Source organism: Aulonocara sp. 'chitande type north' Nkhata Bay, linkage group LG23 (assembly GCF_057382095.1).
Source record: "Aulonocara sp. 'chitande type north' Nkhata Bay isolate Kocher_YH1m ecotype deep benthic linkage group LG23, A_spYH_male_GT1.1, whole genome shotgun sequence".
NCBI lineage: Eukaryota > Metazoa > Chordata > Actinopteri > Cichliformes > Cichlidae > Aulonocara > Aulonocara sp. 'chitande type north' Nkhata Bay.
In genome coordinates this window covers 10,946,949-11,007,896 of record NC_141365.1, presented here as the reverse complement: position 1 = coordinate 11,007,896, position 60,948 = coordinate 10,946,949, and the positions used below count along the sequence as shown (strand labels likewise).

At 40.6% G+C, this 60,948-nt stretch overlaps 4 protein-coding genes across 4 annotated transcripts; 2 read left to right on the top strand and 2 right to left on the bottom strand.

Annotated features, from left to right (window-relative positions):
* Positions 1–459: 459 nt before the first annotated feature.
* Positions 460–28,505, bottom strand: LOC147301260 (cadherin-7-like). The gene is made up of 14 exons (XM_086283907.1): positions 28,378–28,505; positions 23,873–24,742; positions 15,196–15,490; positions 13,918–14,037; positions 13,389–13,556; positions 10,907–11,088; positions 9,987–10,243; positions 9,749–9,885; positions 9,452–9,573; positions 5,045–5,162; positions 4,590–4,898; positions 4,234–4,426; positions 3,174–3,570; positions 460–2,409 (listed from the first exon to the last, which is right to left on the bottom strand). Exons 2-14 carry the CDS (start codon positions 24,539–24,541, stop codon positions 1,540–1,542), a joined length of 3,837 nt encoding a protein of 1,278 aa, XP_086140033.1. The 5' UTR covers positions 24,542–24,742; positions 28,378–28,505; the 3' UTR covers positions 460–1,539.
* On the top strand, positions 17,777–20,457 carry LOC147301261 (E3 SUMO-protein ligase ZBED1-like). Its single transcript, XM_086283078.1, has 3 exons — positions 17,777–18,285; positions 18,682–19,310; positions 19,400–20,457. The coding sequence occupies exons 1-3, from the start codon at positions 17,814–17,816 to the stop codon at positions 19,790–19,792; spliced, it is 1,494 nt and encodes a 497-aa protein (XP_086139204.1). The 5' UTR covers positions 17,777–17,813; the 3' UTR covers positions 19,793–20,457.
* Positions 28,038–51,377, top strand: LOC147301258 (protein sel-1 homolog 3). The gene is made up of 26 exons (XM_086283908.1): positions 28,038–28,477; positions 33,030–33,905; positions 36,068–37,562; positions 37,756–38,281; positions 38,401–38,527; positions 39,016–39,137; positions 39,329–39,444; positions 39,712–39,761; positions 39,881–40,004; positions 42,134–42,272; positions 42,436–42,582; positions 42,679–42,884; positions 42,982–43,161; positions 46,057–46,179; positions 46,339–46,479; positions 46,597–46,659; positions 46,739–46,915; positions 47,004–47,131; positions 47,495–47,578; positions 47,690–47,771; positions 47,956–48,031; positions 48,119–48,240; positions 48,423–48,544; positions 50,355–50,469; positions 50,663–50,726; positions 50,927–51,377. Exons 3-26 carry the CDS (start codon positions 37,323–37,325, stop codon positions 51,142–51,144), a joined length of 3,492 nt encoding a protein of 1,163 aa, XP_086140034.1. The 5' UTR covers positions 28,038–28,477; positions 33,030–33,905; positions 36,068–37,322; the 3' UTR covers positions 51,145–51,377.
* On the bottom strand, positions 34,817–36,973 carry psmb11b (proteasome 20S subunit beta 11b). The gene has a single exon (XM_086283909.1). It carries the CDS (start codon positions 36,759–36,761, stop codon positions 35,589–35,591), a length of 1,173 nt encoding a protein of 390 aa, XP_086140035.1. The 5' UTR covers positions 36,762–36,973; the 3' UTR covers positions 34,817–35,588.
* Positions 51,378–60,948: the final 9,571 nt, after the last annotated feature.

Genomic DNA, 60,948 nt, shown 5'->3' with positions numbered 1-60,948 from the left:
ATTTGAATTTCAAACATATTTTAATTTACTGTTATTTTATTTTTGTCTGACTACTTTTGAAGTCTATATTTAGTTGATTATTAGATTCAGTGCGTTCTTGTGATCTGGGAGGAAACGTGTCATTGCTACAGCAATATCTGGCAGTACCATGCCAGACGATGCGCAGCATCCTGATAATATGCTGTGTGGTGATGGCGATTTATCATCTGGCCCGTTCCTTTTATTCTGCATTTCATTGTCTTGCCTCTTTTTTTTTCCTTGTCAGAAAGCCAAAGGTTTTCTGTCAAATTTAATTCGAGAAGCAATCCAATCTTATTAAAACTGAGGCTGATTAAGACCTAAATTCCCACTACAGAGGAAGCCAGGACAGGGGAAAAACTGAAGAAAGTAAAAATTGCTTTACGATGTTATAGAAAATAATGTTATTTTAATAACTCATTCTGATACCCCCTGAATAGCTATAGAAATGAGTCATTGTCAGAATGACAAACTGCCTGAATAACATTACCAAATCTCAAAGTAAATGATTATTTTTCTGTTGCCTGTGTTCTGGGCTCATCACAAGAACAATGGCTGTGTGTACTGTGTCGCATAATGGCTTTTGCCTAATTTTGTCTCTTTAAAAGGTGGGAGATAAATAAGCCTCTGGAGATAATTCTAGACGGCCAAACACAATGGTGAATTATAAATAATCTTGCGTGGGAGAAATTACGGGGAATTGTATAGTGTAAGCTCGTGTCTGCAACAGTTTAACTGAAAATCAGTCCTTTGCATTTCCCGTGAGGCGATTCCAGTAAATATCCAGCAATAATCACTGAAGTCGAGGTTGATGTTTATCTACATATGAACATTTTTTACTGTACTTTCACAACAACACACAAGTCTGACAGTGACAGTCTAATTATTTCTAATTGTGAGCAAATTGCATAGTGAGCAGGTTTTACTATAATGGTGACTACTTGCAGGAGTCTCTCTGCAGAGCTACATGATACAACTCGACTCATTGGAGAGGCTCTGTAAACATGCGGCAGTGTGTGTCACGGCATGTTTAAAATTCTCGTGTTTTAAAATTCTCCAATTCCAACCAAATGCTTATAAATTTCAGGGATTATCTAGAGCGTGTGCCCCTATTAAACGATCAATATTAAATGTCACAATTCTAGTCAATATTTGATGAGGCCTATTTTCTAACAATGCAGCTTTCAGGGCTTAGAATCAATATTTTACATAAAAGTAAATTTTTCATAATGTTAGCTTTGAAAGCCCAAGTGCATTATTAATATCAGTTACAAGAGAAGTGTGAAAAGTGACAGGTTCCATATGCATTTGCTAAAATTCAGTGGAGGTGAAAACTATATGCTGTGCACTGATTGCGCCACAAATCTTCACTGTACTGTCAGCCTCCTGGATCCCTCCTGGCAGGGGGCAAACAACAAGACGATCTCTGTCAGAGGCTGTGTATTTTGCCACCCCTGCTGTGTTTAAAATCCATCACTGCCAACATAGTTCTCTTCTCTGAAACTTTTCTTTTATTGGAGTCTAGAAATCCCATCTCTGTAGTTTAGCTCCTTTGTCCTCACTTTGTTTATGAGTCTCACTGAGAGTGGTCTCTGCTGTCTTGCCTTGCTCTGGCGTTGGTGTTTCTCCTTCTCCTTCCTTTTCCCTCTTCCTCTCTCGGATAATCTCCACCAGCCTCTGAAACTTCTGGTTTAGCTCCTCTATCCCTCCCACCACACTCCCCTCATCCTTTTCTCCGTCGCTCTCCAGCGAACTCAGCGACTCGGCCCTTGAATCACGGCCCTCAAACTCGTAAGTCTGCAGTGAGTCATATGGTGGCTGTGACAGGTCAAAGGTGACCTGGTCCAGACGAATATTCAAGAGCTCCTCCATCCTGAGAGGCTGCGGGTTGGTCGTTTCTGTTCTCGCCGGCTCCGCCCCACTTGCCCAGCCTCTGCTGTTGCCAAACATCCCCTCAGGTAAGGGCAAAGACTGTGGGGTCAAATCCTTTCCCTGGAGTCCACACATGTTCAGTAGCTGCACTCCCGCTGGGTGCAGCCCACTGCTGTTAGTCCCATTCATACACGTCCCTCGGCTGTTTGGGTTCAGCGAGCCCACAATGCTGTATGTGTCTCCTTTCAGGTACACAGGAGTGTTTACAGAGCTCATTTGACTGCTGTTTGAATAATTTTGCTCGGAAATGGAGGGAATAGAAGAATCAGTATCAATGTCATCTACGGTGCAGCTCGTGGCTCCAGTGCTGATTTGAGTCTGGGATGACCCCGGTCGCCCCTCTTGTTGGTTTGATGAGAAGCTGGTGTGACTTTGGCATGAAGACTCATTTGGGTCACAGTAGGTCGAATTTGCAACAATGCTGGTGATCGGTGTCGACTCTGGTTCTGTTGATTTTGTCTGGAAAAACAAGGAGATGATTTAAAAAGACACGAAGAGAGAAACGTATGGAATCAAAGGAGTGACTTTTTCAACTTTCTTCCAGTAAACACCACTAAATATTTAATTCTGGACTTGAAACACCCCTGAATTGATTGTTCTGACATCAGTTCATCTATGTGCAGTATGTGGTTTTGAGACGTTTGATCTGAGCAGTATCTTGAAAGACTGGTTGCGTGACTCTAAAAACTTTAAAAATGTTAGTTTCCAAAGGTTTTACTTATTTTTATTTTGAACAGGCTGTGCAGTCTCAGACTCGCACGCCAAAAATAAGATCTTTCTGATATAATCATAAAGGGACACTTAAACATCACATAATCATTCACTGATTCACAGTTTAAAATAATTCTTAAATGTATCCACTAGTCTTTTACTGGGCCCTCAGATTACCCACTCTTTTAAACTCTTTAGCCAGTTTTCTTCTGATTGGCTACCCTTTGCAAACAGAATATCAACATATTAGGGCATTCTCTTTCTCTGCTATCATACAAAGTCAAGAACAGATAAAATTGTCTAAAACTGAGCATTAGATCAGTTTAAAGCATCAGCCTTATAATGTTTATATTTAATATGAGCGTCACACAGCAGAATGGGTCCCCTACAAGTGTATAATTTCACAGTTAGCTATTAACTTTCATTTAAGTTGGTAATCCCTTATTTGAATCCATATAACTGTTACAACCATTGTTAAATTTCATGTTTTTTTTTCAGCACTCTTGTCTGACCTTAGCTGGGTCCTGATTCTCCTTTGTGCCAGCTGCGATTGCTTCACTGCCTTCATTTCGCTCTGTAATTTTGCTTTTCACCATGCCTTCTGCTTCGAAACTACTGGTGCTCATCTCAGGAGAGTGCAGCACAGGCTCAAAGGTGTTCTGGTTCTGGATGATGAGGGAATTGCTGAAATGACCTCTGGTGAGCCCGTGGGTCAGCTGAGTTAGCTGCAGACCTGCCTCCAGTGGCCCGGCTGGATAATCTCTGAGAACAGGCAGCGTGTGGAGGCCGTAGCAGAAGCGCCCGTAGAGCAGAGCGGAGCCCGGACGTTGTTGAGAGTCCAGGCCTGGGCATGGGTGACGACTCCAGCTGTACGTCCTGGCCCTTGGCAGATTTTGCTGGGTGTACCATCTGCACCAAGAGATAAATGTCAGAGAAGCACACAGTCAAAGACACACACACACACACACACACTCGTTTTCATATCTTAGTAAGGACATCTAATTGAAGAAATGCTTTCCTTAGCCGCTTAGCATCGTTGTATTTTTACTCAGTTGTATATAGTATTTGTATTCTATTTTTATCTTATTGTATATTTATTTTATTTTATTCTACTGTATATAGTATTTCATTTTATTCTATTCTGTACAGCTGTGTACTGTATTTATTCTTATTGTATTCTAATTTTTGCCTCATAACTTTTGCACTGTCCACTTCCTGCTGTGACAAAACAAATTTCCCACGTGTGGGACTAATAAAGGTTATCTTATCTTATCTTATCTTACCCTGACCCTAACCATCAAAAATGAACGCCTAACCCTAAAACTAAACATAACCAAACTGTAGCTTAAAACCACATTTTGAGCCTCAAAAATGCCTTCAAACTTGTGGGGATGTGGCTTTTCTCCCTGTAAGTGACTGTTGGTCCCCACAAGTATAGTGGCATGCCAATTTTCTATCCTCACAAAGATGTCTAAACATGTACACCCCCCCCCCCCGCCCCCCCCCCCCACACACACACACACTTCCTACAACCCAGGATAAACTTTTATTTTATTTCTGGGATCAGCTCACATGGTTCGGTTGTTGTGCATGTGCTGTATTCTGTGCATGCTCTGCAGCGCTGTAATGTCAAAAGCTGCAGTATCTGCTTCCCCTCCCCCCTCATCGTCATACGATATGATGTTCTCCCTGACATCATCCTCCTCGAAGGTTGAGTGGGAGTCTCGTTTCTGATGGCGCAATGACAGCGAGAGTGCACACACCACTAACGGGCAAAAAAAAAAAAAAAAAAAGAGACACATGACCATATACTCTTTGGACATTACAGAAGCAACCTGACACAACTGCTCAACGTCTTTAAAAAAAGTGACAAACAACACACAATGTTTAAAGTAGTTCAGAGACTTCAGAGAACTGACCAACCGTACCCAGAAGAGTTGTGACACAGGCCAGCATGGCCAGTAATGTCACCAAACTGAATATAAGTGACGGAGAAGCGGACGGCACGGGAAGACAAACCATGTGTCTCTCCCATCTCCTGTCCCTCTGTCTGCCCCTGTCCTCAGTCTGCATGCCCCCCCGCAAACAGGGACAAATAGTCACGGTGACTGTGCCAGTGTTGGTTAGACCCGAGGCCCCGTCGCGCAGCACGACTGGCACGTAAAGGGTGAGTAAAGATGAGGAGAAGCCAGGCAGGGGCTCTAAGGCTGTCTGCAGCACCAGGCTGGCTGTCACACCTGATAAAGTGGCAGAAAAAAATTAAAAAAAACAAAACACACACACATCATACACGGTCACTGCGCAACAAACATGCACCACTTTTGGCTGGTGTCAGTTTTCTGGGTTTTGCATGGAAAATAAAAATAGGGCCAATGTTTTCAACCTCCGTTTTCTCTGATGGAGAGGTTGAGGGCAGAGCTGGACTCTGGAGGGATGCTGAAGTGAACCAAAGCGTCCTGTCCTCCTTGATCTCTGTCGATGGCTCGTAAAACCTGAACCACCTGAAGAAATCACAGATGAAAATTCATTGTTTTAATAATACAAAGGAGGTTAGAATTCTCTAAGAAGAAACAAAATAAATCAAAGGATGATTAAAGGTTGAAAAAGCATTTCTGTCTTTCACAAAAACATCTAAATTTGTTCAAATGAAACAATCAAATAAAAATTTCTTATTCAAACGTGTACTTCTAGTTTTATAAGTTTTCTTGTTTTCATTATTGCAGCAAAAACCATTCAATTTAGATTCTGAAATTACCTCCACAGATGTTTTTATTGTTTATAGTGTTTGTCTGACACAGGGGGTTTACAGGAATTAACGATGCGTATGATCCAACATTACTGTTTTTAATTTTAGTGCTGTTCGTTAATGTTCACTGTATAGTGCTGTATTGAATTATCATATTAAATCTCTCTATTATTTTTACATCCCTGATTTTATTTGCAGGCAGTGCTACAGGAGTTAGCAGCGTCAAACTGTAACCCGAAGGCTCTGGATCAAACGTGCTCCTGTGTGTGTTTTCTCTACACACATGTCAGGATAACTGGTGACTGTGGAACTCATGGAACATGAGTCTGACTCTAGTCCAGCCTCTACAACCTCCGGATGCACATTTTCCCCCTGTTTGCACTTTTACATAGAAACTTTCTCACACTTAAATGGTAGCGGGGAATAAAGCTCTCCATCTGAATTGCCATTTCATATCTGCACTCTGTGCATGTTCTGAAAAGTTCTTCATGCTTTATCTTTCAGTTGCAATGAACTGTGTAAAATGTGTAAAAGAAAAGAAAAATCTGAATGCAATGATTTGCAAACCTCACAAACTCCCAGTTTATTCACAAAAAACGTAAAAACGTATAAAATGTTTAAAAAAACAACAAATGGTAAATGGCCTGCATTTGTATAGCGCTTTTCTAGTCCATAGGACCCCAAAGCGCTTTACACTACATTCAGTCATCCACCCATTCACACACACATTCACACACTGGCGATAGCAAGCTACATTGTAGCCACAGCTGCCCTGGGGCGCACTGACAGAGGCGAGGCTGCCGGACACAGGCGCCACCGGGCCCTCTGACCACCACCAGTAGGCAAACACGGGGTTAGTATCTTGCCCAAGGATATTTGGCATGCAGCCAGGATGCAGCCTGGGATCGAACCACCGACCTTCTGATTAGTGGCTGACCTGCTCTGCCACCTGAGCTACAGCCAACAAGAACGCAAAAACAAAAAGAAAGCATTTTAAGAAGAAAAAAGACAATTTTGAATTTTACAGCAGCATAAAATGTTTACCACTGTGTAGCATCCCCTCTTCTAGCAACAGTCTGTAAACGTCTGGGAAATGAGGAGACGAGCTGCTGGACTTTGCTGATAGAGGATTTTAGCTGCTCAACAGTCCTGGGTTTTCTTTTGTTTCATGATGCAAAAAATATTTTCAGTTGGCAAAAGATCTGGACTGCAGGCAGCCCAGTTCAACACCCAGATTCTTCCACTACAAAGCCATGCTGCTCTGCATGCAATATATGATTTAGCATTTTCTTTCTGGCATCTTTTTCTGGTCTTTTTTTGAGGCCTTCCCTGAAAAAGACGTCATCTGAATTTGAGCAGATGTTGCTCTAAAACCATCATCAGCATCAATGGTGTCTTTCCAGATGTGCAAGCTGCACTTGCATACCATCAGAGACTCAGGCCTTTGAAATGAGCATTGGTAACAGGCAGGTTGGTCTCTTTCCTTTTTAGTTACAACGTAATTTTTATTTAGAAAAAAATAGAAATTTGTTAATTTGTTTGGAGAACTTTAGCTAAATCAGTGAAACAGAATAGACACATATGTATATTAAAGAGTGATGGCCGTGATCTGATTGTGGTATAAATTGCTGAAGGTACACATTACAGTTTCCTGGTTCTATGAAGGAGTATTTGGTGCCTCACTGTGTTACCCTCTGATGTACTGGCTACTTGTCCAGGGCACGCTCAACATCTTGCCCAAAGTCAGCAGAGATAGGCTTCAACTGCCCTGCAACCCCAATTGGATTAGAAAATGAATGGATGGATGAGTGATTTTATTTAGCCTATTGTTTTAAATGTGCGCTTCATCCATGAAAAGCACTTTATAAGATTGTTTTGTAACTGCCCAATAAATCAGGTTTATTATTTGTCTTATTATAAAAGCAACCAGCCAGGCAAACACGAGGGAGGCCTTTAATTATGAAGCAGTCACGGGAAACAAAAACTGACCGCTCATTTATTTCTTATAACAGCGAATCAGTTTAAAAAATGTTCAGAATTAAATTAGATCAGAGCTGCAATTGTTACTGACTGACCTTTGTTTATTAAAACACACTGCTGCACTAGCTGTCAAGTCAACCAACCAAGAATTACAGCTTTAAAGTCGCACTAATGCTTTGCTTTTTCAAGTTTCCTAATTCCGTGCAACAGAATTAGCATGAAGGTCCACTTTGAAGGAATACCAGTCATCCATATTAAAATTAGGAATTGGTTATTATAATATTTGGAAATGCACTCAGCTACTCGAACGTTTGAGGGTGAGTTTCATCTGAGCTTGTCTTTTTTAATCACAGTGATTTTACTCGTACATAATATTTAATTAGCTTCCTGTTAAATTTCACATTTACTTTACAAAAGCTCCTCTTCCAAACAACCTCCTGGATAATCAGGCCCCATCATAGCTTAAATACTTAATAGTACCATATTATCCTAATAAACGTCAAGGCTAGATTACTGTAATTCACTTTATTGTGGTCTCCACTCTTCCCTTTTACATAGATTACAGACAGTTCAGAATGCTGCAGCACGCATTCTAACTAAAACCAAGAAGTTTGCCCTCATTACTCCTGTCCTTGCTGATCTGCACTGGTTGCCTGTCAAATATCGTATTCAATTTAAAATTTTGTTGTTTACTTTTAAAATGACCAATAACACTGCACCAAGCTATCTTAAGGAACTTTTAAACCCATATGCTCCTGCTAGGGCTTTAAGGTCATCCTCACAGTTACTGCTGGTTCAGCCCAGATCTCGACTGAAATCTAGAGGTGATCGATCGTTTGCTCTAGTTGCACCGGAGCTGTGGAACAATCTCCCGATTGGCATCCGGGCGTCTGATTCTATTCATTCTTTTAAATCACAGCTAAAAACATATCTTTTTAAACTTGCCTTTTCTACCAGTTAAATGCTGGCTTGCTTGCAGTGACCTATTGACCTATTGTATTAAATTCTCTGCTATCTTTCCATTATTGGTGTCTTTTATCATGGTGGTACAGTCTTACCTTGCTATAACCTATGTGCTGCAGTTTACTCTTATTGGTGGCTTTTATCTGTGAACATAATTCGTTACCTTTATGTATTTGATGTTAATGTGTGAACTGTTTTATTTTTTATTGTTTTATGTAAAGCACTTTGGTATGCCCAAGGCTTTTAAATGTGCTCTATAAATAAAGATTGTTGTTGTTGTTGTTGTTAACACCCCCAGCTGGTCTCAGCACACCACAGCCCCTTTACTGACCCTGGTTCTGCTGGAGATCCCTGTTAAAAGAATGTTCTTCCTTTCCGTGTCACCGACTGCTGCTCATAGACCATCCCCGTGATATTGTAAGGTACTTTACCTTTCTACATAGAGAACCTTGAAGACTGTTGTGAATGTGTGCTATCTAAACACTGATAAGATATGTTGTAAATGACGATCATAATTAGTGGAATAATTCATCATACTAATAATAATGTCATTGCAATCGCAAAGTTCCACTGTCAGCAACCATCAAAGGCATATTTTGTTGCCTAATGCAAGCCTATCATGTTTAAAGGCTAATTGATTATGCTAGCATTTCTTAGAACAAAATCCCCTGAGGAGTCCAGAGACAGGCTGGTTCTCCACACACTGGACTAGCCAAAATCTACTTCTTTCCAGCTGTGCAACCATGATCAGCACATGATGGTTGCTGAAAAATGGGCCTCTGCACGCCTACAGAGATGCGCCGTGAAAAATCCTAAAGGATTTATGATGAATTATTTCATTAATCCTGAATTTAATTTACAATATCTCTAATCACTTTTTGTTCTATTGGATTTAAAAAGACAAATGTGCTTTGCTTTCTAAGGGATCCCAAACATCTGAGAGGTAAAAGGTGATCTGGTCTCTACTTCTGTAAGTGGGACAGAAAGTTGCTCAGGCTTTGAAAAATAATCACTTGCGGGAGTTTGAGACAGAATGAACAAAAACAAGAGCACAGTCTGAAGTTAAATGAAATAACAGGCAAAAACAAAACAAGAACGGACCTGACCGGGGGCACTGGAGTCACATACTGACGTCGTGTACTGCCTGTCCAACTCCGGCGCATTGTCATTCTGGTCTAGTGTCTCTATGGCAACCACAACCCTTGACACAAGATTTGGGTTGTCTAAAAAAAAAAGAAAAAAACAAGAGACTGACACTAATGTTAAAAAATTTGCACAGACTTTCTATCATTTTTACTACACACTTTGTATTCCCTACTGCAGGCAGCGCTTTCAGTGAAAGATTACTTTGGTGAGCTCTGCTGCTCTGAGCGCCCGAGGGCAGAAGGTCTGACATACCCCTCTGTGTGGCGATGACAGTGATATTATGCCACTGCTCCTGCTCACGGTCCAGCTCCATCACAGTGTTGATAAAGCCAGTGTCAGAGGCGATGCGGAACAGAGCCTCGGGGTCTGACTGGGGATCGATGGAGTACCTGAGATAAAGTAATAGGCACCATCAAGAATAGGAAGGGCAAAGAGAGCCCTGAGTGAGCGAGCAGGTGACTAAATGAGAGAGTGTCGGTGTGATAATTACCTAATGTTGGTGCTTTGTCCTGTATCTGGGTCCACGGCGTAGACCCGACCGACAGAGCAGACAGGGGGGCAGTTCTCAGAAACATCCAGATGGTACAGAGCCTGGGAGAATCGCGGTGGCTCATCAGCATTAAGGACCATGACCCGGACTGTTGCCTGGTTCTTAAAGGGACCTTTTCTTATGTATCGGGGATCCACTATAGGGTTTGTAACTTCCACTGAGAAAGTATACGAATTACGTGTTTCATAATCCAGGATCTGTTGAACAAAGAATAAAGCAGTTACTCTTTATTTAAGAGCTCTCATATATGGTTAAAATATGCATCTGCTGTTTATTACTGCCCACATGCAAAACCTCATTATTCATTTATCTCTGAGTGTAATATACGACTTCCATTTTAGACTTTCATTTTTTATCTGTCTTTCATACATTTCTTGGAAATTAATCATCATCCTCTTGTCTTACTACATTCTTTGCAACCTCTTAATCTAAGATTCCAAAGTGCAATAATTATGTTTGAATGTCCAACGCTTTTAAAACGCTTAAAAGTAAAAAGACAACTTCACACTGGCTGCTTTTAACACTTCAAGTGAGCTACAGTTGATTACTCGTTCACTGTTACTCATTAATTGCTCATAGCAGAGCCCGGGGAGTCTGAACCTATCAGCAACAGTGGGAGTTTGAGTGGGGTGCTGAAGTGTTTATCTGCTTATAACAAATTAATTTGCAAATACCTGACCAAAGCACATTTTTTAATCACCGCAAATGTTGCAAATTGGAGATGTTTTTCTCATTATGTGGCTATTTAAGCATAAACACCTACATACGGCTTCAAATAGTAAGCTATTATGAAAATTGGTATAGGCAATAAAGTAAAGCTGCTTTGCACACCTCTGCTGCAGCTGCGTCCAGCCACTCACCTTGTTCAGCACAATGACAGCCTCTTTATTTCTTCCAGTTACGTTGAATATTTCAGCCTCCTCAGTGTCCAGGATGGTAAACTCCAGCTGTGCATTTTCTCCCAGATCAGGATCAGTGGCAGTGAGACGGCCCACCTCCACACCTGGAGCCGCCAGCTCTGATACAGAGAAGGACCACACACCTGCAGGGAGGAAAACAGAGAGTTTAACAGTTTCAGTGCTGCAACTGAATGCTGATGACGATGGCTCAATTTGATATCAAAGCATGCACTTCTACACACATTTCACGACCAGATTTAAAGGTGTGCTGACATTATTTTCAGAAAGTATAAGTACCGGCTGCTGTAATCAATGAACGGATCCAGATTGCCTACTTATGCAATTCCAGAGTAAGAACTGGGCCACGACAGTCATAGTTCTCAGTGGAAAAATGAATTTCAAGACTCAACTAAAGCTCGTATCACATCCAATAAGGTGAATATCTTCAAAGCGACTGGAAATTTAGTGTGGAATTTTCTCTTTGAGGCAATCTACATTTTCACCTTGCTGAGCCGAGCTGTAGAAAAGGTGACACAGGAGAAACTTTACACCAAAGTGCCTGTACTTCTACTCAAACAAAAATATGAAACTATCCTGAGTTCCCTTCTTTAGTACAGGCTAGTCCAGGCTAATTTAAAAATAGAATTAAAAAACAATGAAAAACACACAATCAGTACGAGGAGCTTTGTTCCACAGCTTTTGGGGCTAAACAAGTGAATGCATCATCCCCTTTTAACAGTAACAGTTAATGAGTCTCTGATCTTAAAGGTTCAGGGGGTTCTGGGTGACATAAGGTATTAGGAGTATTATGTAGCATGTAGTAATTTCAAAGTAATCAGTAAAATCTGAAATCAGAATCTGTAGTGAATCAGAACCAGAGTAATTTTGGACCTCAAGTGTTTGTGCTGTGTTTTGTACAAACTGTAGATTGATGTGTTCCCCATTTTAAAAACCATTCAAGTATCGGAAATATGTCAACGCAGCTAGCACGGTCTTTTGCTATCAACGTTGATACGGACGTTCAAATTAGGCTCGGCAATTTAGACATTTTCTCTTTTCTGACCGATTTTTAAAAATGGTTCGAATGACTTCATTAGGCAAAAACTTTAAACATTTGATGACTCAAACTACTCGAATGCAAAGTTTATTTCCTATCTAAAGAATATCTTAGATCTTTGAACTGATGCACAATTAAGAACCATCCCAGAGCCATCAGTAACATTTTACTGACTGACATTTTTAAACTACAACACAATTGATACTGAAAGCAGTTTAACAGCCCCGGTGCTACACTTGTCTAATAAATCCCATCAGTAATGAAGACAGTAAAAAGACTCTAAAGCCTCAAATTCACTGAGAGTTATTTCCCACTTTGCTATGAATGAGCTGTATTTATTAAAATGAGAATTACAGAGTTAATTTGTTTTTCTGTTATGTTTAGTTAGGATTAGAGCGCGTCTCTTTAGCAGGCATGAAAGCAGGCACAGCGATCTGAGGCAGGTCTCTTTTACTTGGTGACTTGCACATATCTCGTAATGCTGCGTGGCACATTTAGGGAAATGCTTTCGTTTTAATCAAAGCAGATCTACCTTGCTGATTGTTAATCATTCAATTCCTCCGCATAATGACGAAGATTTAAATATTCCACTCTTGCATTCAAAAACTAAATGAGCCATTTGCGTAAACTGTGGCATTATTGTCAAACTGAAAATAACGACTTGCAGTAAGGGGGGAAAAGATGTAGTCAGATATCAGTAAATAAATAACAGGCTGCTGACATTTGGAAATATTAAATAGCTTCTATAAAACATTGTATTGCAGAACAATTTATCAACGTGAGGAGAAGGGGCTTTAAACATTAAGATGAATAGCGGTAAGCATAGACAGTCTGCGAGATGAAGAAGACGAAAAAGCCAGCAAAGATGAAGTAGTATACGGGGAAAATGCAGTATGTGTCTCAAAGTGTTAGACACATTCTGCAGTGATTTTACTGTCTATTGAAGCAGAAAGCACTGAACTTTAAGATGAAATATTAATATCATGGAACAGGGAAAAGCTTGGATAAGAAAAGTGGACATGATCTTTCACTCTTCTACGTCAAGCCAGAATCCATTTAAACCTCAGGGACCAAATGGGAGTGTTTATATCAACGTTAAGAGTAGTCTTGGCAAAGGTTATGTGATTACAATTGATGCTAAAAACAATGATTAGGAAGAGTGCACAAAACAGAGGAGTGGACTGACAAGCTATTTAGCTCGTTTAGGGCTTTAGGTCTTATCTTGAATCTGTCAAAGTGACTTGGACCCAGAGGAGGCTAAAATATCAAACTGCTGTCACAAATGCCACGACAAGATGTTTCATCCTTAGATATCTCACACACACACTTACATCCTAGAGCGACAGATATTGAAAGTAGCCAACAGTTAAATGTTGATCTGCTTACTCCTTCTAAAGTGAGGGGGATTGTCGTTGACATCGCTCAGCCTCACTGTGACGGTCGTAGTTCCCGATAATCCACCAAGATGGCCCCCCATGTCTTTGGCCTGGAGGACGACCAGATACTCATCCTGAGTCTCTCTGTCCATGTCAGGTACCGCCGTCCGCAAAATGCCTGGTGGAGAGAGGAGAGCAGGACATGCAGCAACAAAATCAAAACAGCAACAGATTTCACAGTGACACCGCGCCTCTTTGAATTACCATCAGCGCGAGTCAGATGCACATATTTTAGAATTAGGAAGCTGCACGCATGTAACTTCAGGCCACTTCTGTTTTTGAATAGATCACAGAAGATGCAGGAACACGCAAATGTTCTTATCCATACTGGACATAAGGTGGAAAGGGATACGGCGCACAATATATACAGTGAGAGCAGTGCCAGGATTAGCTATGTGTATTGTAAACATCAGCAGAAGAGTCAGGTTATGAAACAGCTTTTAAAAAGGTTGAGCCGCACTTTGGAAGATATCACAGACCTGTCTGAGGGTCCACAGAGAAAAAGTCCTGGCCGTGAGTAATGGCATACACCAGCCGAGCGCTGTTTCCATATGTTGGATCATCAGCATCTCTGGCTGTGACCTGGATTATTGACGTGCCTGTAGAAGAGGGGAAGCATGATACAGATGACAGGTCAATGGACTCTTGCATATTAAGAACGTTAAAACAGGTGGCTGCTTAATGAGCCATGTAGCAGGAATACTTCACCCAAAAACTGAGCAAATATAACAAATATAATCCAACTCTCTGCTGTCTCACAACACACACACACACACACACACACACACACACACACACACACACACACACACACACACACACACACACACACAAAGTTCCAAAATACATATGCTGTTTGAATAAATACAGATCCATTCCCAGTAACAATATTGCTCAATTTCTCTTCTTGAAATGGTGCCAGTAGAAGTGCATTCAGCCACATCCACATTTTGGCAAAAACACGATTGTTTGCAGAGTACTCAGAGAATGAATAGACAGCTGGCGAGGTGATCGAGAAGCAGAAATATTTTTCAAGTATTCATTCTTTCTAGCCTTGATAGCAGGAAGCATAATCTGTATATAAAAGATGGACTGACAAGTCAAATATCCAAATATCTACTTTGAGCATTTTTAAAAAGTTCAAATTTTATAACAGTTTGTGAATGTGGATAATTCATAAAGGTATGAGTAATGGGCAGTGTGTTTCCAACAACAGGATAGCATTAGCTTTTCAACTAAAGGTGCAAAAAAGAATCCTATAACATAGCAACTGTTGATATTTTGGCCAGCTAAGCTGTGCTAAGCAAGCTTATTGTTTTATATGACTTTGTAGCTAACTAGACATTGGATGCTAACTTAATTCCTCTAAAATTGTAAAATTCGATTGTAATGTTAGCCAGCTACAGGCAATTTTCCTTTTAAGCCATTGGCTGGGCTAGCTTTGGTGTTGTGTGATATATTTTTTGGTCAGATCCATATAACTCATTATGTTATTACATTGACTGATATAATTTCCCACAGTTGACTAACAGGTAACAGATAACTTCCGCAAAAGTCTTTCACAGATGCAAAAATTACAATTGCGTTTCTCGACACCTGTTAGTGATGTCTGAGATTTTGCCCTGGCTACAGAGTGAAAAAGACTGTGTCTGTTTTGTTTTTCAGAACAAAGCCTTTGTTGGGTAAAACACTGCTAACATTTGATCACCTCTCAGGAGATTTTGTGTGGTTGCACTGCAGTGTTGTTTGCTGCATACCTATGTTGGCCATCTCCGGCACCATGGCAACATAAGGTTCATTGGGGAAGACAGGTGGGTTGTCGTTGATGTCCTGAACTCTGATGATGAACTCAGAGGACGGCTCCAGGGCTCGGCCGGTCTCACGGTCTGTAGCAGTCGCGACGAGACGATACTCATCTTTCTCCTCTCGGTCCAGAGACTTGGTGACATGTATGTTGCCCGTCTTGCTGTCGATCACAAACACAGAGCCCACTCCCTCTCCCTCCAACATGTATTTAGTGCTTCCGTCTCCTTTGTCCATATCCGTGTGCAGCTGGAAAAACAAATACGTACAGACTAAATGGCTGTAACACCTTCATGCAACATTACCTACAGATGCTGATGCAGGTATCACTCTTTAACACTTGCATTTGTTTAGCAGATACCACAAACCTGACTATGTGAAATGAGTGATTTATGCTAAGGCAGGATGGGCTCACTGAATCTAAAATGAATGGCACCAGGTGTGGAAGATACATATGGGACGGGGATGAGTACTGATGCATACAGCTAATTAACTCAATGGACCAAGCATGCCATCGGGGGTTTGTTGAGGGCAAATCCACATCAGTGTGGACAGTGGCGCTGCAAATGTCATATATGTATGCTCACAGATGCATTCTGCTAACTCAAGCACTATCCATCTGTAAATCTTTCTGTCTCTTCTATCCATCTGTCTCTTTCCTCCCCTTCTCGTAAATCCATCTGCCTGACTTGCCTTTACCTTATAAACCACCTCGTTTTCCAGTCCTTGTTTTTCTCCATTTTCATCACCTTACCTCGCTTACTCAGAATGCCCATCTGCTCGCAATTCTCCTTCTTTCTCGCTCTCTCCCTCTGTCTGGCTGTTTTGCTCCGTGGTGCAGAATAGTGGTTTGGTATTTAATGGCAGCGAGGATATTAGTGTGAGCTTGATAGGTAAAAGGCCAAACACACAAAAATAGAAAGCTAAAGAGATTACTCAGCCTTCATCACACTGAGCTTTCTGACCGAGAACCTTCACATTTCTCTATCCTCAAGGCCCATCTGCACATGTTCATAATCCACAAGGCTTATTCACAATCTTTGCAGTGGACCTTAGATACTCATGAGAGCCTTGACTTTCAATTGCAGCTGCAACATTGTCTGTTTACAAATGTGCAGAGCAATTGCACACGATTGTTGCCAGGCTTATTCATTTTGTGGCACAAAAAATTGTATGTGCAACACAAAAATAGACAAGTTTAATTGCCTACATAATGATTAACATAGAGTCATTTGTGTGGTTAAGACAGCTGCCCACCTTAAAGTGAGAACATGTGATGGAAAATATTGCACATAAATGCATTTAAAGTGCAGATTTGCACACTATTGTCTGCCCCACAGCACAGCATTCAAGCAGAGATCAAGGAAAAATATAAGATTAGTGTATATTGTGTGTGTATATGTGATGTGCATGTGTTGGAAGGATGAAGTTGGGATTATACATACTCACGATAGCATACCCTACAAATTGCTAGATAAGGGATTCAGGTTTTTTTTTATTCATCTCTTACCCACCCCCTTCTCCCTCCTTTCTTCTTTAAAGCTAGCTTTGATTTTGATCCCACACTTCACCACGAGAGACATCTTTGTCAGAGTCTGTGCCCACCTCGCTCCCCTGCCCCCCCTTGCTTCCCACTTTCTATCCAGACCTCCTCTCCTCACTGTCTAATTGCTGGCTCAGTCCTGCTGCGCTTCAGTCAGCATGGAAAAACACTCTCACTGTGGGGAAGAAATTTATCCACCCCGTACAAGCAAAGCAAGAAAAAGAGGGAACTGTCTCTTCCAATCCCTTTGTCACTTTCTCTCTCACTCTGTAATCTCAATTTTCCCCTCCTCTCACTCATGCAGTACATACACCTCTGGGTTTATATCTGCTTCACACTGCTTTCCTTGCAAGAGAAATTCTTTCTTCTTTCGCACGGGTGGTGGCACCTGTGATTTGAACTAGGGCTGAACGATATATCGCATTTGCGATAATATCGCGACATGATCAAGTGCAATTTTCTAACCGCAAAGGCTGCGATTATACGCTGCGATTATACTCCGTTTACGTGACATGCGCGAGTAAAACATGTGATATGATCAAACGAGATTGTCTAACCACAGAGGCTGCACTCTGGTCACGTGACACGGGGAGCAAAGTTTTGAAACAGTCTACCGAGAGTGAACTAGCAAGCAAAGCTGTAGCCTACACAATGGCCTCAGGTTCAACAGAACCAGAGCCTGCGGGGATGCTAGTACCAAAGAGGAATGGAACATCAGCCGTGTGGGAATATTTTGGGTTTAAAACAGATGATGTCGCACAGAGTCAGGTACTGTGTAAAACCTGTCTTGGTAGAGTTTCTACATCTCGCGGAAACACTACGAATTTGTACCAGCACCTTAAGACTCGGCACAAAACAGAGTATGGTAGATGTATGGCTAAAAAATCTAGTAGTGTGCAGAATAAACCTAGTAACGTTACTCGGCAAGGATCACTGACCGAACTGTTTGATGGTGTTACGCCATATGAATGCACTTCAAAACGGCACGTGGAAATCACCAAAGCAGTAACCCACTGCATCGCGAAAGACATGATGCCCGTCAATACGGTGACCAAGCCTGGGTTCAATAATTTGGTAACTACACTGGATAAGAGGTACAGAATGCCCTCCCGCACGTATTTCAGTCAGACTGCAATACCCGAGCTACATATGCAATGTAGGCGGAGGGTCGCAGCGGAGTTAAAGGCTGTTGAGTTTTTTGCGGCGACAACAGACATGTGGTCAAGCCGTACAGCAGAGCCCTATCAAAGTCTGACGGTGCATTACATTACCGAAGACCTCCACCTCGAAGCTCGCAGCCTACAAACGGCCTACTTCCCCGAAGACCACACAGGGGAAAACATTGCTGCTGGCCTGAGAGAGGGGCTTGCGTGTTGGGATCTCCCTGAAGACAACCTTGTCTGCATAACGACGGACAATGCGTCAAATATGGTGAAAGCAGCACAGCTGAACGAATGGACCAGGCTCCAGTGTTTCGGACACAGATTACATCTTGCTATTGGTAAGTTACTGCCGTGAGAGAGAGAGAGAGAGAGAGAGTGTGTGCGTGTGCATGCATGTATGTGCGAGCCTGTGTATCACTCTCTCCTACAAACACACCACACTATTATTTATCTTGTTCTTTACTGCTGTTAATTCTAGATATGTTATGTCAACCCCACCCTGATGTACCCACCTCTTCTTATGTATTTTCTTTTTTGTTTTTGTCTTATGGTCTTATGTTCTTGTATGTCATGATGTATGTAACAGTAGCTTTGGCAACACTGTTCCCATAGTCATGCTAATAAAGCAACTTTGAATTTGAGAGAGAGAGAGAAATGGTGAAACCTTGCATCATAACTGCAATTGTATGTCTAACACTAATTTTACTTTTTACTTTATTTTTTTTTCCCTCCAGAAAATGCAATCAAAGATGGTAGAGTATCAAGAGCAATTGGGCTGTGCAAGAAGTTGGTGGGGCACTTCTCGCACAGTTGGAAGAAAAAGGCAGCTCTCACTGAGGCACAGAAGGAGCTTAAGCTTCCTGAGCACTCTCTCATTACTGAGTGCCCTACAAGATGGGGGTCCAAAGAGAAAATGATTGCCAGAGTGCTGGAACAGATGAAAGCCATATCGCAGGTATTGACAGGTGACCGACATGCACGCTCCCTCATCCCAACCTGGCAGGATGCTGAAGTGTTGGAGTCCATTCATAAGGCACTGCATCCTCTCTCCGAATTTACTGATGCTCTTTCTGGAGAAGAGTATGTGAGCATCTCCTACCTCAAGCCAGTTCTCCATCTTCTGGCAACATCAGTCTTGGCTGAAGATGCTGCGGACACTGATCTGACTAGATCAATTAAAACCAAGGTCCTGGCATACCTCAACGACAAGTATAGTGACCTCAACACCCAGGAGCTTTTGGATGTTGCGTCGTTCATGGACCCTAGGTTCAAAACGCAATACATCAGCGCAGACAACCTTCCTGCCATTAAGGCCCGACTGAAGACAGAAATGGTGGAATCGGCTAGACGTACACATAATCAGGTAAATCCTTGAAAATTATATTTCCACAAACACATAATATTTAAAAATAAGCTAACTGCAAAACTAATGTCTCTCTTCCCATCTGGCAGGAGAAGAGGTCTCGCACTGAAACTGCTCAAAATTCTCCAAGTGCACAGGCCTCTGGGGGAAAGGCAAAGAAGACTATTGGTAGTCTTTTTAAAACCAGTGCGGCCTCTTCAGCTTTGCCTCTGCCACTTGAAGATGTCGTGGAGGCAGAGTTGAATAGTTACCTGTTGACCCCTGTCATTGACGGAGAGGATGATCCCTTAGCCTGGTGGAAGGTGCACAACATTCACTTTCCACGACTGTGCAAGATGGCCCGCAAATATCTGTGTGTGCCAGCCACAAGTGCCCCCTCAGAGCGTCTGTTCAGCACTGGAGGGAATATAGTGACCTGCACTCGCTCATCCTTAAAGCCAGCAAAAGTAGATATGCTAGTCTTCCTAGCAAAAAACCTGTGAGCTAGGATGATTATGGCTAACTGAGCCATACTCATTGTGCACTTTAGTTTGTGCTGTGTTGCTGTTACTTACTGCAGATAATCAAGATGTTCAGCCAGTTTTAATTTAAAGGCGTGTTTGTGTGTGTGTTTACACAATTGTTATTATGTTTGCACCTTATGTGTAATGTTACTGACTGCAGAGATCAGTAAGATGTGTGTATTTTTTATTTATTAGTTTTATTTATTTAATATTATTTTTTAATTGAATGACTGTCTAGTAGTTCACAGATGTCGAAAAACTGAGTGTGGTAAAGCCACTGATTTTTTTTATGTATATTTCTGCAATCTGCACATTGTACTGACTTTCATTTTAATGTTTACACCAGGGTTCCTTGTCAGCACTTTATGCTCAGATGTTTGTAAGCTAAAAATAAACTATTGTGTATGTTCAAATATACTGTTGTGATTGAAGAAGTTAAATAAAAATGTCAGTCATCAATTCATGCATCACCTCATGTCATCATAACAGAGGTCTGTCTTCCAGGAAAGAACAGTTTAAAATTAATGTAATATAGTATTGGCCATACTATAAGATGTATTGCTTGTCTTTGTTTAATAATACAGAAGACAAAGACCTTAAAAAATAATCGCATATCGCATCGCAATCGCAATATTGGGGCAAAAAATCGCAATTAGATTATTTTCCATAATCGTTCAGCCCTAATTTGAACTGTTGATAGCTCACCTCAAACCTTGCACCGACAATGGCTTTGACATGATCATCTCTCTATTTCTGGCAAACAAAATGAGCTACCTCTGAGAGAAAACACTGTGCTTCCGAACTCCTCGCAATGGAAGCATGCTTTATTACATGAATATCAACATCAAGACTTTACTTGCAGAGAAATAAACAGTCCCGCGTGTCTATTGATTGCTTTAACACCCCTCCCTGACTGTACCAATAACAACCACAGTGGAAGATTAAACATTTATGAGGTGTATACCGCACTGGTAAGAATCCAATCTAGACTGTCACTATAAAGTATACTGCGAGCTACAAAGTGGTTGGCAGAATTCCCTGTTAGCGTTACAGTTGATATAATCCAACTCTGAGTATGCCGTAGCTGCCAGCAGCTGCATTAGCGTGGAGCTTCTAACTGTGAAGTGCTACAAGTAAACCCCTGGGATTGAATGGTTCAGGTGTGCAGTGGATTAAATCATCTCAGACACTCTTCATGTTGCGACACAGACAGCAGTTGAGGCTTGCTGGTGTGCTGATGGTAAAAACTCAAGTATGTGACTTGACAAGTGGGGATGGTGACGCATAAAGAGTGCGATCTGATCTGTGCCTCACTCTCAAGCATGCAATGGAACATTTTTAACATTGCAAATATGTTTTTTGTTTGTTTTGCAAGCACATGAATTGTAAATTGAGAGAAATTTTTGTAATGCTAAGAAGATAAATATACTTCATTGGGTGAACTTTGTTAGTAATTGGTTGCACCCCCTTTTACCTTTTGAACTGCGTGAATTCTATTTGGTATAGATTCAACAAGGTGCTGGAAACATTTTTCAGACACTTTTGGACCCTATTGACACGATAGCATTGGATGTCATTTGCAGCTGACTTGTCGACTGCACATCCACGATGGGAATTTTGTCACATCCCATCCTACATCTCGATTGGATTGAGATCTGATGACTGTGGAGGCCGTTTAAGTTTAAGATTATATGAGCTTGTGATGCCGTGTCTTATCCTGCTAGAAGTAACTGGGTACACGGTCAGGATATGACATCAAGGATATGACATAAAGGTCATGAATGGACATGGTCAGCAACAATACTCAGGTGGAAAACGGCTTTTAAACAATGTTCAGTTGGTACTAAGAGGCACAAAGTCTGCCAAGAAAATAGCCCCCACACCATTACACCACCACTATCAGCCCGAAGTGTGATACAAGGCAAGATGGAAATTGGGACGCAACGTTTTTCCAATCTTCTTCTTGACAACTTTGGTGAGTCGGTGTGAATTTCCTATTATTCTATATAGCAGTGGCACCTGGTGTAGTCTTTTGCTGCTGTAGCCCATCTGCTTTAAGGTTCAATGTGTGGCACATTTAAAGATGCTCTTCTGCATACATTGGTTGCAATGAGCGCTTATTTGAATTACACTTGCCCTCCTATTAGCTCAAAGCAGTCCAGCCTGTCTTCTCTGACCTACAGTCTCAACAAGACATTTGACCACGTCTACGTGTCTGAATGTACTGAATTGCTATCATATCAACCTAATAAAGTGGCAGAGGACTGTAGATTGTTCACTTTTGTTTTCTTTTTTTGGGGGGGAGGGGCTGGGTGTATTTTCTTAATATACATGGTACCAATATCGAGACATTGTTTTCCTTGTAATATCTTTGTGAATAACATGAGGCAAAATTTGCCATTTTTATAATTAATGTTTTATATGACAGATTTTCCTGCAACTGAATCGCTAGTACTTCAGTATTCATTGGTGACATGCATCCATTAAGAATTGCCAAATGTCAACATAGGCATACACGTAATTAGTTGATGGTACTGGTTATAAACTTAATTTTATACATTTCTGTCTGTACTTCATTAAGCTTGCAAGATATGTGTTTTTGAAAGCTCACTAATTTAAATTCTGAGAAATAAATGCCCAGACAATTGATGCATGTACCAACAAAGGGAGCTTTAGCCAATAGTAGTCTAACAGGCCCAACTTCTGATAAAGTGAATCTCTGAACTGGACCTCGCCACTGTTTATGGTGTTTTTAATGGATTTATATAATCAATAACATGACCTGCTGTGTGAAGTCACTCAAGAAATTTCCGAGGATACTGTAATACATTTTTGGTCCGTTACTTAGCACTAATTAAAAGATATGTGTGGGTGTGCATTGAGTCCATACATTTTATAGATGCAGCTTTGTGTAAGCTGATAACTTAGCACGCCATCTTCTCATCCAAATAACTTCTGGCTCAAAAACTCCAACATTGGCCAGCCTTACTCCTGTGATCAAAATGTGTCCAAAACCATATACGCAGTTTAACATTATCTTTTATTATTTTTAGTTTCCTGTTTTGACTAATAAGTCAGTTAGCAGTGCAATAATTCATAGGTTTTTTATATATACCAAAATCGCTGGCCAAATTTCCTGACAATCTGCTCAGGTGGAGAATTATCCGTTCGCTAAGCTCAACCAAATGTTAGTGGTTGTTTCATTTAGAAAAACAAAACATGTAATAAGAGAGGATGAAATGATAAATGATGAATAAAAGACAGACTAGAAGGAAAAAGAAGAAAATAGGTGGAGGACTGATAGCCAGCCATTGGACAAAAGCCATAAGTGGGAAAGTGATAACACACAGCAAGCATGACAGGCCATCAATTTTATGTTTAATATATTTGGCCAGTCCAAATTAATAGCTTTCAACATTGTTTTCTTTTAAACCCTTTTCTTTTATTAATAGTGGCTAGTTAAACATGTTTTTATGTCGATCTTGTTATTTCTGTACACACACACACACACACACACACACACACATACACACACATACACACACACACACACACATATATATATATATATATATGGTCTCGGGCATTTCTACTTTGTAGAGCGTAAATAATTACAGGTAGGAAAATTTTAATGAATCCCTGCTTTGTGTGTAGTATGTTTGTGTGCAGGTTTTAAGCACCGATTTGTGTGTATGAACAGTGAATGAGGCTCAAACAGGAGCTTGGGGACACACAGAGCAGAGGATGAGAGAGGTAATAAATGAAGCAGAGTGGAAAGGTTGTCATTGGGAAATTATTTGGACAAAGAAAAACATGTAAATAAATGAATGCACTGCGAACAGAAAAGATTTATGTAAATACATGTATTGAGCACAGGAGAGATTTCTGTTTGCTCCAATTAAACCCTTTGCGTGGCAATAACTTATCTATAAAAATGATTGCGCTTGCAAAAATATTTGTTGGTTCTCAAAAATAAGGCGCAATTTACATTTATGTTGTAATACAGTGAGATTCAGGTGATTCGCATGTGCATGCTGACTGGTTGTGCCGACAGCTTACCCGTCCAATGAGCACAGGCTCAGGCCCTCTGTACTCCTCAATCACAAAGAACTGGTTCCAGAGCCAGCTCCTACGGCGGCGAGAGTGAGGCAGCAGGTAAGGCTCTGACTGACTATGTTCAGACTCTGTGACCCATTTAGAGAGGCCCCGTAGCCTCTCAGGCTGAACGTCACCGACACCTGTCTCCAAATAGAGTTGAGGCTGGAGAGCGTACTCCTCCTCTGAGCTTGGCACTAGACTGTGATCATTAATTACACCTTCAACCTCTCCATTAGTCAAATTGTTCCTTTTCTCACGGTTCACACTGAGTTCAGAGCTATGTTTAGGTATAAGAGGTTTGGCAGAAGAATCTGGAGGTTTAAGTCTCATGTCGATTTGCTTTCCTGCATTGCTCTTAAAGTCAGAATCATTAGGTTTGCCGTCATTTAGTTGAAAAACCACATTTGGCAGAGTTCTTGCATCACTCTCTGAAGCCTGTACATGGCTTTCCAATTCTTTGATTCCAATAAAAATTTTGTCCAGGGACTTTGGATGATGTAAAACTTGTTGCTTTTTGTCTGATATTACTTGAGAATCCGGATCCTCCTCTGAAAGGCCGACAGCCTCTGAGATGCCGTGTCTTTCCCATTTGCAGAATAAAAGAAAAAGAAGCACAACATGTGCTGCCATTGCTGAGGTTCACCGATCACTTTGTCTTGTGAAGTGGCTGACAAAGGGCTGATCAGCTGCCGGTTTTTATGATGGTTTATTTCCAGCATGCCTTCGTCCTGCCCCTGCTTCGGTTCTTCCGCCCCTCTCCCTGGTGTTTGTCTTCATTTCGGCTTCTTTACTCAAATATTCCCATGCAGTGCACATGCTGCAGAGGATCACCTGAGAGAAGACATAATTAGTGCGATCTTGACTATATTCATTATTATGAGAAACAAGTGCTTTAAGATACAGAAGTGAAAAGACACAAAAAAGTCTGCCATCACACTCATTATATGAAGACGACATTTATTTCAGGACATATTTAAAGATAAATGTTTGTTCTGCCGTTTGCTCAACAGCTTTGTTTGCTAATCTGAGCCTTCTGCCAGCTGCTGTGCAAATAACTGTGAGTTTTGAACAGAAACTATGATAATTACATCTCATAAGAAGTTACCTGAAAAGGACAATTCGCTTTGTACCTGATACTGTTGATGATATTCCTCTCATTGGCGTTTTGTGTGATTCTGGTTATTGATCTCATTCTCAGAAAGGTAAGTGCGGTCCTAAAAAATTTCAATTAATTCAGAGCCTGAAGGTATGGCGATGAGGTGGAGCTCAGGTACTTTACTGCTCCTTGTCACACACAATTGCCTGGACAGCAGGTGATTGATGCCATCCCTAAAGATGGGCTACCCATGCTTCAGTGCCCAGTTCTGAAACAAGTTCCCCTTAAGAGATTAATTAGGCTCATAAATAATTTAATCAATGACTTGTCCTCATTTCCCTAAAGTTTAATGATCTGCTTTTTGTCAGTATTTGAGTCAGATCTCTGGCCATTGATCTTTGAAACTTGATGCAGTGCAAAGTGTCAGCAACTTAACAAGATCCAAAACTATACGACAGTGCATCCATGTCCCACATGGATCCATCGCTCTGGCTCACTTTTTCCCTGCAATGAATGTTCTGACAGCTGCTTTCACCTTTATGCATGCATGGAGGCGTGCATTATCATCTTTGCACAGCAAAATACATGAGTCATGGGTACACAGGGAGGTAGTCTTCAAACATATGTAAATAAAGTTTCCATGCCTTTCTCTTCTGAACAGATTTGGAAGCTAAAATTCTTAAAAATAATGTAGAGATTTCCCTGCATTTCATGCAAATTATCAATAATTTGGCTAGAGGACATAAAATACAGTGCACACTGGGAAGACTAAATCCCCTGGCCTCATCTCACTTAATAAATGTACAGAGCACCAAGTACTTTGATAAATTTTGAGGGAACGTGGCACAAAGTTGGCCTATAGAAATGCAGTAGGCTTTGATGGTTTCTATAATACGAACCAGAACATTTCTTAACCCCAACATTTTCTGATACGATATGCTGCATGGGCACATTAAAATTAAGCCAATGTTCTTTCTTCTCTGCAGATAGTGACCCACTTAAAGAAGTACACTTGAGAACAGAGACAATTTGAGCTTTGATCACAGGAAATATTAAGTAATTTCTGCCCTTTTTACGTCATTATTTTCCCCTCAAATGGCAATCCACCCTTAATTATTTTTGCTGCATTTTGCGCACCAAATTTATCAAGTCATCCATATGTAATGCTTCATGTTCATCATCGGCATCTGTTTGCCGGTTTCCCAAATCTATGGAAATACAAAAAGTGGCTCTTCCAAAACACTTTTGTCTTCCTCAGCTATTGTGCATTAGCATAGATTGAGCTTACGGCTTACATTTCTCTCTGCCAGCTTTGGTCCAAAACCCATGTTGCCAGCAGTACATGTCATTCACCGTTGTTTGAAGTCTTTAGAGTAAGGGTGTGTGTGTGTAAGATATGTGTGAAATGTAAGGCAAGGGATAGAGGATGAAAGCGTGAGGACGATTTGCTGTTGCTGGCTCAGAATGGAATGATGAGTGGTGACATAGCTCTAAATTGCAAATCGCTGTTTCAGTCTCACTTCACTCTGCATCGAGATGCTTCACTGCAACAAGGCTATTCCGTTTTTATTAAAAATAGCCTGTGCATGTTAGGCCTCTTACATAGGAAAAAAATGGGAGATGGGGGCATAAAGGAGGCAGAGCAGGGGAAGTGGTAGTGGAAGTACACTGGGGAGGGGGGTGAGGGGAGATGGGTGGCTTAAACATCCAGGATGTGGACAGATTCTGCTCCATTTGAACATCTCTGGCTTACCCTCCTTTTGCCATTCGTCTTAATGCCCACAGACCTCTCATCCATTCTCGCTGGCTCAGTGCACACAGGGAAATCTCTTAAGTCTATCCAAGTCAGACTGGTGAAGAGAGGCCCACTGTACTCAGCACATCAGTCACTTCATTATTGTCAAGGTTTGACACACCAGACAGCTTAAGTGAGCAAATGCCCTGTGATAAGTCAGTGTTTAGCCATGTTTTATTTGTCATGTGAAGAGGCAGTGTAATATTACCAGAGAATTTTAAATATGATAGTCAACTCCCACACTCCGTTTTATAGGGGGCGCTCTTGAGAGAGTCGAGAACTAATGGAGCCCTGTGGAGCAGTATAAAATGTAAATCATTTTCTTGGAACAATTTTTACCATATTTTTGACAGAAGGGGTGCAGCTCCATTTTAACTTTGTTTTTGTAATCACTTTTAACTCAAGTAAAACACTTTTCTGTAAGTGTTACGCACTGCAATATGAATAATTTACAGAGAATTTCATTTAGACCAGCACAACCAGCTGCTTCTTTCATGGTTTACTCTAACCACTCATCTATAATATAGTTATCATCTGTCAATGGCTGCCGTTAAGGCAGCGTGGCCTGTAGTAACTCCTTAACAGAAAAATCAGCAAGTATTGGGAAATTCTAGCTTTTTATCGGAAAAATCACCTTCATTATAAGAAAAACGCAAGGACATAAGCACTGTTCTGTATTTCACCTCAGAAAATTATTGATACCGTGTTAGAAAAGGCTAAAACAATAAATGGACTAGCCACGTAATTCCACTCATTTCTATTCATTGAGCACCATCTCATGAGCGCCCCCTACTGACTTGCTGCCAATTTTCGTACAGTGGGATAGATGGGAAGTGGAATGTTTCTCCCTGATCGGCTCTGATATTACATTCGCCACAACACGTGACACAGCTGCTTGGTCACGGATACACACAAGCCAGTTTACATGCACGCGCACACTCACATCTGGACCGCTCATTAGCATATCTAGTAGAGATATACTAAACAGCCCGGAGCGTGACGTTGTCTTGCTGGAAGAAGCCAGAAAAATGACCTACTTGATGCATGTTAATGGGATTTACACACTTGGGCTAACTATTATAATGAATGCAACGTCCCCCAAATTCCGCTTTCGGCAACTTAACCAAGGTCCAGCAACCTCATTCATTTTTGCAAGCAAGCGTCCCCGCGCCAAAGTGCACGCGGCAGGTGAGTACGAACGGCGCGCGCACACACATAGACAAAAATTACCTACCTAGCCGGGAAATTAAGAGGGAAAGCACGGCGTCATCCGTACCATCTGTCAAAGCTTGGCGCTCAGTTCAGTCACCCAAAATAATTGTCTGCTTTTCCAGACCCTTCTCTCAGCCCACCATTATTTCACCTAAACAGCTCGCAGATATCTACTACAAACAGCTTTAAACTGACAGAGAAACAGTTGGAAACCGCCTCGACCCGGTTAAAAGCCTCCAAAAAACGCCGAGAATTTGGACGATAAAGTGGAGAGCTGAGCTGAGGCGAAGGCTGGAAACTTGTCTGTGTCAACTATTGAATTCTGAAGATTTAGAAAAAAAGTCAATTATGAGAGAAGCTTACCGTGTGTTTGCGGTTTTGCTCCGGTGGTCTTCTGGTTTAACGGGGCTGAAATGATCCAACGTGGGAAAGGATGCCGAGGTTCATCTGAGCTCAACGTGAGGTCTGTCCACTTAGCCCAGTCTCTCTCTCGCTCTCGCTCTCTACGTCTAACCCTCCCTCCCTTCCTCCGTCCCTCGCTCTCTGTATACCTCTCTCTATTTTCCCTCTCTCCATTACTTTGTAACTATCACACAATGACCATAGTCACTCTAAAAGCCTACTATTTTTGAAATAGCGGCCACTGAGTGCCACAAAGACAAACTGTTAGTCTCATAGTGGTGTACTTGGACAAAATATGTGGGTATAGATTTCGCTTGAGCATTGGCGACATCGTGTAAAGGAGCATGGGGTCCTCCCCTAGGAATTTCTTAATTTGCTTCATTCTGTTTTTTTCTGCATCATTTCTGCGTATTTATTAGTACAGTGGAAAACACGCACAAAAACAAAACATGTTTCAGGTAAACATATAGTGAAAGATCATGCAGTCGGACTCTTAGGCATTTTGTGTTGAATTCAAATCATTCCCCGTTTTTCTCATTTAATATTATCCCTGCTGAGTCAACACAAATGTGCAGATGATTAAGTCTTCTGTCCTTCTTGCCGTTTGCAGGGAGAGTCAGAGTGCAGCAGACTGACAGTTCTGTGTGATATCAAGCTGCTTTCGTGCCTTTTTTCTTTTTGTTGGTGGAACCTGCTCAAATGTGCGTGTGACAGCACGTGTCCGTGATGAATTACTTAAATTTATGAATTCCTATTCAGTAGCTCAGATATGTTTCAGCTGGATTTCTGCTTGAGTTCATTCACTTTTTTAGGTATACCTCTTCAGTTTTGTCTTAATGCAAACATGGCAGTGCATTCGGCCATGTTGAGGTTCAAAACAAGCAGAAGAAAAGTAATTTAAATGACTTTGAAAGTGGCATGGTTGTCGGTGCCAGACTAACTCATCTAAAACTGCCGATCTGCTGGGATTTTCCCACCCAAACATCTCTAGGGTTTACAGAGTAGGGTCCAGAAAGGAGAAATTATCCAGCGAGCTGCAAGTCCCTTGGTGAAAATGCTTTATTGATGCCAAAGGGCAGAGAAGAATGGCCAGACTGCTTCGAGCTGATAAGAAGGAAACAGTAAACTTAAATAACCACTCAGGATTAGAATTTGGCGTAAACAGCATGAAAGCATGGATCCATCCTGCCTCATATCAGCAATTTTGGCTGCTGCTGGGGGTGTAATGGGGGATATTTTCTTGGCTCACTTAGTAGTGAGCGTCTTTTAAATGCCACAGCCTACCTGAGTATTGTTGTTGACCATATCCATCCCTGTTATGACCTCGGTGTACCCACTCTGTAATACCTCCTTCAAACAAGATAACGCATCTTGTCACAACGCTTAAATCATCTCAAACTGTTTTTTTGATCAGCACAATAAGTTCACTGTACATAAATAGCCTTTACAGTCGCCAGATCTCAATGCAATAAATCACCTTTAGGATTAGAGTCAATGGGAGATAAGCATCATGGATGTGCAGGTGAGAAATCTGCTGCATATACATCTCACCTATGTAACGCAGTCTATCTCAAAACCAGATGGACAGGCAGTATTATTTTGCAAAAAGGTGAAAAAAAAGTAGCTTACAACTTACTTTTTTGAGAAAAATGTACTAACATTGATTCTCCTCCTTTTCTTTCTGGCACCTTCATTGTTATCGACCTGTCTACGTGTGCATAGAGCCAGAAGAGAGAAGACATCGTACCGCTGCTGACTGAGATAAAAAAGCTGTGTATAATCATATTTCTAATCATGTCCCAGGTGTTAAAAAAAAATTTGAAGTAAAAAGGTTTGCACCAGTTGATGGCAGTGGTGCCTCACTGAGAACTGTCACAGCAATTTTTAAAACAATTAATTGTTATGCGTCTTTCTTTTTTTTTTATTGGTAGAAACAAATGCATCTCCTGTAAATATCACCACTGTCCATCTGCGTCCCTAGCTGAAATAATCGACATCTATGACAAAATATCTTCAAAAACATAGCAGGTGTTGTTTAATTGCCTTCAGTAGTTCCTGGTTAGGTGTTGTGGCTTCTTTGAAAGCCGTGTGGTGTTTGTTTAATCTGACTAAATGTTGCTAGTCTGCATAATCAACTTCAGTGAGTTTGCATTTCTCCCAGTTGCTTCACCTAGAAGCAGGACCAGAAAATTGTCACTTAGAGATGCATTAAAAGAGGAATTTTTGCCAGCTGTGTTCTCTCATTTGCTAAAAACATTTGTGCGACTGTAATTACCACCCTCGCCACACTTCATAGCATATTTTATTTCAGTTTGAGATGTGTTTTCCATATACAACATCAGTCTGAAATTTTAAGCTGATTTTTGTGGTGACTGTTTTTTGTTTTTTTGGGTGAGTAACTTCCAACTAGAAATGTGCAAATTTTCAAGGACAAACAAAACCACTGCAAAACAGGAATGCTAAATTGTTAATCTTACAGTTGTGTGTTTTCTGTGCTTCATTTATCCCTCAATTGTTTTGGATATTTTTAATTTAAAAGAATTTATTTTTCACACTGCAGCAGAAACATGCATTTCAGTACCTGAATGAGGTAAAAAGTAATCATCTACAGGGTGCAGCCTTCATTTGCACAACCATGTTTTTGATCATGTCTTAGCCTGAATTCTGTCTGATGACTAAGAAACAAGAGAGCCTTTAAACAAGTGGTGATGAGACAAGTGTTCCGTGATATGACTAGAAAGAAAGCTTGCAACCCCGAGGTCACTCCTCAGATCCCTTCTACCAGGCTCTATGGAGGTTCATTAATGTCAAAACTACTTCGGCAGCACAAAACAAAGCCAGGCAGTAATCAATCTAGTGCTGAGGATGTGAGAGCTCACAGCGAAAGATTTCTAAGCATAAAACATGTTCTTGAATTAGCCTGTGAGGGGGGAGCTGTCAGCGAATTTTTGCCAATCTTCTGGTTGTTAGGGTCATATATTTTCAAAGTTAAAAAAACAAAACAGATGTACTGATGTAAGGCTGGGTCTGTGACACTGTGCTTTTTGCTCAACTCTAGTGGAGCTCTTTCCGCTCTCAGCTGCAGTTTGCATGAAAGTAAAAAACTACCAAAATTGAACAAAAAGCTTTGAAGAGGCCAAGCAAAGAGAAACACTATTGCTCACTCAAATTTTGGACTCAGTTCTCCTTGTAGACTCAAACTTTGATTTACTATTCTGTCCTTGTTTCCTCCTCAAAGCACAAAGCTCTGTACTTGCTTCCTATTAAATTCAGTCAAGTTCAAAGGTCTTGTGCTCAGAGCCTTGGACGGTCAGCACATACCTCTCTATATAAAAAACCTCTGTTGCTTAGTAATACCAGCAGGAAACTGTTAGTGACAACCGGCCTAAAATGGTAACATTTTGTCTGCATAGTTGCAAAGTGATTTTAAAACAGATAACTAGACTAGATAGTGACATTCTTTCCAACCAGCCAATCAGTTGTCCAGTCATACCTTTTCTTATAAATTGAGTTACGTTCACACTGCAGGTCTTAATGCTCAATTCCGATTTTTTGATCAAATCCGATTTTTTTGTCTGCTTGTTCACACTACAAATAAAATGCGACAGCAAACGCGCTCTAGTGTGAACGCTCAAAGCGGTCCGCATGCGCAAAAGAAGACGTCACACACAACGTGCTCTGTTTAGACCCAGAGCAAACAGTATTGTTTGACTGATGGCCTTAATATAAAGACTAATTTTCCTAATTTTTGCTTTAAGTTATTTTGTTATTTACATAACAATTTAGATAACCTAATAATGATCCTTATTGCTGTTTTAGAGGAGCGGTGCTTCAAAGGATAGTTGCAGATTTCTGTCAGAATCTGCAGATTATACAGTACAAATAAAATGTTCACGTTTCTCCAACGTTGTCTTCCAAACAGTTTCACTGACATCTACACGGAATGGCCAGGAAGCGATCGCGATGTCTTCTCGGGTGCTTCTCCGGCGCTGATAATTTGCGTCTGTCTTGTGTCAGTGATGTAGAAGACGGATTTAATGCGACATGACCGTTCAAACAGCAGTCGCTTTCTAAAACATCGGATATGTATCGGATTCAGTACCACATACGAAAGTGACCCAGATCGGATTTGAAAATATCGGATTTGTGCTGTTCACACTGTCAAACCATGATCGGATATGGGTCGCATAGGGTAAAAAAAAAATCGGATTTAATGCGCTTTCGTCTGCAGTGTGAACATAGCCTTAGAGTCAGTGATTTGAATTTCAGTTTTGATTTTGGCTTCTAATGATTACAAAAACAAGATAACTGAATAAAAACTTTCAGTTATTTGGATGAATTTTGGCTATGAACCTGTTGTTTTGTGTTATGAATCAGCCGCCTTTACAGTGCTCGTCCCTAAAAAGCTCAACCATGCTCACAGTTTAGTTTAACTCAAGGCAAGATGACAGAAGGAGGTTTGTGGTTGAAAATATTTATCTAGAAGAAGCAGGTTGCTGTAAGTGATCCTGTAGAGGGATCATTAGTGATTGCCTGCAGCTGCCTTTGACTCCTTATCACCTGGGAGTGATCCAACCCTCAGTGATGAGGGTTTATCCTTGTTCTGCTTTCAGCATGAGAAGAGGAGGAGGAGGTGTTGGTTGGTCATCGGCTTCAGCTCTCCAGCATTTTCGCCCCCAGGCTTCACTGCAGGTTTCCTGAGGTGCATGAGTCCACTGAGGCATGAGCTTCTTTTACCACAGACTGCACTTGCAGATGTCTAATGGACCCGATCGTGTGGACTGGCAGACATCTCTTTTTTCATTAATTTATTAGCTTTTCATTTGAATAATGGAAATCTCATGTAAAAAGACACTTTTTTAAAAACGCCACTAAATGCATATTGCGTGCTTAAGTTAATGAATGTTTGATGTAATATCCAGATTGTGATTTTTGCTATAATCATTGAGCCCTAAAATACAAATTAACAAATCTTTTATATTTTTAATGCATTTGTTGTCTAGTGCTCGGTCTAATTATCTTTATGTCTATCAAAAGACATAGAAAGTCAACATTGCTGAAGGAACTTGAGGCAGAAAGCCAGGTTAATTATCTGTACACCTTTCATTATGTAGCTGTTTTCAATCATAATGTGACATGAATGGCTTGAATAGACATGCAAACAATAGTCATTGAATGTCAGAATGTTTGCTGGGAGAGGTTCTCCGATTAGGGTTTGATGGTTGTTTTCTCGCTCCAGTCTCAACAAGAAAGGAGACTGTCATAGTCCTTCAGTCCTCGTGGTACTCCTGCCAGTTTTCCTCGCTCTCCACCATGACTCTCTCTCTCCTCTGTCTGTCTGTTTGTGGGTGTGGGTGTGTGTGTGCGTGCGTGCACGCCCTTGCAGGGGCAGGATCCTCTTGGTCCCCGCCCTCCGGCACACCTGTGGTAATTAACTCACCTGCTCCTCATCTGGTGTTTGAGTCGCGGCAGATGCTTACCTTCATTACGTAAGTCTGCTCACCTGTTTCCATGTGTGCACCTCTCACCATCTCTCTTCTGTCCAGCAGTCTTCCCTGTTTTCCTCGAGGAGGATTTGTGTGTGTGAGTCGGAGAGAGAAGTCTGTTTCATTATCGAATCTAAAGACTGAGTGGAACCTATCGGACCATCGACTTGGATACTGTACATAGAGACTGTGGATGTTTCCCTTTTTTGAAAGGCACTGCAAATAGCTTTTTCACATCACTGTTAATAAACTCTCCGAACTGCCTTCTGAATCTGCATTTGAGTCCTGCCTGCTCTCGGACTATGACAGGAGACTGTGCTTTTGAGGCTATATCTCTTAAACGTCAGATCTGCAGGCACCTTTAGAAAGCAACTGAAAGCAATTTGTTTAGATTTAGGTTCGGCCTTGTTTCGCCTTGTGTTTTTATCTGCCTGTGTGCATTTAATGTCTGGCTGCCTCATATTTTGCTTTTTAACCGTTTCTTATTGTGAAGCGCTCTGTGACATATGCTCTTTAAAGGTGCTATAAAAATAACGCCGACTCACTTTCCCAAGAGTCGGTCCCTGCAAGACTTCAAATCTAGACCACCAAATGCTTTCTTTCTCCTTTTTTGTTTGTTTGTTTTCACTCGCTCAATAATTCTGCCATTAATGAACTTCCAAAGATGGGAATTATGCATGAGGTCGGGGAGAATGGGAGGCTTTCCCCTCTTACTCACACAGCTGCAGTCAATCATACAGTAGTACTAGTGCGCATCCCCACTGATGCTGCAGTCACGCATCCCAGGCTGTAATTTATTTTATGCCGTTAATAACACATAAGACATGCTCGCTGCACACATATGCATATGTTAGTCATTTAAAAAATGCATTCATATACGATATATTGCAATACTTAATATATGGAAACAGGACATCATACACTTCATTACAACATTTTGACATGTAGTATAATCAGTGTGCCACAACACTGCAAACTGTCCCCCATCATGGACTTCACTAAAGTTAGAGAACATAGCTGAACACTGAGGATGAAGATGGACAGCTCTGTACCTTTTACCCTAATATACTTGGCAATATAGAGTCATTGTCAGTTGAGTAATTACAGTTATGCTTTATTTATGACCACAGCGCTCAAACAAAATGAGCAGGCAGCAAAATTCCTTTTATTCATTAATTTATTGAAGTGTCAGAGGAACTTCAGAAGTCTTCTGACAGCAGGCACAAATCAGTTTACAGCCCCTTTACCGTTTATTGCTGCGGCTAAACGTGTTCCCTTACACACAGTAATACATTATGACCTTCAGCCTCCAGCCATTTAGAATTTTAGACTATTCATTTTCTGTTACTCTGTGTTTATGCGATTTACCCGCATGCTGGAGTAGGTAGTAATTATCTCACATTCTTGAAATGATTCATAATGCTTTAACATCTAAATCAAAATGCCAGCAAGCAGGGTGCTCTTAGAATACATTTTTATCATCAGCACAAACAAAACATCAGCTGTTTATTAGAGGGAACGATATGCATGCCCAAATCATTTGAGAAATAGCCTGGAGGATGCAACTGCCTGTCCTGTTCATTAATTTAGTAACTGCTGCAAAGATGCCATAATATCACGTCTCTCCAAAATACCCCCCAATGTTTGCCTTTCGCTTCCCAAGCCATTTTTGTTTGTTTCATGTCTTTAGTCAGAAAAAGCCACATCCCGCCTCTCTGTTTTCTCATGCTTTCGCCTTTCCTTTTCTCGGTAATATTCCTCTTTCAAATCCTCCCGGTTTCTGCGTGTCCAGCCTTTTGACGTGATGTGATACATGTCCACACAGTTTCCAGAATATGCATCCCTATACGTAGCTCTGTACACAGCTTCTCTAGCTATTGACTTGGCCTCATCTACTGTCAGCCCCCAGTGAACACCTTGGTCCAAAATTGAGTAGGCATAAGGGGATCCTGAGCCCACAGAGAAAAGCATTCCCCGTAGGCGAGTACCATCACTGCATACATAAAAAAGCCTTGGTCCAGATAAATTCATTTTCTTTCTGATGGAGCACTGCTGAGAGAAAGAAAAGCGTTCATCCTTTGCCAGAGAAACCTTTGCATTGGTGCTATCTACAAAGTTTTTCTGCTCAGTCATTTGATTCTTTGTTGTTTCTCCTCGACTACCAGGACCAGTCTCTGTGCCTCCATGGTAATCACATCCATCGTCCACCTCTCCTCCATCCCACCCACACAACGTGGCAGCCACACACAGCTCAGTTCCTTTGAAAGGGTGAAGCATGTGCGAAAGCAATTTGGCAGCTCCACTCGTGGACAACCGTCGACCGTGGCGAAGTTGGTAAAGCCGCAGCTCGCGAGCCAAAATACGTTTCCAAAGCGCACAGTCGGCTGAAGTGCCTGAGGTCAGGCCCACCAAGTGACTGTGAATGGGCAGGATCTTCTGCGAGGCTGGGCACGCGACGAGGCCTGAGCAACTGGAACGAGTGTCTGCTGCAGCCATCACGCCACCCTGGAACATGAACGCCAAGGTGGTGGTGCCATGAGCCATGGGAAAGGGCAGAGGCACAGACTGTGAAGAGGCAAACGGAAGGCATGTTGGCAAGGAGGAGGATGTTAAGAAGGGGTCTTCAGATGAGACGGCGCTGCAGTTCTGGACTGTGCTGATTTGCCCAAACTGTATCGGACTTTCATCTAAGTACTCTGCCACTGGAATATAAAAGTGAAACAAACTTTTGTTATTGCTAAAGGGCAAACCACTCACATAGTTGGAAGCAATCTTTTTTCCATGTGGCACTGCAGGATACTCTGTAGTTAGACGGTCCTCAAAGACAGACTGAAAATTGCATATGTCCTGTAAAGCCATTAAAAGTGATGACCTATGATTTTGTACACCAAAAAAAGAAAAAGGCTACAAAAGCATATTTTTACAGCATTTTCTGCTTGCTTGAAAAAATCAACTCTTCAATAACATCCAATAAAATTGCCTTCAAAAGCTATTCTCTTGTACACATAGGTATGCCATCAAGAACATATGTGTGTGAAAACAGCAGCCACCTTTTATATAGACCATGTTCGTGTATGTGTGGCTACCTAAAGCAACCCATCAGCAACATTAGCACATGTCATGCCCTTGACTTTGAAACATAAACAGTCAGTGGCCCATGGGTAATTAATTTTGGCTGCCATATCAGGTTGTTTTTCAGATCATATTTCTTCAAAGTCTTGCGTAAGCGCGTTGGCCAAAGAGGACGCAGGGTGATGACAAAGTCTTGGCTCACGTACATCAGATTAAGTCAGCTCTGATGCTTCACTCTTATGGAAAGGTCCCAAATACAATCACTAATAAAGTGAATCAAACAACACTTTTATTACACATCAAGAGTAAATATAGCCGAGCCCTCGTGGGCGCTAGCCCTTTAAAAGCATGCTAATCACTGAACTTGAAACACCAGAATTTCAGGTAATGCTGCATTGCAATGGTACACCCATTGCACGGCTGTTTGGAAATGTTTTCTGGAAGTGTCAAACAGTGAGAGCCAATGTTACTTACCACTCTGAATGTCAAATTTGCTTGTGGTTTTTATTCAGTTTTAAACAACAACAAAAGATGAATGTGTTTCATGTCATCATTTTTGGACAGATTTTCACTGCTTCTGCTCTAATGGTAAGCAATTTTATTCACTCACTTATTCTGCTCACAGGAGACTGCTCTCGTTTTTCGATATACACTACTACAAGCAGTTAGTAACTAACTGGTGATAAATTTTTCAAATTTGGTTGAGAGAATGAAACTTCATGCAAGTCTGTTTTCCCTTTATGTTCATTTAAGTGTATTTCTTTTCCTTCTCTTCACCCAGGGACAGTGTGCTTCACAAGTCATTTCAGCCCACAGCAGTGAGACCCCGCCTGACAATTTTATAGGGTTTGACACCGTCCCTGACAAAGTGGTAGATGGCTCGGTGGTCCGCGTGCGGTATCAGTGCTCTGGGCAATGTCAGCTTGCAGTTGAGGTGGTGGTGTCCACATTGCAGAAGACAGATTTAGTGGTCTTCAGGAGAAAATGGAAAAGCAGCAGACTCCGTGACTACAGGATCCACCAGGTGCTGCTTAGACTGCCTCCGTCCATTTCATATCAACGCGACTTTTTCAACAGGAACATTTTGGACACACAGAATGTGACAGTCCGTGGTTGGCTGGGCAGCTTTAAAAATGGCAGTGAACTCAGCACATACCACAGCTCCATGTTGAGGATTTATAAAGCGCTGCAGATAATTCCACCCTCTGAGCGGCCAAGTAAACCTCCCACTGGTTGCCCGTCATGGTCGGCTCAACTAATGTGGCAGATGACCAGCCACAGAATCCATCAGTGTCCACATGAATCAGGTTTGACCCTTAATCACATTGTCATTTCCTCTGCATGTCTCATCTTTATCTCCAAAGCTTTTAAAGAACACATGCAAGTGTTTGCAAACGGAGCCTTTCGCTGTTCTGTTTGATCCCAGACATAATCGATATGCTAAGGTTCCCTCTGGCAAGTACTGGTGAGCGCTTTGGAGTGATCCGCAGGTTCCAGCCTTTTATTGACAGAGCTCTAGAGAGAACCCGGCGTCACGCTGTGACACAGCCCAGGTTGGACTTCTAATTTACCTCATTTTAGCTGGAACTTATTTAGTATGAAGTTCAGCCACACAGCATGAAAAATCTCCAGCTGAGTTTCCAAATGTTGAATCAAAGGATTAAGTAAAACAGAGTGTTTGATATTATATGTTTCAAAGGTACTCTCCGGCCCATTTTCCTCAAATATAAAGTACATAATAGCTCTGCTTTGTGTTTATATCAGCAGAATGACAGGTCACAAGTCACTGATCATTTCCTTTTCAGTGCAGGCATCAGTTAGAACACACTCTACTTTTAGTTTTACTTCAGTGTCTTTTTAAATGACTTTACAAGCTTCACCAAGCCGCTTCACCAGAGCATATAAGCTTTTTACTTACGGTCAATGAAAGACAGCGAGGTCAGGCATTTTTAACAGACAGCGCCGCGTTTTAAATTCAACCTCATGCTTGAGTGGATGAAGAAATGATTTGTCAAATCATGTTTCATTGCTTGGCTTCCAGCGTCACCTTATCTGTGTGGATATACCTACTGAAATGGTGTCAGAAGAAGCTCTGTGGGATCATCCATCATGTCAATAGAAAAAATTTATATGACACAGTTCTGATGCAGCTTACGAACACAGGTGGGTCATGCCAGCTCATGTGTACACCTGATAGGGGATTACAAAGAGGTGTCACAACATGATTGTGAGTGAAGATTTGTGGTTTTTGCGCAGATGTGATTTATTAATATTGCTAGCACAAAAAATATGTATTAATAAGGAGCTTTGGATCTCCTGTGGTGAAATTCACGACTGTCATATGTGCCGTACAGGGAACATCATAATTCAGGCACGAAAGATAACTGGAGAAGATGAAGCATTTCAAGTCCAAGCAATGTTGCCTCTCTTGAAATGGATTAGATTAGACTATTACATACAGGACTCAGAGGTAAAACGCCAAAGAATGACTCTGGTGGTGGGATGAGGAATAAAAATCAAAATAATGCTCTGGCAACATCTTATAGTCATTCTTTTTCTGCTGGGTTTTCTTTGGACTTCTAGCTTTTGTTTCCCTTTGGAACAGCTGTAAGATCTTGAAAGATGGTTTATTTCCAGCTGGGAAACTCCAGGCGATTGCAGTGTGTACTGCAATTTGGAGTTGTTTAAAGCTGAGCAGGTTTTTCAGGACTCATGTATTGTTATGTTTGACTTTTAGGTGCTGCTGGAAACCACATGGGATGGTCAAACTCAGAAACATTTATACAAGTACGATTATGATTTTTGGTATAAAATAAGCAAAACACACTGTTGCCAAGTTTCTGGAAAATAAATATTGTTTGCTCAGTGATTGTGATTGCTGGTTTGAGTGGTATTAAATGTCATAGATTTCAGGACAGCATTCATTACGATGACACAGATGGATACTTTGTGATTGGAGGAGGCAGTTACTTACAAGGCATCCGTGGGTATTTTGGGCCTATCAGATACTACCGTTTTGGAACCAAACAGGTAAGTGTAAAGAGGTAAAATGTATTCATTTGCTTTGCTTTCTAGCACAGCCTCACTCTAAAACAGTGTATTATGATCTCAAGGTCATAAAGTATTAATGTTTCATGCCAAATTATGTCAGCAAACAGCCTGACCACGTGTAAGAGTACACAGGTAATGAAATGAGGCAGTGATAAAATCATATGCATTAGTGGACATTGTAGGTTTTTCCTTATTATCTGCCATATATATGCAGTTTTGGTAAGAATTTTACACACACCCATCATGCAGGTCATGATAATTTTTTAAAATTATTTTTTGAACTGTTCTTTTCTGGATTGGATTGATTGTACTGCAGTCATCTTTTAAAAAGTTTCAAAAATTGGGTACACAAGTTTGGATGCATTTTGGAGTTTTTCTAATCCACACAGGATCAAAATTATACATACCAGTTGAAATATATGCATACACCCCGACTAATATTTGATTAATTATTTGCTAAATGTCCTTTAATCGTTCATTTATTCATCCCTGGATAAGTCAAAGCAAATGGATGGGTGTATGGTTCTTCAGACATTTGCACCTCCACTGGACTTTTGGTAGCCATCAAGAAGCTTCATTCTAATTCAAATGGGCAGAATTCCGGCTGGATATTTGCCTGCTCCTCTTGGCAGAGTTGGGAGAGTTCTTACAAATTGGTTGGTTTTACTGGCACAGATCAGGCTTGTAGGTGTAGCCCACAAATTTTCTATCAGGTTGAGGTCGGGGCTTTGGGAAAACCATTGCAGAAGCATATCCATTCCAAAACCAGTTCTGATGTGTGTTCGGGATCATTATTGGAATATCCAATTTTATACAAGTTTCAACTGTCTAGCTGTTTGAGCTAAACGTAATTTTTTTTGAGGTAGTTCTCCTTCTTCGTTATTCCATCCACTTTTTGCAGTGTATCAGTAACCAGCAGCATGATGCTAAATAAGTTCTGAGCTTTGGTAATCCAGCAAGTGCTGCCAAATAAATCATTTTATGCATGTAAGGATAAACTACTAGTTTTAGTAAATATTCTAAACAAGAATAAGAGATAGAACCTCCTGAACCACCTTTTAAAAGATCTAAATGAGTGTTTTGTATATGTGTGATTTTTTTACAACCATTACAGATATATTGTTCAATCATTCCAGCCTTGAAAAACAACAGTATTCATCACTAAAAGCCCCACATTACCATGACATTCATGCCCATGATGAGTGTAAACGTCTGACCACCATACTATTAGCAATGATGGAACTTTTAAACAATGATGGTTTTTGTGAAAATAATCCCTACAAGCCAAAGGTCAAGTCTTCAGGGAGGCCAAATCCCTCTGAACATTCATTTTCAGACAGTTTTTTCCTGCTTGTGAATCTTTATGATGTCATTGTCATCTGATATCTGTAATAGGGTCATCTCAAGCACAGTTCTCACTGTGAGCACAGAAACCCCACACACTTGCTGGTCAAGCCTCCAATCATATGAATCTAGACTAAAATGTGTATAAAGGGAGAGGAACTATAACGGCTTGTATTAGATAGTGGGTAAACCAAGAGGATGCACCAAGGGCCAGTAAAATATTGCTACGATTTTAGGCTGTGAATCAAGGAAAGATAAGAATAAAGAAACAAAACTGGAAAAGAGCACAGTAGTTACATTTTAAAGACAATTGTATCCTAAATATCTTAAACCCAAACCAAAATAGAACTAAACACGAGGGACATTGTTTGCTTAATCTTTTGCCCACTGATACAACATCACTTTATCACTATTTCAATTATAAATCAGTACAGATCAGATATTCTTAGATTACAGAGATGAAGATGCTGCAATAGCTTGAAGAGATGACACATTATTGCAACAACTGAGAAAAAAAACGTTAGCTTTTGATTGCGACTTTTTCCATTCTTGTACAAGTGGTGACGCATACATTTTTTCAAGGTGATGACATTTACCATTCAGGAGAAGACTGCAGTGAGTCTGGCACACCTCATATGACGGTATAAATACTCATGAGGCTGCGGTGATGTCATGATGACCATTAACTAGGCTTAATACTTCCTATTTCCTCTGTTTTATGCCTGTTAATGCTAATTTCAAATACAGATTTATTCATATCACAGATCAAAAACCAACTTCCCTCCATGCCAACATTAAATGAATTGCAGAGGATTCACCAAGAGTGTCAGGAAATAAGAGCATTTACAAAAGCTTTTATGCAAGAAGTGAATGAAAATTACCTCCTGTCGCCAGTAAGTAGAGGTAAAAAATTTTTTTTTATATTTCCTATAAAAGCCATGTTGCACCATTCTGGGTGGAGTGACCTTTAAGAGACCTAATATCAAGTGTGTCAATACACTGAAAGTGCACCCATTGAGTATGGAAAGAACGCTGTGAACAGGTTCCTTTTTTTGTTTCATTTCAGATGTCTGTACCCCCGACTTCTTAAGGCTGTTGGGTCAGTTTGCATCAAAAGAGAAAACATGCACACAAACATGGACGTTTGAAACACAGATAAAGTACAGCACTCTCTTTCAGCTCTTGCTAAGAAAGGAGGTGGAAATCAGAACAGGTAGATATTTTTTTATCTGGTTATAACCTCAATCACCATAAAATATCTGATTTATAGAGGATACATTATTTAATAAACACCTATCTGTTTCTGAAGGGTCTTTAAACTTGAAGGATCTCGGGAGCGTTTTGTTTGAGGAGACAGTCGGAACAATGTTCTCTGTGGATAAAGCACAAATGAAAATCACATCCCAATCAATGGCTGCGTTACAAGAATCCTCCTGCTTAGGAAATCACAGAGCATCTCTCTTATTGGCCACCATCCATCTCTCCGGCCTGGGACATTCAGTCAATTATGAGCAGGTACAGTCAGTGCCTTCGTTGTATCTTAATTACTATTTTATCGCACGTAAAGCAATTTGCATGTAACAGGTAATACTAACCCCCTTGCATTTTTCAGGGTCACGTCTATAGTTTGATTGGTGCCTTAGGTGATGACCGTTTTGCCCTGATGCATGCAGGGTACAAACACTTGATGGGAATTGATGGGTTTCCTAAAGACTTGGAAATGGCTTATAGCTACTATTCCAACATTGGAACGCAGACCTGTATCGACAGTTCCAGGATATATGAAAACAAGGTATGTTTAGATCATTAAGATCACTTCTGAATTTGTGTTTTTATTTGAATAACTAATAATAGCCTTGATAATAGAGGAGTTCGTGTAAGTTGAGAGTGGCGTTAGTTCATGCAGGGCATGAAGTCAAGCTGAGCCAACAGTTCAAACAGATTAGCTGATAGCAGCTGATTTTAATGCCAGCACACGTCAGAGAATCACTCAGCTGATAATCATCTGAACATTAGATAGCCAGATCTCTTGTAGGCTGTACTATAAATATTTTATTCCAGTAAATGATTAATCAAGCCTGGGATAATTAAAGTATATTTCAGTTTTATGCTGCTCTAGCTTGTCTGTTGCTGATACTGACTCTGTAAGCCACTTTGCAACCCTCCGCCTCATCCCTGCTCCTCCTTAACATAGTGTTACTTAATCAGTATCAAGTGGTTATCTCTGTTGTCTGCTGCTTATCTGCTTACCTTTGCCTCTTCATTATACAACAGTATTACCGAAACAAAAATATAATTACATCTTTCATTTCAATTGTATTTATTTAACAGCAGCCTTAAGGTGCTTTCTGTTGTAAGGTAAAGACCCTACAAAGGAAACACCAACAATCATATGACCCTCTATGAGCAAGCGCTTTGGTGACAGTGGGAAGGAAAAACTCCCTTTTAACATTAAGAAACTAGGAGCGGCCATCTGCCACGACCAGTTGGGTTGAGGGGAGGGAGGTTGGGGTGAGGGGCTTATATATGGGGTGAGGGAATTTGTTACATGGGCTCATATAAGATATGCTATAACATACAGTTTGTTAAAGTATATTCAAAAAGCTAGATCTGCGTATTTATTTCCTTTAAAGTTTTTTTTAAAGAATAAGATGAAAAGATTGATACCTCTCTCATATCCGTGTATTGAATATGCAACTACAGCGAGCTTAGCTTAAAAACACACAAAGCGCAGTATGAAAACAGCCATTCAGACACAAATGTATTCATACAAACATGCACGCATGCTGTGGAAATGACATTCTGCCTTCAGAATATGATAATAATGTGTCTGTTAGTCCAGCCATTTGTGAATGATTTAGCTGTGTTGATGAATGGAGGAACTGCACTTGAAAGATGAGGAGCGCACTATGAGAAAAGGCTACATCCGACTGATTTCCTGTTGATTCTTCGAGTATTTAAATAAGCATGCTTCTAATGAACAGAGGTACATGAAAACAGCAGAGAGACCTTACTGTCTATTCCAGCTTCAACAAGGCAGTGCACCTAGAAAACAACTGTAGCAAGCCTAGTAGTGATCATTTTTCCGTGGCATATTGACCGAGCTTTTTAAGAGCTGACAACAACCCCCTGAATCCAATCTTGATAAAAGCAACGAAAACCTATTTTCTATTTTCTCTTTCTTTTCGTGTTGTTTTGTCTCTTCTCGGTGGTGTGGGCTCAGCTTAAAGACAAAACAATGATGTCATGCACTTCTGTGCACCAATCAGGATTCAGCACTATTTAAATCTCAGTGTTGTGACTGTGCTGGGTTGTTAGCTTATGTTGCCTGTCAGTCAGGCTTGGGCAGACTTTGATTTGTTAACTTGAAAACAAAAAAAGGAAAAAGCTAGTTGCTAGTTTCTTTTGTTTTTAACCTTTGACTGTATCTTGAGATTATTTAAAGTGGCTATAAAAAAAAGTGTTGCACAATCTGGGTTCTCTGTCTCGGCTCTCATTGTTCAAGCTGCAGCATTCTACTGAAAAAGCTCTAAAAGGCCATTAAACTCGAACTCACAAACACAGCGTCTTTAATTTTAATTCAAATTACAATTTTATCTTCCAGTGATTATGAAAATAAGATAATCAAGACGACAAGATTACACTTTTTTTTTCCAATTATACTGTGGCTTTTTCTTTCAACGCCACAACTTTTGTTTACTTTTGTAGCTCCCTAAATCCCCAATTCACTCTTTCTTTATATATTATTAACTTTACAATTACAGTTCAGTCAATAGACTGGTATAAAAGCCATTTCTAGTCTATTATTTTTCCACATAATCATGATTTGCCCGTTTTTAAGGTATACCTGTTAAACTGCTCAGTAACATAAATCAGCCAATTCTGTAATCAGTCAGTCAGAATCAACAACTGAATGCATTTAAGAATTTAGACATGGTTGAGACAGCCTACTGAATGAGAACAATCTGCTGTAAAATAGGGAAAAGTGCTGATTTAAGTGATGTTGAACGTGACATGGTTGCTAGTAGCAGATGGCTTGGTCTGAGTATTTCAGAAATTGCTGATCAACTGGGATTTTACCGCACAACCGTGTCTAGGGTTTACATGCTCCAAAAAGGGGTAAATGTTTCATATCTGGGTGTTAATACCTCGTTAATATCAGAGAACAGGGAAGACTGGCTAGAATGCTTCGAGCAGATTGGAAGGGAAAAGTAAGACACGTGCAAGGTATGCAGAAGACCTTCTCTGAACGCACAACACTGGTTGCCAGTCCTGTCAGCTAAGAACAGCAAACTGAGGCAACAGTTCACAAAGGCTCATCAAAAATGGACAATTTGAGGTTGGAAGCAATTTCTGTTGCCACATTTAGATGTTAGGATGAGAATTTGGTGTAAACATGAAAGCATGAACCTTATCCATCCTGCCTTGTATTGGTGTGTGATGATTTCTTGGCACACTTTGAGCCCCTTAGTACCAATTAAGTATCATTCAACCAGAACAACTTACCTGAGTATTGTTGCTGTCCATTTCCATCCATTTATTACCACAGTGTACCCGTCTTCTGATGGCTGGTAAATTAACCGCTGTAACTGTAGTAGTCAAATATAGTGACGGTAGCGTTTTTACTCATAGTGCTAGTATCACCAGTTGTTTACTATCATAACACATCTGTTTGTCTTTTCTAAAGCAACACTCAACTGAACATATCTATTTAAACAATGAAGAAGATTTAAACAGACTGACACATGAGACAAAAGATGATTTCCAGTATCTGAAATTCCAAGCAGAGAGAGGAGACATCGAATCTCAGGTATGTGAGCTACACGAAATCTTTTGACTTCTGACAAGATGAACTGTTGAAATATGTGCATGTGACCCGTTCAAATTCAGTCATACTTTAATTTCTCCTTCGTGGTCAATAGCACAGTCAGTGTTCAGAATAGGCTAATAAAAACTCCATTAACTTTAGAAACGCATGGGAACAATGCTGTACTGGGGACAAAATGGAGTCTCAAAGGACATAGTGAGTGCGGCGAAATGGATTGAGAGAAGTGCTATGCAAATGAAGGATCCCTCTGCGATGTACGACTACTCCATCCTCCTGATGAAGGTAGTGTAAGATAGTAAAAATGGCTATTTTACAATTGAATTGAACGATGTGTGCATGTGTGTGCGACGTCTGTGTTTTGACAGTTATCGATTCACTGATTGATGTTGATTCGTTCAGGGCCAGGGAGTGAAAAGAAACTACACCCGAGCTTTTCGGCTGCTGAGAAAAGCAGCAGCAATGGTGAGAGTGTACAAGTCAGTTGGTGTGTTTACAGTGTGTGAATTCGCTATGAATACCGGCGTCTGTTTCCTTGCTTTAGGGCTCAATTAACGCCTTGAATGGTTTAGGCTGGTATCATGGGACTGTACTGAAGGACCACAAAAATGCAGCGAAATACTTTGAACAAGCTGCTTTAAACGGGAGCGATGATGGGATGTTCAACCTGGGGATTTATCATCTCAGTGGGATGGACCCAGATAGACCCTGGAGAAATGAGGTTTGATTTCCACAACTTCAGAAATGGATTTTTATCCAGGTATGATCAACGAGCCAAACTGTGTTGTTTTTTTTTTAATGATCTGCAGAGTGCTGCTTTTGAGCAGTTTCTCAACGCGTCTCGGTTTGGTCATGTCACTGCATCAGTGGAAGCTGCTCGGTACCTTTCGATGGGAAGCCTGGAAGGGGTGTCTCAGGATATGAAGAGAGCTGTAATGTAAGGGGCTTTCATTAGCTTGTTGAAGAAAGCTTTGTTATGGGCTGTTGCACTGTAGCCTGCAGCTTAGTGGCATCTAATTTCAATGACAGTGGCTAATTCAAGGTCAGAACCCAGTATTTGCATATCTAAAAATAAGAGCCACTGTCACCGCATTATTGTCTGGCGCAGAGAGATTCTGCTTACCAATGTTCCTCTGGTATCTTATGAATTTAAAGAGGCTCCTCCTACAGCTGTTGATGCTTGTGTTTAGAATGACCTCAACAATTTGGAACTATTTTTAGATCACATTAAAATATTCTCTGTTTAGGTGGAGTTAATTATATCCCATAATACATCAGGTGTCCTTTAACCTCTATGCAGTCTGCTGAAAAAGGTCTGTGAGCGAAATGGACACCTTGGATTTATGATCAGAGAGGCTCTTCAGGCCTACCTCCAGGGCTCTTGGTAGGGAAACATTAATTTCAATTACTTTTCAAATGCCCGCATTTAATCATTGTCGCTGCTCTTTATTATTGTCTTTGCTTCGTCACATTTGTTTCATTGTGTTTCCAACAGGCAGGAAGCCTTTGTGAAGTACCTTTTGGCAGCTCAAACTGGTCTGGTTTTGGCCCAAAGCAATGTTGCACACCTGTGTGAGGTGAGTGCATGCTCTTTCACCGGTTTAACCCATTATGACTACCCTAAAACAAAACACAGCCTGGGCTTTTCGTCATTATCCTGCAATCACGTGTGGAATTCTGATTGAAGCTGATGAACAAATTGCACATAATTCCTCTATTAAAATCATCATTGTCACTGTGCACTCGTTCTCCGAAATGCAGGAGCTGAATCTCGGTTATGAATGTCAGTGGAGATATCATAACTACTCTATATTAAACTATGACCCGCATCCTTTCGGTGAGTTTTTCTCATTTCATTTTGCTTTAAATCCATTTTCCCTGTCAATCTGGTCACTGAACAGAAAGTATTTATCTTCTTTTATAGCTCTACTGAAAATGGGAGACTACTACTACTACCATTCCCCCGGCACACAAGAGGACTCATTATCCTTGGCTGAGCAGGCCATATCAATGTATAGCAGAGCAGCACTAGCAGGCAGCCCTCAGGTGACAGATTTACTTCAGCTATAATCTCATCACCCTGTGATAAACTTAATTAAACTTCCACAGGCTCTGGCCCTCTGCAATAAAAGCAACAAACAGCATTGTATTGTGTTATTATTTAGATACTTTCTCGGTGAATAAGCCATCATTGCTGTTATGATTTTGTTTTTCATATTGGCTCACAGGGAATGTACAACTTGGTTGTTTTGGCACAAGAAGGCCACAGTCTTCCCCGGAGCATCCTCAGATTCGTTAATGTTTCGCATCACGATGATCTGGATATGGTGATGGAGAAGATCCTAAAAAGGTGCTTTTTAAAATTTAATCAGCTTTCACAACCACAGTGAATAATGATGGTCATTAATGGGATCTCTAGTACGTTGGTAAAACTTTGAAATACTGCCATTTGAACAATACTACAAAGGTTTAATATTCCTAATGTAAATTCTCAGGAAGCTTTGTAGTGGTACATTTTTTAAATTACTTTCTTGCCATGTGTGAGATAAAATGATAGTTACCACTCCTGTCTGTCTGCACTGCTAAATCCACCTTTCTTGTGGAGTTGTGCCGGCTTTGCTCATCTGTCTTTAGTTTGAGCTGAAGTTTTTGACAAAGGCAGTTAGCTAACAACAGTGGTTCCCACTTATCAGCCACAGCGTCAGAACCATCCATCCATCCATTTTCTTTTACTCATCCTGTTCAGGGTTGCAGGGGGAGCTGGAGACTGTCTCAGCTGTCAAAGGGCAACTTGCAGGGTACACCCTGGACAGGTCATCAGTCTGTCACAAGGCTAATAGAGAGAGACAACCCTTCACAATTAGAATCACCGATTAACCTAACATGCATGCCTTTGGACTGAAGTACCTGGAGAGAACTCACGCAAACACAGGAAGAAGATGCAAATGTCAAAATGCTAAATACTGCCTGCATCTCTCCATGATGCATAAGGTGTCATTTGGCTTTGGTGCCTTCACACATTAACAGACAGATAATCCTATTTTAGCAGTTTACAAAGTCCATTAAAAAAGGTTCGAGAGATGGCAGCGTCATTAGTCGCGGGCTTATCAGCCTGGGGGTTATGCCCATTTGCACTTACACACTTGCTGTTTCATTCAGTTTCCATTGCCTTTTACTTTCACATGCTTTTCAGGTTTAGGAAAAGATTGTAGTTAGGGTTAATATATACTTTAGACCCTTTTGGTTGATGACATGCTTTTGACATGTCTAGCAAGTGACACTCTGCAGCCAAAGGACATTGTGTAACTGAGACATGCCAGCTATTTTGCTATTTTTAAGTGTTCGAGGAGTGATAACCGACTGGTGCATCGCTCTGGTACAACTAAAACAGCTCTGATCTTTCAGAGGAACATGAGACCCCCGGGTTATCCTGCGGTGTCTTGCACCTGGGGGCTCAGGGGATGGGAGCTTGTTCCAGCACATCCAACAGATCCTTACTTGAATCGGAAACTGAGGAGTCTGGATCAAAGCAGTGAGGCAGGGCACACTGACAGGGAGGTCAGGGTCATCAGTACATAAAAAGAGGGATACACACTCCAGCTCCGAGACATTTTCCGGCAGAATTTATTATCTCAGTTCAACTCTTATTTAATACATGAGGTTTATTATGTAACCTCTTTTTCCAATCAAGACTAAATACACAGTGTATGCTTTAGGATATAGACACATTGTGATGGACAAGTTGCTATGAGCGTGCAATGTCCTTGGTGTCTCACTCAGATCCACCCCCTGTTTGTCATGTCTGCTTACAAAATAACAACATAGTGACAGCTAAAATGCTCATGGTGAGACTTCAAAAGAGAAGACCACAGCCCAGTTGGTGATGCTGTGATGCTGCAGTCTATCTTTTAATGAGAACTCTACGTCTGTAAAATGTTTAAACGAGTGGAATATTTCAAGCGAACTGCCATCCGCATTAATGCCAGGACACAAATTTTCCAATAACATGATTTTATATGATAACAGTTTTATTCATCTGTCAGTGGTTTGAATCTGCTCGTTCAATGTGGGCTTCTACTGCTATTTCTAAATAGGTATGAGGGCGTGTTATATTATATTTTTTATCTCATGTAACACAGTTTTCATGTTTATCTCCTAAGATGTGTAGACATGGAGGCTGAAGAGGCAGTGACGCCCTGTTCTTTAGCTCTGCTTGGACTCCAGATGGGAAAAGCCTTGAGGAGAATGACTCAGAATGGTGCACAGCTCCTCTTGGTAAGCATAAGGCGATATACTCATGCTGTGTGTAGTAAGGGGAAACATACCACACGCTGCACTCACAAACTACAGAATATTAACATCCTTCAGTATTTGAAAAATGCAAAAATGTTAATTTTATCTTCATCATGAGTATGGCGTTTTGTTTTGTGAATGGAAATGTGAACTGCTTCTTTGTAATCCTTTGTAGGCATATGCATCTCTTCTTTCTGTCCTTATCTTTGCTGTTGTGGTGCCTTTGCAGAGCAGTCTTGGTAAGTATTTGTGTGGTTCACTACTGCGCTTAATTGCCAGTGGTTGCCACAAGATGGTGCAGTTTCATTATACATTGCTTTACACTACCCATTTTTATGATTTGCAAATTTGCAAATAATCTATATACTGTCAGTGTCATGTTTGCTGCTGGAAGTGTCTTTACAACCATTCATCCTCCCTCTTTTGTAAATTAACACAGGGAACAGAAATCCTACAAATGCACTAAGGGCAAGGAATGGCGGCGTCGTGAACAGGGAGCAAGATGGCACCATGGGAAGAACCTACAGAGGGGCATGGAATCTAAGGCTTACCATGAATGGGGAGCAGTGGTTGCGACAGATCAGCGATTTGGCCGTGACTGCGTCTGGCGTGTGCCTGTGTGCTTTCTGGACCACACTCCTCTATCATCTTTTATGACATAAGATACCAAGAAGAGTGATCCCATAGCCACAGCAAAAGCCTCAGACGCTACATATTGTAAGAGCACACATTTAGCAGATGAGTTACAGAACTATTCGTGTGACACATTTGTGTTTTGGAGGCTTGTGACAGGAAGGGAGAAGGAAAAGAAGGTCAGGTTGTGAGCAAGCTGCTTTGGTTGAGTTAATAATTTTTCTCCTGTAATCATTTTTTTTTGTTTTATTTGTGGAAAATAAAATGCTTACCATACAATCTGAATCTAGAGATGTTTTTATTATTTATAATAAAAAACATAAATGTGACAGTTCTTTATATATATATATATATATATATATATATATATATATATATATATAAGAGGAGGGAGACGAGGAACCATCATGGAAGGACAGGCCCCTGCACGGTATGTACCACCGGCAGATAGAGGAGGTGGCTGATATCCAGAAATCCTACCAGTGGCTGGACAAAGCTGGACTGAAAGACAGCACAGAGGCACTAATCATGGCAGCACAAGAACAAGCTCTGAGCACAAGATCCATAGAGGCTGGGGTCTATCACACCAGGCAAGACCCCAGGTGCAGGCTGTGTAAAGATGCCCCAGAGACAATCCAGCACATAACAGCAGGGTGCAAGATGCTAGCAGGCAAGGCATACATGGAACGCCATAACCAAGTGGCCGGCATAGTGTACAGGAACATCTGTGCCGAGTATAACCTGGAAGTCCCGAGGTCAAAATGGGAGATGCCCCCAAGGGTGGTGGAGAATGACCGAGCTAAGATCCTGTGGGACTTCAGATACAGACGGACAAAATGGTGGTGGCTAACCAACCGGACATAGTGGTGGTAGACAAACAGAAGAAGACGGCCGTAGTGATCGATGTAGCGGTTCCGAATGACAGCAATATCAGGAAGAAGGAACACGAGAAGCTGGAGAAATACCAAGGGCTCAGAGAAGAGCTCGAGAGGATGTGGAGGGTGAAGGTAACGGTGGTCCCCGTGGTAATCGGAGCACTAGGTGCGGTGACTCCCAAGCTAGGCGAGTGGCTCCAGCAGATCCCAGGAACAACATCGGAGATCTCTGTCCAGAAGAGCGCAGTCCTGGGAACAGCTAAGATACTGCGCAGGACCCTCAAGCTCCCAGGCCTCTGGTAGAGGACCTGAGCTTGAAGGATAAACCGCCCGCAGGGGCGTGCTGGGTGTTTGTGTGTATATATATATAAAGAACTGTCACATTTATGTTTTTTATTATATATATATATATATATATATATATATATATATATATATATATATGTGTGTGTGTGTGTGTGTGTGTGTGTGTGTGTGTGTGTGTGTGTGTGTGTGTGTGTGTGTGTGTATGTATATTTAAAAGCAACAATCAATCACTGATGGATGAGACGTTACACCAGAAGCTGTGTTTTAATAAGTCAACTATTAAGGCTTGTCCCTGGTCCTATCAGCGGCATGTTGATGATAAATGTCTCTCAGGAGACAAGACATGCAGCATGAGCCTGCAGGGCACTTAACTATTGTTCCCAGCATACATCCGGAGCAGTGGAATTTCAGTTGATATTGACTGAATCTCTGTTAAGCTGCTGCTTTTGGTCGATATCTCAGTTTTCGCCATCACTAAGGAGAGTTTGGCTGGAAAGGAAGTTAGTATAACAATTGGTTACACTTCAAACACAACTTTAGAGCATGTGTTGGAGTGTTTAAAAAAAAAATTAATGCGCCTCTGTGGTATTGTTGTTTCTGCATTCATAAAGATAACAGGCAATTTCCTTTGAGGGATTGTGTTTCTATGGCTGCCAATGAACATGAGGAAGAGGCAGTGTCACTCAGTTCATAACAGTTATTTACAGCTCTGAGTGACTTGTGATGATGTGCAGTTTATAGCTGGTATTCACTGAGCTGTCATTAGTTAAATAAGGAGTTTCACAGTGTAAACAGCTCCATGTGGCACTCCGTCAGTGTAGAGTGACGTCTGTGTATAATTTGGGGATGGACTAATGATCTCCCTCTTCCTTCAGCTATCTCTGTCCACGATGTTGTCTATCTCTGGCTTTAAACACTGCCTACACGTACTGCAGTAATCTCTAGGCTAGTGTTTTCTGCAGTTTATGTGGTAGAAATTTTTTGTGAAGGTCATCATAGGACGTAAGTCAAAACAAAACAACTTTTTTTTAACATGCTGTTAAGCAAAATAAGGTATCAATTCATTTCTACCAGTTGTCAGTTACCAGAATATAAAAATATGAATAAGGCCACAGTTAAACTTATTGTTTCTGTCAAAGCTTAGTCCATTTATTTTGTAACCATTTATCCCACTAGTGCCGCAACATCAGAAGTGGATACCTCCAACCAAAGCTGAAGATTCCTTCTTTTTGTATGAACACACGGATCCAGATTATTGTTAAAGATATTTCCCTGAGAACATCAAACCGAGGCCTCTCACTCTATCTTACCTCAACTGAATATGAAAAGATATGATATAAAATGCAGTATATATGTTGCTCTGTACAACAGCGGTAATCAAGCTGAACCAAGGTCAAACACCTCTGGCAGGATTTTCACGTAAATCGGTTCATAACTTTGTGAGAAGTCTGAAACAAACTGAACAAATCACAGAACCTCACTGGTTGTGATAAATAGTGAAAGCAACTGCTCCATAGTGCCATGCAACAGTATAGTTTTTCTGTTTATGTCTTTTGTATTTCTGTTACAGTTTGCACTTATTTGGATATTGAATGAACAAATTTCCCACGTGTAGGACTAAAGGTTATCTTATCTTAATATACAATAATACAAAAAACATCCAGTCCGTGGGTGTGCTCGGCAGAGAAGTTCCAGGTTTGCAGTGGGAACTTATAAGCGCTAACTAAATTACTGTTTATGTTCTGTCATCCTGAGTTATTTGCTCAGGTTTCGTTTACCTTCATGTTAAAATAGCAAAGCTGTGACACCATGAGTAAAATGGGTTTCTGGGTTCATGACTATCCACTTTTTTAACACAGAAGTGTGTTAGTTACACTCGACTCACTGCCAAAAGAATATGTAAATGTAAATATCATGTTGTCTTGGTGATACTTATATATGGTAAGTAAAGTTGGACTTTTCATTAAAGCATTTGTGATGCCAAATCATTCATCCGTCAACAGTTCACAATAATTCCTACTGTGAGCCTCCTTGACTCCTTAATGAGTTTTAATTTTCATAAGTTTGTGCTACGCAGCTAGCCAATGACAACAAAACTTCTCACTTATATATGGACTTCAAACATTGCAATAACTTGTGAACTGTGATGGATCATGAGCTGCTACGTCACTGACGTCAAAATAGGTGCATTACTCGTGTCTGCCTTAGGGAGTGGGATTACAGTGCTACACCACCTTTGTACAATTAAAAAACGACTGAGAAACATCGGGTTTTGTTAATACAAGAGTGCTTGTTCACTTATTTCCTCAGATCAGTTAATTTCATAAGAGAGAGAGCCATTAAAATATATTCAGATGAACTGAGAATACTTAAGTTGATTTAATAGGCACTCTCCTATAATCGTCACACATGACTTCACTACTTGTGGGTTCACCTAGACAGAGATAGTCTATACTCGAATTACATGCCCCGCTGGACATGCTCAGGTCCCAGGTCGCACTCTATAACCCATAACTCAGACTTCTTGTAAACTGGCAGGCAGCGGTGTTTTCTCAGCTCCCAGCACCAAACTGAATGAGAGAAGAAGTTAATTAGCAAATGAACAACAGGTGTTCTAATTACATCACCTGGTATTATTTCCTGATTCACTCTTGCCCACCTCTTTACCTGGTGCTTAAGTTTGCCAACCTAAGAACTGCATTGTTTTGTTAACTTATCTAGATTTAAGGTGTGCCTGGTCAAAATTTTACAGCCTGCCGTTGCTGTCTACGATATTTCAATAAAAGCAGGTTTAAGAGCCCAAGTAAATATTTCAGGAATGTTTTAAAGCCACATTTGTTAGTCAGTGTAGTTACTGTAATGAATCTTTGCTGCACTTTCACCTATTACTGTTACTCATTGACCTCATCCTTATCACTTCATGGCCTAAATAAATGGATTTACTGACCATACAAACATTTCATTAGTATCTTTACTGGACTCACAGCATAATTTTGGCTCAGCATCCAGTAAATTACGTGCAGCTGTTTTCATGTCATTAGTTTTAGATTTTTGTACGTCTGCGTGGTTTCATTTAAGATACAGTATATGAAGTAAATCTGTTTTCGCGGGTATGATTCAACTGCAGTTTACATTTGATTAGGATTGTTGGAATTTTTTGGATTGGTTAATAGGCCGATTGCTGGTTTATGTGACCTTGAATTGTCACATTGTGTACTGCATATGTGACTAAAACACTTTACCAGCATTGACCTGACCTTCTTTTCCTTCTCCCTTCCTGTCACAAGCCTCCAAAACACAAATGTGTCACACGAATAGTTCTGTAACTCATCTGCTAAATGCAGCTTTCACTCTGCATTTCATTCCTGCATTTCCACCCGAATTGAACTCTCACTGAACTTCTTCATTATTTGGTTATTATGAAGGAATCTAAACTTTCACACTGCATTCTTGTTCCGATAGAAACTAATATTTGGATTGCGGAGTCAATATTTTAAAGTTCAAATTTACTCTGGTGTTTTGAATGGTTTTGTAGGGCATTCCACCACCTCTTCCTTTTCTCAAATATTTACAGGTCAATCTCTCTTAAGAACAGTTCTGCGAAGAAACTCAACTCTACTAAAGCTTCTCTAGAAGATCTACAAGAGACGTTTTGTCCAGCATTTAACAGAATTTTGACCCCTCATAGTAGCTACACTTCCTGCAATGTGATCTCTGCTTTTGAAGACAGTGACTGGCACTAAATATCTCATAAAACACTCATTCAAAATTTCTTTTTAAATAAATCTTTATTTAATAAGAAAGTGAAACTCCTTAGATTACTCCAATTTTTTTTTTTGCAAGAGTTTCATGAGCCCAGAGAGGCAGCATTAACATTGCATGTTTTCTTCGTCAGGGTCAGGGAGTGACTCATCTCTTTCAGAAATGCAAGTCTAATGTTGGGAGTGCATCATATGTACAACCCAGCTAACATCACGTGTTTGCTCAACAATAATCCGCAAACTGAGCTACTCACGGCCTTAAATGGGACACATATTGAAAGCAAATGCCCCGGCTTCCTGACCACGTTTTAATTAGCTTAAAAAAAACCTCCAGAGATACAAGAGTAAGATAAAGGAATTGCATGCTTATGATATACTCCCTGGCTCAGTTGTAATATGCCTAAAAATAGCATATATTTCCATGCAATCTTAGATGGACTTTGGCAGTGTTTGTGGCTAGCAACATGGTAAACAATAATCCGCTGAGGTGATAAAAGGGAATGAAAAAGAATTAAAAACCACCTGCAGAACATTTTAACTCCAGAGTTATCCCACAAAGTAAGGCTTTTTGTTTTGTTTTTTTGTTTTTGTGTGTGTCTGATTTCAGGATTTCAGCCGACATCCCAGCTGGTGCAGACTTAGTTTGACCAAAGGTGTGTGTGAGTGTATTTTGTGAGTGTATTTTTGGCTATTGATCACTAGTGATTTATAGACAACCATGCTTTATCGATTGCTTAGCTACTTTCACCATCACAAGATTAATTTTAAGCCATTTTTACCCCCAAAATCTGCATGGAGCAACCAGACTGCATGCCATACCAGTCTCAATACTACTAATAGGTGTAAGTTAAATATTTTACCATGGCCAATGTAATATTAACCATTTATAGGTCACAAAATAACACTGGTATTCATATTCTACAAAAACATCTTTGATAACATTTTATTTTGCGGTATATTGCATATTTCTTTTTTCAGTACAATTGCTGGCTGTCACAACTCGTATACAGAAGGAGAAAACAACCGATGCAGTTTTGGTCGCTGTTAGCGGGAAGCCAGTTGCACAGAGACCTGCCATCTTCAGAAGTTTTCTGATGACTCTGCGGTGGTTGGATGCATCAGCAGGGATGATGAGACAGAGTACCGGGCTGTGGTCGACTCCTTTGTCACGTGGTGTGAGCAGAATCATCTGCAGCTCAACGTGGCAAAGACCAAGGAACTGATCGTGGACTTCAGGAAGACCAGGAAACACTTGACCCCTGTTTCAATTCAGGGGGTCAGTGTTGACATTGTGGAGGACTATAAATACCTTGGAGTACACATTGACAATAAACTGGACTGGGCTAAAAACACCACAGCACTTTACAGGAAGGGCCAGAGTCGTCTCTATTTTTTGAGGCGACTGAGGTCCTTCAACATCTGCCAGAAAATGCTGAGGATTTTCTATGAGTCTGTTGTGGCCAGTGCGATCCTCTATGCTGTTGCATGCTGGGGGAGCAGGCTGAGGGTCGCAGATGCCAACAGACTTAATAAACTAATCCGTAAGGCCAGCAATGTTGTGGGGATGGAGCTGGACTCCCTCAAGGTGGTGTCGGAGAGGCGGATGCTGTCCAAGATAAAGACAATGTTGGATAACACCTCCCACCCACTCCATGACATGCTGGTCAGTCACAGGAGCTCGTTCAGTGAGAGACTGAGATTACCGAAAAGCACCACTGAACGACACAGGAAATCATTCCTGCCTGTGGCCATCTCCCTGTACAACGCATCCACTTAACACACTGTTTGCTGCTACAGCTACACATGTTTCTTTTCCAACTATTTATTTATGAGTGACTTATGTATGTATGTATGTATATATATGTATATATTGTACTATTCTTAGTTAGTGTATTGTCTGTCTTGTCTTAATGTTGGTTTAAAATGGAGCACTGTAACAAAAAATAATTTCCCCCAGGGATCAATAAAGTATTCTGATTCTGATTCTGATTCTGATTAATGAGTATAGATCACTGGCTGAAATGTAAAAGCTGAAAAATGGAACACAAATGTTTGAGGGAGGCCTACTTTATTAAGCAATGAAAAAGACTTGCCTGGAAAAGAGTTTGATCCCTGCTTGTCTGAATCTGAGAATGACAAAGATCCTCAGTGAAGCTTATCTTTTGTGTAAAATTGAAAGCGTAACATGTCACAAAGTTTCCATTTGCAACAATAATGTCGCTTTAGTCTCACTGCATGGTGGCAAAAAAAGAATACAAACAGTTGGCTCATTATGGTGGCAGTAATCAGAATTTTTAATTCACATAAAAAAACAACTTTAATAATCCTGCAGGGAAATTGCATCATGGGTAATTTTCATTACAGCTGTAGCCACAGGTTACAGTGATCTGTCTAAATCAGTGTAACCTTCCCTCTTGCAATGCAGACCCAGAATTTTCCATTTGGGCCTTAGCCTCGGCTGACTAGAGGGCAAGCCCTCAGCACTCCTTGGCTGCTGGACGCACAAATGATTTTTAATGTGCGCAAATGTAACAATTGAGTGAAACCACAAAGGTACAATGTGAAAGAAGTCACCAATGTTAACAGGGTTTCTGCTGTCAGGGCTTTCGGGTTGTTTTTAAAAAGAAATTTCACACAACATTTTAAAAATGACACTGCTCTGACTAATTCAAGGTCATGGAAGCTGTTTGCCTAAAAATGTCATCAGTTAGTAAAAAGTACTGAATGTTTTTGGCACACAAAGTCCAGATCCACCATTTATCATCCTCATCAGAGTGAATCTCAGAATCTGAGTTTTTATGGGCATGCACAAGGAGAAAACATGTCGCCGCCCATGTCAGTGAAAGTAAGCTACATTTTGTCACAGTTACTCAGACAGTGGACAGTGATTTTGCTCACATTGAATAGAAGTTGTAAAGCCTTTACTGCCAGTGCGTGCAGAGTTACTAAGTATGAGTATGCTCAGGGAAGGCAGCTAGCCAGGGAAAGGTCAGACTTAGTGGGAGGCTGTTTGTTGGAACAAGTATGTAGCAGTCTGGTGCGTACTGGCAACTTTGTGCTAAGTGTTGTTTTCTGAATCAGTGTTCATAGAAAATAAGTGTGTGTGTGTGTTTTAAATGAAATGATACATTTATAACAAACATATCTTTTAAAAAACCCAAACAAAACAGAACTATATCAGTAAAAGTGCACCTTTTGTATCAGGTCAAAAGAGCTTTTTTTCTGGCTTCCCATGTTTAATTTCTCACCCTGTCATGTGTAAGTATATGCCAGGCTCCTAATGAGGTGATTAGGTGTTATTAGTGCAGCAGAGCACACCTTTTACCCTGTTTAGCCCAGAGGAGGAACAACCTTTAAACAGAACAGAGTTATTTAGTTTTACCATTAGATCATTTTATTGGATTTAAGAATTTTACTTTCTTGTCTGTTTAATGTGCTCCTTTCAATTTAGATTTGATTTTTGAAAAATGTTTAGCTTTAAATGAAGTTTTTATTTTTTGTTTTTAAAACAATTATAATATAGGGGTGTTTCTTGATATATATATTTTGTTTCTAACTTCAATCTACATTTAATTTTGTTTTGTTAATTATAATACCCTTACTGAACTTATCATTGTAATAGGTTGTTATTGTTTGATGATTTTTGTTTGATTGGCTTAATTGAATGTTAATAGCTTTTCTAAAATATTCATTTACATATAGCTATAATTGTATCTGCTATTACTTTGGAAAGAGAGCAACAGATAATATAATATAATGATGATGTTATATAAAGAGTTTAGATAGTGAGTTGATAGAGCAGCCAGGCCTGCAAAAATTAGCCATTGTGGGTACAGACAAGCAAATATACTGGGAATTTAATTGTTTTTAAATAATACAATTTTCAAAGCCTTCTGTTTTTACCACAAGTGAATTAAGTGATTTTAATCAGTTTGATAAACATAAGCTAAACTGCACTGAACTGAAGGATTGTTCATCCTCACACAATCTCCTGAATATGAAAATAATGTTTATTGGAGATCTGAAATGTCAAATCTATCTGTCTGTGTGTCTGTCTGTGCATCTATATATATATCGATCTCCATCTCTTCAAACTTTCATATAAATTGGCTTTATACAGCTTTATATTGGCATTTTGACATTCACCAGCAGAAAAAAAGGGTAAACTAACTCAGTGACCAAGCATGAATAACACCAATTTATCTTGTGTCAGTTCAGCATCATTTTAAAATATCATTTTGTGTTGCAGTTTCAGACAACAACCATGTGCCCATGCAGACTTTACAAAAGCTGAAAAAAAAAACCCTCGACACTGAAAAATTGATCATATCCAGCCACGGCCGCTGTGTGCTCAGTTGTTACTTAGCTGCTGTGGACCTTTACCCGTCAGCACACCGTAATTACATACTAGCCTGCGTATGCTGTAAAACCATCAGAACTGCAGTTAATAAGTAGATTAACCGGCCTTTCAACAGACTGGTGATGATGTGACTGCTAATGCTGTTAGTAAAAAGATGCACAGTTCACACTGTCAGAGACTTTCACCTGTGCATTCGCACAAAAAACAAAGGGGAAATGCTTCACACATGTATGCAAATGCTGACCGTAAGATGCGTGATTTGAAAACATCGATTTGGACTCGGACAAATGCACAGCACACAGCACTTACACTACGTTCTGTTCAGTAAAACAGGAAACATTAGTTAAGGACTGTAGATTGTTTTCTCTTATGAACAAAAAACACTGCAGTACTTCTGATTGCTGTCTATTTTTAAGTTCTTCTTTGGATGACGGTGGTGAGCTTTTTCCTCTCAGCTGAAGTTGTGGTAATTGTAGCATTTCAATATGCCATTTTAAATTAGGCTAGAGTACGTGCTTTATTGTTA

Coding starts and splice junctions, on each gene's coding strand:
- LOC147301261 (XM_086283078.1), top strand. CDS start 17,814: ATGATGCCCGTCAATACGGTGACCAAGCCTGGGTTCAATAATTTGGTA. Junction 18,286..18,681: donor CAGATTACATCTTGCTATTG/GTAAGTTACTGC, acceptor TTTTCCCTCCAG/AAAATGCAATCAAAGATGGT. Junction 19,311..19,399: donor CTAGACGTACACATAATCAG/GTAAATCCTTGA, acceptor CCCATCTGGCAG/GAGAAGAGGTCTCGCACTGA.
- LOC147301260 (XM_086283907.1), bottom strand. CDS start 24,541: ATGGCAGCACATGTTGTGCTTCTTTTTCTTTTATTCTGCAAATGGGAA. Junction 10,244..10,906: donor CTGTCATTGTGCTGAACAAG/GTGAGTGGCTGG, acceptor TTTGTTCAACAG/ATCCTGGATTATGAAACACG. Junction 4,427..4,589: donor CTGTGTCACAACTCTTCTGG/GTACGGTTGGTC, acceptor TTTGCCCGTTAG/TGGTGTGTGCACTCTCGCTG.
- psmb11b (XM_086283909.1), bottom strand. CDS start 36,761: ATGGCTTTACAGGACATATGCAATTTTCAGTCTGTCTTTGAGGACCGT.
- LOC147301258 (XM_086283908.1), top strand. CDS start 37,323: ATGCTAATCACTGAACTTGAAACACCAGAATTTCAGGTAATGCTGCAT. Junction 48,032..48,118: donor CTATGACCCGCATCCTTTCG/GTGAGTTTTTCT, acceptor CTTCTTTTATAG/CTCTACTGAAAATGGGAGAC. Junction 50,470..50,662: donor ATGGTGCACAGCTCCTCTTG/GTAAGCATAAGG, acceptor AATCCTTTGTAG/GCATATGCATCTCTTCTTTC.